This window comes from Nicotiana sylvestris, chromosome 11 (genome assembly GCF_000393655.2).
Source record: "Nicotiana sylvestris chromosome 11, ASM39365v2, whole genome shotgun sequence".
NCBI classification, from domain to species: Eukaryota; Viridiplantae; Streptophyta; class Magnoliopsida; order Solanales; family Solanaceae; genus Nicotiana; species Nicotiana sylvestris.
In genome coordinates this window covers 95,378,453-95,450,541 of record NC_091067.1, presented here as the reverse complement: position 1 = coordinate 95,450,541, position 72,089 = coordinate 95,378,453, and the positions used below count along the sequence as shown (strand labels likewise).

Genomic DNA, 72,089 nt, shown 5'->3' with positions numbered 1-72,089 from the left:
TCTCGAAGTTTTCTATTTATAGGTTCTGCCCAGCAAAACTGCACCTGCGATTCACTTAACCGCTTTTGTAGACACGCTTTTGTGATGGGCTATTTGCTTCAGCGAAGCTCCCTCACCCAGCGCTCATGCGCTTCTGCGGCCCATTACCCACATCTGCGGCCTCGCATGTGCATGAAAGACTTAGCACATGCGGTTCTAGATTTCCTCCACCTGGCCCGCTTCTACGCCCTTCTTCCGGCTTTTGCGGGCACGCACCTGCGGTGACCACTCCGCAGGTGCGTTTACACCAGAAGCAGCACAACTTCAACCATACTTCAACATCAACTTCAAGTCCGTTAACCACTCGAAATTATAAAACATACTAACAAGTCTTATAACCTGATACGAACTTAGTCAAATCCTCAAATCACCTCAAACAACATCAAAAACACAAATTACACACGAATTCAAGCCTAATGAACTTTGAAATTTCTAAATTCTACAAACGACATCAAAACCTATCAAACCATGTCCGATTGACCTCAAATTTTGCACACAAGTCATAAATGACACTATGAACCTACTCCAACTTACGGAAATCCAATCCGACCCCGATATCAAAAAGTCCACTCCCAGTCAAACTTCCCAAAAATCCAACTTTTGGCATTTCAAGCCTAATTCTACTACGGACCTCCAAAATAAGATTTGGACACACTCCTAAGTCCAAAATCACCTAATGGAGCTAACGAAACTATCAAATTTAAATTCGAGGTCGTTTACACATAAGTCAATATTCGGTCAACTTTTTGAGCTTAAGTTTCTAAATGAGAGATTAAGTGTCTCAATTCACTCCGAAATCACTCCGGACCCGAACCAACTAACCCGATAAGTCACAATACAACTATAGAACACAAAAGAAGCAAAAAAAGGGAACGAGGCTATAACTCTCGAAACGATTGGTCGGGTCGTTACATCTTCCCCATCTTAAACAAACATTCGTCCTCGAACGGGTCTAAAAACCTATATGTGGCCATAAATAGGCATGGATATCTGCTCCGCATCTCCTGCTCGGTCTCCCAAATAGCCTGCTCTACAGGCTGACCTCTCCACTGCACTTTCACTGAAGTTATATCCTTTGACCTCAACTTCTGAAACTGCCACTCCGAAATAGTCACCGGCTTTATATCACAAGTCAAATCACCATCCAACTGAACCATGCTAAAATCCAAAACATGAGCCAGATCACCGATATGCTTTCGGAATATAAAAACATTAAATACTGGATGCACACTCGATAAGCTAGGTGGCAAGGCAAGCTTGTAAGCCACCTCCCCAATCCTTTGAAGTACCTCAAAAGGCCCAATGAACCGAGGGCTCAACTTGCCCTTCTTCCCGAACCTCATAACACCCTTCATGGGTGATACCTTCAGCAGAACCTTCTCCCCAACCATGTAAGACACATCACGGACCTTCCTATCATTATAACTCTTCTGTTTCGATTGTGCTATGCGAAGCCACTCCTGGATCAATTTCACCTTGTCTAATGCATCCTGAACCAAGTATATACCCAAAATCCTAACCTTAACCGGCTCAAACCAACCTACCGGAGATCTGCACCATCTCCCATATAAAGCCTCATATGGAGCTATCTGAATACTCGACTGATAACTGTTGTTGTAAGCAAACTTCGCGAGCGGTAGAAACTGGTCCCATAAACCCCCAAAATCAATGACACAAGCGCATAGCATGTCCTCCAATATATGGATAGTGCACTCAGATTGTCCATCCATCTGAGGTGTGCTCAGCTCAACCTGAGTGCCCAACTCTCGTTGCACAGCTCTCCAAAACTACAATGTAAACTTTTTGCCTCTATCTTAAATAATGGAACTGGCACCCCATGAAGGCGAACAATCTCTTGGATGTAAATCTCAGCCAACCAATCTGAAGAATAAGTAGTACTCATAGGAATGAAGTGCACAGACTTGGTCAGTCGATCTACAACCACCCAAATGGAATCGAACTTCCTCGAAGTTCGTGGGAGCCCAACTACAAAATCCATGGTGATCCGCTCCCACTTCTACTCTGGGATCTCTATCTTTTGAAGCAACCCACCCGGTCTCTGATGCTCATATTTTCCTATTGACAATTGAGACACCGAGCTACAAACCCAACTATATCCTTCTTCATTCTCCTCGACCAATAGTGCTACCTCATGTCCTATTACATCTTCGCGACAGCCAGATGGACGTAATACCGCAAAATGTGGGCCTCCTCAAGAATCAACTCCTGTAACCCATCTACATTGGGCACACATATTCGGCCCTACATCCTCAACACCCTATCACCTCCAATAGTCACATCTCTGGCATCATCGTATTGAACCTTGTCCTTGAGGACAAGCAAATGAGAATCATCATACTGGAGATCTCTGATGCGATCAAATAAGGAAGACCGAGAAACCACACAAGCTAGAACCCGATTGGGCTCCGAAATATCCAATCTCACGAACTGGTTGGCCAAAGCCTGAACATCAACTACAAGAGGTCTCTCCCCAATAGGAATGAATGCAAGACTGCCCATACTCACTGCCTTCCTACTCAAGGCACTGGCCATCACACTGGCCTTTCCCGAATGATACAGAATAGTAATATCATAGTCCTTTAGAAGCTCTAACCATCTCCGCTGCCTCAAATTGAGATCCTTTTGTTTGAACAAATGCTGGAGGCTACAATGATCAGTAAACACCTCACAAGATAAACCGTAGAGATATTGCCTCCAAATCTTCAACGCATGAACAATGGCAGCCAACTCCAAATCATGAGCAAGGTAGTTCTTCTCGTGGGGATTCAATTGGTGCGAAGCATATGCAGTCACTGTACCCTCTTGCATCAAAACACACCCAACATCGATCCGAGAAGCATCACAATATATTGTATAGGAAACAGAAGTTGATGGTAGAATTAGAACTAGAGTTGTGGTCAAGGCAGTCTTGAGCTTCTGAAAGCTCACCTCACACTCATCCGACTACCTGAAAGGAGCACCTTTTGGGTCAATTTGGTCAAGGGCAATGCAATAAATGAGAAACCCTACACGAACCGACGGTAATAACCATCCAAACCAAGAAAGCTCTGAATCTCTATAGCTGAGGACGGTCTGGGCCAACTCTGAACCGCCTTTATATTCTTTGGATCTACCTGAATACCCTCACTGGACACCACGTGCCCCAAGAATGCCACTTAACTGAGCCAGAACTCACACTTGGAGAACTTAGCATAAAGTTTTTCATCCCTTAACCGCTACAACACAATCCATAAATACTGGGTATACTCTTTCTAGCTACGAGAGTACACCAGAATATCATCAATGAATGCAATAACAAATAAGTCGAGATAAGGCTGAAATACACTATTCATCACATGCATGAGCGCTTCTAGGGCGTTGGTCAGCCCAAAAAACATCACAAGGAACTCATAGTGACCATAACGGGTCTTGAAAGCTGTCTTTAGGATATTTGAGTCCCGAATCTTCAACTGGTGATACCCTAACCTCAAATCAATCTTGGAGAACACCTTCGCTTCCTGAAGCTGGTCAAACAGATCATCAATACATGGCAAAGGATACTTGTTCTTGATTGTGACTTTGTTCAACTGCCTATAATCAATGCACATTCTCATAGAGCTATCCTTCATCTTCACGAACAGAACTGGTACACCCCAAGGTGACACAATAGGTCTAACAAACCCCTTCTCAAGGAGCTCGTGAAGCTACTCCTTTAACTCAGTCGGTGCCATGTGGTACGGAGGAATAGAAATGGGCTGAGTGCCCGGTACCAAGTCAATACCAAAGTCAATATCTCTGTCGGGCAGCATGCCCGGCAAGTCTATAGGAAATACATCCAAAAATTCTCGCACCACCGGAACAGAATCAATAGTAGGGGTCTCAGTACTAACATCCCTCACAAAGGCCAAATAAGATAAACAACCTTTACCAACCATCAGTTGGGCCTTCAAGTACGAAATCACTTTACTGGGGACATAATCCAAAGAACTTCGCCACTCGATCCTAGGCAACCCCGGCATCGCTAACATTACGGTCTTAGCGTGGCAGTCTAAAATATCATGACAGGGAGACAACCAACCCATATCCAATATCACATCATAATCAACCATACTAAGCAGCAAAAGGTCAACTCTAGTCTCCAATCCCCCAATAGTCACTACACACGACCGATACATACGGTTCGCAATAACAATATTGCCAACCGATATAGATACATGAACAGATGAAGCTAAAGACTCATGGGGCATATCCAAATAATGAGTAAAATATGAGGATACATATGAATAGGTAGAGCCATGGTCAAATAATACAAAATCATCTCGGTGACATACTGAGACAATACGTGTGATCACTATATCTGAAGCAATAGAATCTGTCCTAGAAGGGAGTCATGGAAACGGGCTTGACCGCCACATGATCGGCCTCCCCATCTTGGGCGACTGCTAGTTGACTGAGCTCTACCGGCTGGCTGGGCGGGTGGTGAAGTAACGATGCTGAAGTGTAGGCTAGCTCCTCTGCTGAGCTGGACCTCCCACTAGATGGGGACACTTTCTCCTGATATGACCAAACTCTCCACACTCGTAGCAGCTCCCGGGTGTTGGTGGTGGGGACTGAAGGGAGCCCGGAGCACCAGAATAACTGGTAGAAGAACCTAGCATGGATGAGCCCTTAACAGATGGAGCACGGGACGAACTCTGAGCTGGAAGGGTACTAAGAGATGACTGACCCTGCTGAGAACTGTGAGAACCATGGCCAGATGATGCACTACGGTGAACTGGACGAACCGTCTGAGCATGCCTATAGGGGCGACCCTTGTTGTGGTGGAACTGACCTCCAAAAGGAACACCACCAAAACTACCAGATCCACGAGACCTCTTGGCCTCCCTCTCAACTGCTCCTAACGGCGAACAACCTCTATCTCCCAAGCAATGTCAACAACCTCCTTCAAATGTTGCACCAAACACCCTCTCTCAGTCATAAGCACTCGCAGCTGAAATGTGAGGCCATCAATGAACCTCCGAATCCTCTCTCTATCAGTGGGAACTAACCAAATCGCATGACGGGCCAACTCAAAAAACCTCATCTTGTACTGCATCACAGTCATATCATCTTGACGCAACTGCTCAAACTGTCTGCGCAACTTCTCTCTGTGAGACTGCGGCACATACTTCTCCAAGAAGATAACAGAGAACTCCTGCCATATAAGTGGCACTGCACCTCTCATAAGCCTCCAACCAGGTGAAGACGGCTCCAGTAAACTGAAAAGTAGTGGACGAGACCCTGCAGGTCTCCAAAATACCTACTCTACGGAGGATCCTCTGACATCTGTCCAAGAAATCCTGGGCAAGCGACCCAAAACCCTAACCTGTTGTGATGGCGCCTATCGATAGTACTAGAAAAGTCGGTTTTCAAAAATACTTCAATATTTTATAAAAGATAAAGCAAAAGTTTTTTCATAACAGAATTTTCATAGAAATAAGAGTTAAACTCAAAATATAATGCAAAAAGATAGCCACAAACATCGGGGTGTCACCAAGTCATGAGCAACTAGACCTCTAGTCTTAGAAACAGTGTTTACAATAGATTGTGTCTAAATGTCAATACAGAAAAGAAATATAGCAAAGAAGGAGAATAAGGACTGCGAATGTCGGCAGCTACCTCGTAAATCTCCTATAATCGACCACGCACGAGCTCAATGTCCTCCGTGCCCAGAAACACCTAGATCTGCACACAAGGTGCATGGAGTAACGTGAGTACTTCCAACTCAGTAAGCAACAATAATAAATAAGGAACTGAAGGTAATGACGAGCTACACAATTATAGTCTATCTTCATTAATTTCAATAAAGAATAGACATGCTTTCAAATTCGGAAATTCAAGTCAAATCAGTTTTATACAGTTTAAAGTTCAAGTAACCAAATATAACATCTTCCAAAAATTTCACAACAATGATAGATAACAACCAAGTGCAACAACAAAAAAGCAAGTACAGCCTCTCGGGGCTACTGTCATTCAACTCATCTCAACAGCTCAATCACTCGGCTCTCAGCCCTCAATATTCACACTCAATAGGTGACTGCGATCAATGGGGGGTATACAGACTTTGAAGGGGCTCCTTTAGCCCAAGCGCTATATCGTTTCAGCATGCAACCCAATCTATAATATATAAATAGCCATAAGGCTCGTTGCGTATGCAACCCGATCCATATACATATATATAGACCTAAGGCTCGTTGCGGCGTGCAACCCGATTCATATACATACAACCTTCAAGCTTGTTGCGGCGTGCAACCCGATCCATTTACACACACATAGCTCACAGCTCAGCACTCAGGCCATATCTCAATCACTAACCTCTCCAGTCTCTCGGGCTCTCATAAATCATATAAATCAGTCCAAACAGAGATAATAACATGTATCAACAAGGAACAAGAAGAGATGGAGATATGATAAACAAGTAAAGCCATGATTGAGTATAAGACAACAAATAGCAGCTATTTCAATAAGTACGCGACCTATGCAGGTCCTAACAGTGATATCATATAGCCTAAGCATGGTTTCTAACATGGATTTCGGTCCAATTTCTATAACACCGAGAGAATCATATAGCTAATAACAAGTTGTTCCAATTTACGGTTCCACGAGACAAACCAAGTCATAATTCCCACGGTGCACGCTCACACGCCTGTCACCTAGCATGTGTTTCACCTCCAAAGTAATCACATAGCACAACATCCAGGGTTACATACCCTCAGGACCAAATTTATAAATGTTACTTACCTCAATTAGAACAAAAAACTACTTCAAAATGCCTTTGCCTCGCAAGTCGGCCTTTGAATGCCCTGAATCTAGCCACAAGCAGTACAATACAATCAATATATGCTAAAAGAATTAATTTCACAAGAAAAACTACTAAATTAGACCCGAAAATCCAAAATTGGCTCAACCCGGCCCCTGGGCCCACATCTCAAAATCCGATAAAAATTACAAAACCTGAAAGCTAATTTACTCACGAGTCTAACCATATTAAATTTATCAAAATCCGACACTATTTGGTCCTCCAAATCCCCAAAATTCACTCTCTAGTTCTCAAGTCCTAAACCCCCAAATTTCACCTAAAAAACTCACCAACTAGGTATAAAATCAGTGGGAGAACATTATTATTGAAGATAAATGGGCACAAGGAGGTTACCTCAGTAATCACTTCAAAATCCTCCAAAATTCGAGTTCCAAAATGCGAAAATGGTGAAACAATCTCGAAATCTTCTATTTATAGGTTCTGCCCAGCAAAACTGCACCTCGGTTCACTTAACCGCTTTTGTGATGGGCCGTCCTCTTCTGTGAAGTTCCCTCACCCAGTGCACATGCGCTTTTGCGGCCTATTACCCGCATCTGCAGCCTCGCATGTGCGGGAAAGACTTCTCACCTGAAGTTTCAGCACTCCTCTGCCTAGCCCGCTTCTATGCCCCTCTTTCCACTTCTGCAGGCACACGCACCTGCGGTGACCACTCCATAGGTGCGGTTACACCAGAAACAACACAACTTCAGCCATCCTTCAACATCAACTTCAAGTCCGTTAATCACCCGAAATCATCCCGAGGCCCCCGGGACCTCATCCAAATATACTAACAAGTCTTATAACCGGATACGAACTTAGTCAAATCCTCAAATCACCTCAAACAACATCAAAAACACGAATTACACACGGATTCAAGATTAATGAACTTTGAAATTTTCAAATTCTACAAACGATGTCAAAACCTATCAAACCACATCCGATTGACCTCAAATTTTGCACACAAGTCATAAATGACACTATAAACATACTCCAACTTTCGGAAATCCAATCCGACTCCGATATCAAAAAGTCCAATGACGGTCAAACTTCCCAAAATTCTAAGTTTCGGCATTTCAAGCCTAGTTCTACTACAGACCTCCAAAACGCAATCTGGATGCGCTCCTAAGTCCAAAATCACCTAACGGAGCTAACAGAACCATCAAAATTCAAATCCGAGGTCATTTACACATAAGTCTGTTGATACCCAATTTTTCCCTATATATATTTTCAATATGCAAAATAACTTCAAAATGGCATATATATGCATATATAAGCATATCCAAATGTTTTACTATTTTTTCATGATTTCTAAAGGCTTTTAAATCAATTTGTTTCCCTTTTTTATCCATAAAAAATCCAATAATTATTTTCAAAATTATTATTTTGGTAATTTATCTATTGGATTTTTTATCTTTATGCCAAAGTATGGCTAAGGTAATTTTTACATATTTTTACAATTTTATTTAGTATTTTTTAAAGCTAATTTCACATAATTACAATATTAGACTTGTTAAGATTTAATTGTGTTTTATATTCATAAAATTAAGCCCTATATTTTTAAATTGTTATTTACATGCTGTGAATCATTTTAGTGCTTTAAATTTATTTACTATTTTTTATAATTTAAAATGGGAAAAATTGGCTATTTAAATAACATCCCATTTGTATTTAATTTTTAGCCTAAATTGAACCCCAAATCAGACCCAATTTCCCCGGCACAATTCCAATTAAACCCGACCCCAACCCAATTTCAACCAACCCAAACCCGAATTCCCCAGTTTAATCCAGGTGGTTGATCATTCAGATCAACGGCCACCATTCACCCTTCTTAAAATAAACCTAAACGACCCCTTACCCAAATTCATTTTCCATCAAACGCTGCCCTTGAATCCCTCTTCTATCAATTCTCTCTGCAGCCTCACATGAACCCTAGCCGCCGCCATTTAATTTCACCCTAATCCACCTCAACCCATGCCTAATCCATGGCCTCTCATGGCCATTTGAGATGTGTATCGGCCTCCTATGGCTCCTGGGTGTTCGTTTCCGTGATTTCATGGCCAGATCTCGTCCTTGCTTAACCTCTATCTCCGATCTTTCTTTGGCCATCCATGGCCGTTCAAGTCAGATCCTTGACTTTTCTGGTTATATCAGTAACTTTCAAAACCTTTCTCACCTTTTTTGGGTTCTCTGAAACCCTAGCCTTAAGGTCTTTTAATTTTCTTTCAGATTTATCTTAGATCTGTGCTTATTACGAACTTCTTAAGTGTTTTCTTGAAGGTTCTTCGATTTTCTTTCAAAAATGACTTTTCATTTTTCGACGATTAGGGTTTCTCTTAACTTCTTTAAAAGATCTCTTCTCCGATTTCTAGTAATGTTTTATGATTTTACCATGTTCAAACAACTTGTTATGCTTTCCTTCTACTTGAGTCAGCATGTTGAAAACCCTAGTTCCTTTTTGGTCTCATCTGAATTCTGAAACTATTTGTTTAAATGTGTACTTGTTCGATTAAGTTCTTTGTTTTGACTCTCTTTGCCTTGTTTGACTTATCTGATTTGAGTTCTTATAGTCTTTTAAACTCGACTATTATCGAAGCCCTAATTTATTAAAAGAGTTTGCCCCACTTGTTACTGTGAGACCTTTACCTGCTTATGACTCTCTTACCCGTTACTATGTTCTTCACTGTTGATTCTATGTGATTACTTGACCTACTTGACTACTGTGCTTCGAATATTTCTTACTGTTGAATCCTAGCTTACCCCTACTGTTATTGTATGTTTATGTTGTTTCTTTTTGCCAACATGTTTGACCCTGCATGCCTGTTCATTCCTTGCTATTTATATTTTGAGGTGCAGAATCATTGATTGATTCTGACTCCCTCAATGTTGCGACTGATTGCAAAAGTTTTCTTATGAACCCTAATCTTACTCGTTTGTTTGAATTAATTGATTCCCCTCCTTTAATTATTGTGATGTTTTACCTTACTGAATATTTTCCCAAAACTGAGCATATTTTTGTACTTAGTCTCAATTATTTACTTCATACTTTTACTGCCCCCTTATGTGGCAAGAATCCATCTGTTTCAAACTGATTTCTTTCCTTAATTAAACCTGTTAGTATCCGTTAAGCAGTGATCCTTTAATTAAAGGGAATCATTTGTGTTAATTGATTCTGATTGTGATTATTTCCATGTTTGTGTTAAGACTTTACTTATTACCTTATTCTTCACTCGTTTTCAAAACTATAAATACCCACCCTATCTTCTTTCAAACACAGAAACAATTTCAGTTTAGAACATACACTTACACTCAAAAAAAACTCTCTCTTTATTTACTACTACTTATGCTACTGCTTTGTCTAGCCGACTGAAAGTCAAGGCTAGACTGTGAAATCTTGCTTACTTTTCCTTTATGCACTTTACTTCTCTACTGATATGCCCTAATTAATTTTTCAAAGCCTCAACAACAATATGTTTCTTTGATTGTTCCAATTTCTTTCATTCTTGTCTACTCCTACTTATGTTTCTGCAGTTAAGTTATATTACTAGCATACTGTAATATGTTCCCTTCCCCTTTAAATTAATGCTTCTCTATGTGTGTACTCTGTCAGTCACTTGTTATGTGTTTGTTGACTTATGAATCCCAAACCCCCATATCCCCTCTATGTGCTTGTGTTCTCTGGCTGGTTTGTGGGCATGCCAGCATTAGCTATTGTTGTGCATGACCAAACCCGACCCCTACTGGGGTCATATGCTTCATACAATGTATTCCCAAAACCCCTTGACCCATTTGTGTGACTACTGATTCAGTGTGTTGAGTTTTGTTCATTACCCCAACTAATTTCAAACACTTCTACTACTAATTACTTTCAAAATGGACTTGCCAGTCCAGTTTTAAACAAACTCTTTTTTTTAACTATGTTCTGCACTTTCACTATCTTCCTAGAATTTAGGTTATGCCCCTTTTGTGTGAACCTTGCCTTGGGACCCTTGAGCTCCCTCTGAACTTGGACATACAAGGGTTGGCCCTTCCACACTGCACTCATTTCTTTCTGGTTATGCAAACCTAGGTGTGAGCACTGCCTGGGATCCCATGAGGTCCTTAGGGAACTTTGACACACCCAGGTACGATAAAGGCTTTGAAACATCATTGGCATTTGAGGTGGTTTATTCCATAACTCAGAGAGGAAGTCAGAATCATGCTTCCTATGGTTGTAACTCCTTATTTCGCATCTTTTCTGATGTAATTCAATCATTTGGTCTGTAAGAATTTGTAACAAATATTAGGGTTGGCTAGTGGAAAGTGATGGGGGTGACTATGCATGCTTTAGCTATTAGAAGGGTAGATAACATGTCTATAGGGTGTATCTCTATATGATCTGTTAGAGAACATGCCTATAGGATCTGCTTTGGTTTAATGAAATTCTACATGCTTTACTTTCACACAAATAGAGATCATGCTTGTAGGATTAAAAGTCACTTTTAATAGAAATAATGCCTATAGGAATTTCGCTTTGATCAAATAAATCCTGCCTACTTCACTTCGTGTTCAATGAGATATCATGCCTATAGGACCAAAATCAACCTTTAATACTTAGATATTATGTCTATAGGAATTAAAATCAGTTATAATAAAGATCATGCATATAGGATCTAAAACCAGCTTAGTTAAAAATCAGTTTGACTCATGTCCGTCTGAATCAGATTAATAACCTACTCCTCTTAATTAATACGATTAGAAATCATGCCTATAGGATCGAAATCTCTCGTTTAAAATTTGATCACTGTCTTACTGTATTCTTAATCAGCGATAGATATCATGCTTATAAGGCATCACCATTACATACCTAGGCAAGCTTAAGAATAATGATAAAAACTGAATCCGCATTTGTTAATTAGCAACTGCTACAACCAGCATGCAAGCCTGATTCAGACTTCTTATCTGAGTTATGTAATAAATTTGGCCTGTTTCAACAGTTTAAACACCCTACTTTAGTACTTTAAATTCTGACCCTAACTGTGTTTTAGTCATGCTATTTATATGCTCTATTTGCGGAGGTGTACATGAGCATTTAAATTGTTTATATATTTCCCCTAAAAATGCAATCCTACATGTTTTGTATGTTGCTCTAGCCTTTTACCTTTAAACCTAAGAGTCAGCCTAAAATCCTCCCTCTTATAGGAATAATAGTCCTAAATCTCTCTGGGACTGATAGGAATGGGACGAGTAATAGCATGCAATAGAGGTCGAGACCAGTCCGCGCTTTAATACCTTAACGGGGTGGGAAGGGTAGATATGGATATGATGACCGTTGCGCTAATACCACGTGTATCCCCTCTTCTGAGGAGTGTCATACCGGATATTGCATTGAGGTGATCCATATTATAAACAAACCTAGGACCCCCTTTATTCTTTTTTTACAAACATGTTTAGCTTATAACTCTTTCAAACATTGCCTTTCAATAATTGTTTTCAAACGCTTGTGTGTTTAACTTAAATACCCTCTTACTTGAGCCTTTATTTGTTACTTGCTATTTGCACAAATTCACAAAAGATCTGGCCGGGAACCACACTAGTGGATATAAGGGGTGCCTAACACCTTCCCCTTAGGATAATCTCAAGCACTTATCCTATCTCTGGTTATCAAATAAACTTAGAAATGAACCCTATAGGTGTCCTAATGCACCTCAAATCATTAGGTGGCGACTCTTCAAATGCAAACCCAGTTCTCTTATGTGCAATTACTTGTTTAAATTTCTTTAAGCATATAATTTCTTTTTTAAGATGCGAAACTGACATATCTTCTTTTTTCCTTCCTTTATTGCTGCCTTAAATTATGAAACTGCTGTATTTATCGCTTTTTAACGTGCAAATAGATGTCAACATGCTTTTACTTATTGATAATCATGCTCAACATCATACTCCACTCGTGCCAAACAAATACTATAGCAATGCTTTTAATGAGTGGTTGCGCTCTTCCTATATCATTACCCCTTAAATGCGGAAAGACATATTTGTAGTAAAACTAGTCGATTAGCGGTGCAGTCGACAGTTCCATACCTTCCCCATTGAGTTGTCCGCTCAAGGGTACCAGTCTAAAACCACATAGAAACCTTACTCTATTTAAAATGTGCATGCATCATAGTTAAACCTAGCCGGGTCAGTTATGTTGTCCACATAATGATCCTTTAAGATAGCCTTGTCCAAAGTCCCTTGAGTTTCTCTAAAACCCAAACGGACATCATCACGATCTATGCATTTATTTGGAGAACTAAATGTTTCATGCTAATTGTTGATGTTAAATAGTCGAGTCCGGTGGGGGTATGGTCTTAACCCTTTTGTTTTGCAGAAAATAAAGAACGAGGTCCCCAGCTTCAGTATGGTTAGCACACCCTCACTCTTACTAGAGTGGTGAAGGAGTCTTCCATCAAATGACCAAATCAATGAGTGGAAAGAGAGGGCCGCCAAAGCTAGTGAAAAGCTGGAATATCTAGAATACAGCCTATTGGAATTGGAAGGAAAGGTGAGGAAGAAAGTCACTGATTGCCAGAATGCTGAGGGAAATGAAGGAGAACACCTGGCAAAGGCATTTTTACTGGTGAACCTACGCGAGCTGGAGGATTTGATCAATGAGAGCATTCAACCTGAGGAAGGTCCTTCTGAGGACAAATAGATTAGGCTTACTCGCCTTCCAAATGTAATAAAGCCAATGGCCATTAGTGACTTTTATTACTTGTCTATTTAGTGTCGATTTGGGATTTGTCTTATTTTTTATCAATAAAATGAGGCATTTAGCATTCTAAGTTCTCCAAACCAATTTGTTGCTAGGCCTACCTCGGGCACAAAGAGGTCCCAAATTAGGACACGATTTACATTCCCGCACTATGTGTTAAAATATTACAATACTTTTTATAATCCTCACTAACTTGGTTACCTTTTTGTTTTTATTCCCCTCCCCAAAGGTTAGTTCGTGCACTCTGGCATCATCATCTTATTCCTCAAGATCCAGGGGCCCTCCACCCACTCCTCCTCTTAGTCCTGTCAGAAACAAGAACAAAAGCAAAATGGAAGATCTGAACAACATCAGGAAGGAGAATCCAACTGAACGGGCAGAGGCTACTAATGGCCATGGTACTCAAGTTCCTCAGGAGAATGTATCCCAACTTGAACAGAAGCTGCTGAAATTTCAAGAAGAACTCGATCAAATTCGGATCTGGAAAACCTGTCATTTTCCCTCAGCACCCCAAATATCAACTTCCCCAACACTCAGAACCCTACATCTCCTCAGAATATCCCAAAGCAACAGAATCATCCCGCTCCTCACCATCACACTATTACACCAAAAACTCAATGCAACACCTGCCATATCTCAAACAACACTCCACTACTCATCCCAGAACCTCAAAACTCCACAAATGACCATTTCCACACCCACACACCAGGCCACCATAACACCCCCATCTACGTGGAGATCATGCCACACTCCACCTAACCTATCTCAAACACACCTGAGTCTGATGAAAAGGAGCTACTTATCAGGAACCTGGCCGAGGAGCTCAAGAAACTTACCAGCCGGATTCAAGGCATTGAAGGGAGAAAGGGAATTGAGGGGCTAATCTATGAGGATCTTTGCATACAGCCCAATGTCGAACTACCCGAGGGGTACAAACCTCCTAAGTTCGAAATGTTTGATGGTACGGGTGATCCAAGGGTCCATCTGAGGACATAATGTGACAAGTTGGTTGGAGTAGGGAAAGACGAGAGAATCCGCATGAAGTTGTTCATGAGGAGTTTGAAGGGAGATGCATTGTTTTGGTACATCAGCCAAGATCCAAAGAAGTGGTCAAGCTGGGTAGGCATGTCGTTCGACTTTATGGACAGGTTCAGGTTTAATAAAGAGAATGCTCCTGACGTGTTCTATATTCAGAATCTAAAGAAGAAGCCTACAGAAACGTTTCGTGAGTATGCTACTCGCTGGAGGTCTGAAGCTGCGGCAAACCTGCCTTAGAAGAGGAACAGATGAACAAGTTCTTTGTCCGGGCCCAAGATCCACAGTACTATGAGCGACTGATGATGATTGAGAACCACAAATTCTCCGACATTATCAAATTGGGTGAAATAATTGAAGAAGGTATCAAAAGTTGTATGGTTACAAACTTCGAGGCCTTGCCAGCTACTAATAAGGCTTTACAGTCCAGTAGTGCGTCCAAGAAAAGGGACGTGGGGGCCGTAATGGTTGCACAGAGGACCAAATCTACCATCAAATACCAAACTTACCCAACACCTCTACTCACATATCAGTCAACTCCGAACTACCAAGTACCCTCACCCTCATACCAAGCTCCACCACCAACTTATCAGTCACCTCCACCTCCTACATATCAACCTACTTCACCCAGATACTCCCAACCTGCTCATGTCTACCAAATCTATAATGCTTAACCATCTCATTACCAATCACCTCTTGCACGCCAAAGCTTCCCTAGACCCCGACCTAATTTTGACCACAGACCTCCAAAACAATATACAGCCATTGCTGAACCCATTGACCAGTTATATGAGAGACTCAAAACCACTGGTTATGTTACCCCCATCCCTGCTGCAACCCCTAAGAACCCTTCTCAGTGGGTTAAACCAAACAAATCTTGTGCATACCACCCTGGCATGAAAGGACACACCATCGATGAATGTCGCTCCTTGAAGGATAAGATATAGTCCTTAATTGATAACAATATTTTTTTGTCAAAGGAACCCACTCCAAATGTCTGCAACAACCCTCTACCAGACCACAAGGGTAGGGGTATCCACATGATTGAAATAGAAGATGATTGGGATCCCGAGCGATCAATCGGGTTGATCACAGAAGGTGATGACCCAAAGAAGCCAATAATTACCCTCAATCCAATCATAGTCCAGATTCAGTCGTTTGAGGGTGCTGAGGTGAATATGTCTGTGCCACTTGAGTTTGAAGCAACATCATCCGCAAAGACACCAACACCGATTGAGGTTGAATTCATGTTTCCCCCAAATGCGTCCGCACCATTTGAGGTTGTAGTTTTTCCACCCAAGGCACATGCACCATTCGGGGTATGGATATCCACACCAATCCCAGTGGCAATGTCGACCATGACACCATTCCATACAAAGGTTGTACCTTGGGACTATATAGCCGAAGCGAGAAGGAAAGGCAAGGTTAGGTTCGAAGAAACTGTTGTAGCACAGGGTATGACAAGAACTGGTAGAGTCTATACCCCTAAACATCTAGTTGAGTCAAGCAAACAGGCCCCCAATCGGCCACCCATCATTGAGATAGGTCCAGACGACCTCTGGAGAAAAATATAGGCCAAGGAGTATTCGATCATCGACTAGTTAAACAAGACACCAACACAAATATCAATTCTCTCTTTGCTGCAGAATTCTGAGGCACACAAGAATGCTCTGTTAAAAGTGTTGAGTGAAGCATACGTACCAAGCAACATCACTGGAGGGGAAATGACTAACATGGTAGGACAAGTGCTGGAGAGCCATAAGATCACCTTTCATGAGGACGAGCTGCCAGCTGAAGGGTTGGGGCACAACAAGGCACTGCACATCACCGTGCAATGTAAATATCACTTCATCACCAGAATCCTGATCGATGGAGGTTCCAGTCACAACATTTGTCTGCTGGTAACACTCAAGAAGCTGGGTAAAGGACTGCATGAGATAAAAGATGGAGCGTAAAAGCCTTCGATGGATCCCAGAGGTCCACCATTGGTGAGATCGTTCTATGCTTGCAGATGGGACCAACATAGTTCGATGTCGATTTCTAGGTGATAGATGTGACAGCATCTTACAACTTGCTGCTGGGGCGGCCATGGATTCATGTTGTTGGGGCCGTAGCATCAACACTACATTAGGTAGTAAAATTCGAATGGAATCACCAAGGAGTGATCATTCACGGCGATGGTAGCAACCCTATATACAGTCGCCAAACCATTCCTGCAATCGAGGGAAGAAGGAAGCTGGGTGGAGAGACTTACCACCACATCAAACGGGTTAATGCTATTGACAAAGACAAATGGTGGATAACAAAATCGAGAGTATACTGAATTGGAGTGGGTACAAACCTGGCAAAGGGCTCGGCAACAACCTCCAAGGAATCGCTAAGCCCATAAAACTCAAGAAATATGACACTACTTTTGGTCTGGGATATGAATTTACCTGGGAAGAATTCAACAATTAGTCGTCGCCATGGCGCGGTCCTTACTATCCACTGGAGCAGCCAATACCGTGTCTGGAGAAAACTTTCCAACAGGCCGACATTATTTATGGGTCAGATGAAGAAGAAGCACTTGCAGTGCTAAAGAACTTGTTCCTAGAAGACAATGACATGGACTGTTGTGTTGTTCTCGAGGAGGAGGGGGGAATGCCCTTCCATACAGGCTGTAAGTAGAGGGGCCCGCCTTAATAACTGGACCATCAGGACAACCAGAGCCCGACGAGCCTCGAGGTAGCAAGGCTAAACAAGCATTACCCATTGTTTTTAATAAATGATTTTCTTTTCGCATTCTTGCAATAAGATCTTCAATGTTCAAAACAGTTATGCAATTTATCAAAGCATTTTGACTTTTCTTATGAATCAACACTCATTATCATTTTCTCTGATTACTTTACTTATACAGCATTACTATTACTTATCTTGATGAACCAATGACCGTGACATGCAATGAGACAACGCAACAAACGTACATAGATTCAGATAAAGATGACATACCTGATGAGATTGTTAAAGAATTTGAGAATTTTGAAAACAGAACTAAGTCCAACCTGGACGAGACCGAAATTGTCAACCTAGGAGATGCAGAAACGTCAAGGAAACACGAATCATCATTCACCTATCACCGTCAGAAAAGAAATAATACACAAAATTTCTAAAGGAATATAAGGACATATTCGCCCGGTCGTATGATGACATGACTAGTCTGAGCACGTCTATCATAGCTCACAAACTGTCAATCGATCTGACGTGCCCACCAGTAAAGCAAAAGCTCAGAAAGTTCAAACCTGATATGAGTCTGAAAATCAAGTAAGAAGTCACCAAGCAGGTCAAAACTAAGGTTCTCAGGGTAGTAGAATACCATATATGATCAGCCAGCTTATTGTGTCCATATTGAAGAAGAAGCAGACGGAAAGCCTAGGTTTCATGATATCAAGGAATATTTGGCAAAAGGGGGGTACCTAGAGCTTGAAAATCCTACTCAGAAACGGACACTTCGGATATTGTCTAATAACTTCTTTCACAACGGGGGAATATTGTATAGGAGGACTCCTGATTTGTGATTATTAAGGTGTGTCGACGCAAAGGAAGCATCCAGGCTACTAGAGGAAATTCATGTTGGGACCTGCGGTCCACATATGAACGATTTTGTCTTAGCGAAGAAGATACTCCGGGCTGGTTACTTTTGGATGACTATGGAAACGGATTGCATCCAGTATGTCCAGAAATACCACCGCTGTCAGATACATATAGACATGATAAAGGTACCTCCAAATGAGCTTAATGCTACGAGCTCACCGTGGTCGTTCGCCGCTTGGGGAATGGATGTTATTGGATCAATTGAGCCTGCTGCTTCCAACGGGCATAGGTTTATCCTAGTAACAATCGACTATTTCACCAAATGGGTCGAAGCGGCATCTTACAAATCAGTAACTAAGAAAGTCATGGCAGACTTTGTCCGCGACCGCATTGTTTGTCGATTCGGCATTTCAGAGTCGATCATTACTGATAATGGCTCCAACCTCAATAACGACTTGATGAGAGCTATGTGTGAAACTTTCAAGATCAGGCATAAGAATTCCACAACCTATAGGCCTCAGATAAATGGAGTTGTGGAGGCCGCCAACAAGAATATCAAGAAGATATTGAGGAAAATGATAGAGAAGTATAAATAGTGGCATAAGAAGTTATCATTTGCTCTATTAGGGTATCGCACCATAGTCTGCACATCAACTAGGGCAACCCCATATATGCTGGTTTACGGTACAAAGGCTTTTATTCCCGTTGAGGTAGAAATTCCTTCCCTAAGGATCATACAAGAAGCTGAGCTCAATGATGCAGAGTGGGTAAAAAGACATTATTAACAACTAGCCCTTTTAGACGGAAAAAGAATGAATGCAGTTTGCCAAGGTCAACTCTATCAGAACAGAATGTCTAGATCCTTCAACAAGAGAGTCAAGCCAAGACAGTTCACACTGGGGTAGCTGGTATTAAAGAAAATCTTTCCGCATCAAGACGAAGCCAAGGGGAAGTTCTCTCCCAACTAGCAGGGTCCATACATGGTTCACCGAGTTCTGACAGGAGGAGCTCTCATACTTGCAGAAATGGACGGAGAAGTCTGGTAAAAGCCAATTAATTTAGATGCAGTCAAGCGTTACTATGTGTAATCTTTATGCTTTCCTTATATGATATAAATTGAACTACGCCCGACCTGATTCCCGTTTAAGAGGGGATACGTAGGCAGCCCTATGGGTTCGGTCACAATTCAATAAAAATTTCATTTCCCCCGGCAATTGGAAACTGAGGCAGAACTTTGAGAAGGACCCTTAAAATTCCAAAGTAATTTCAGCTAATCGCCACGAGCAACAGCCAGAAACGTCAACCCATCAAACTGGGGTAGAATCCGTAGCTGGAGAGGTTGTAATATTCTAAGCTACGTCGCAGTCATCGGTTCATTCGAAAAGCTATTTTAATTATATATTTATGTCATATTTTTATGAAATCATGCATGTTTATTACTAAAACTGCTTTGTTTAGCAACATTACCCCAATGATACATACAGTATCACCAGATCAAAAGCCGAGCAGGTCAAGCAAGGCCAGCGGGGATGCGAACTAACCTCCCCCTTTACAAAACTCACAATTTTTCTTTGGATGCAGGCACTAGGATCGCAAAGTCATTAAACATATTGTACGCTCGCAGAACGAACGTTGTTCAAGAATATGACTCTTCAAACCGTTGCACTCGCCAGCATTTGTTGTCCACTAATGATGTCATGTATGTCACAATGCTCCCAGTAATCACAACGCCATAATCTACTATCAGCTAAGAAAGCTCTACTACCAATTGTCATTTTATTTCTTGCATAAGGCTACTATTTCGCCTTCCGGGACTAAATGTTGTCTCCATCTGTATTTTCCTGCATAAGGCTACTATTCTGCCTTCCAAGACTAAACGCTATCTCCATCTGCATTCCTGCATAAGGCTACTATTCTGCCTTCCGAGACTAAACGTTGTCTCCATCTATATTCCTGCATAAGACTATTATTCTGCCTTCCAGGACTAAACGTTGTCTCCATCTGCATTCCTACATAAGGCTACCATTCTGCCTTCCGAGACTAAACATTGTCTCCATCTGCATTCTTGCATAAGGCTATCATTCTGCCTTCCGAGGTTAAACTCTACCTCTCTTTGCATTTGCATCTTTGCATAAGGCTATCATTTTGCCTTCCGAGACTAAGCTCTACCTCCAATTTTCATCGAAACTAGGCGCTATCCCAAGCTCTATTTATTTAGCTTTTCTTACGAGCTAAGCTCTGCCCTTCAATTTGCAATACTAAGCTCTGTCTTGTCCGCATCATGCTACCGCACCTTTCATGGGCTGAAATATTGCCAACTTATCCAAAGGCGTCATCGTTCGGAGGCACCATCCTCATAGCCCGAGAACACCATGTCATGGCCTGAGGATCTCTTTCAATCTTTTGCATATCATTATTCAAAGGCGTCATGGTTCGGAGGCACCATCCTCATGGCCCGAGAGCATCATTTCATGGCTTGCGAATCCTTTATCATACGCTTTATGGCCCAGGACGTCATCCTAACCATCCAAAGACAACGCTCATGGTCCGACATGAATTTGCATCATGTTTAAATTTATGCATAGAATATTCTTGCATTGTTTCATTGCAGGTAAACCAGCGAGCAATGGCCATCCTAGTAGGAGCGATCCCACTCCAGTTCCCGCAGCCATATCAAGCCTTAATCATTCCCGCAAGTTGTCCGCTCACTCCGCCCTAGATATTACGTTCGTTCTTGAAAAGTCTCCATTAGCATATACTCCGCCGATGGATCATGAACTACATATGACCTGATTCCTATAAAACCAGGGATATGTAGGCAGCTCAGAAGCCAGGGTGCGGCCTAAATCTCTTCAAACCGTTTCGCTCGGTCAAAATTGGTCATCATTTCTTTATCCGACAACTCTTTCATCCTTCCCGGATAAAGAGGGGCAACTATTGATACCCAATTTTTCCCAATATATTTTCAATATGTAAACTAACTTTACAATGGCATATATAAGCATAGCCAAATGTTTTACTATTTTTCCATGATTTCTAAAGGCTTTTAAATCAATTTGTTTCCCTCTTTTATCCATAAAAAACCCAATAATTATTTCCAAAATTATTATTTTGATAATTAATCTATTAGATTTTCATCTTTATGCCAAAGAATGGCTAAGATAATTTTACATATTTTTACAATTTTATTTAGTATTTTTAAAGCTAATTGCACATAATTGCAATATTAGCCTTGTTAAGATTTAATTGTGTTTTATATTCATAAAATTAAGCCCTATATTTTTAAATTTTTATTTACATGTTTTTAATCATTTTAGTGCTTTCAATTTATCTCCAAAATTTATTTACTATTTTTTATAATTTAAAAAGGGGAAAATTGGCTATTTAAATAACAACTCATTTGTATTTAATTTTTAGCCTAAATTGAACACCAAATCAGACCCAATTTTCCGGGCCCAATTCCAATTAAACATGACCCCAACCCAATTTCAACCAACCCAAACCCAGATTCCCCACCTACCCGTTTAATCCAGGTTGTTGATCATTCAGATCAACGGCCACCATTCACCCTTCCTAAAATAAACCTAAACGACCCCTTACCCTAATTCATTTTCCACCAAACGCCGCCCTTGAATCCCTCTTCTCTCAATTCTCTCTGCAGCCTCACATGAACCCTAGTCGCCGCCATCTAATTCCATCCTAATCCACCTCAACCCCTGCCTAATCTATGGCCTCTAATGGCCATTTGAGATGTGTATCGGCCTCCTATGGCTCTTGAGTGTTTGTTTCCGTGATTTCATGGCCAGATCTCAAAGAGATCTGGTCCAGTCCTTGCTCAACCTCTATCTCCGGTCTTTCTCCTACCAGCCATGGCCGTTCAAGTCAGATCCTTGACTTTTCTGGTTAGATCGGTAAGAACCTTTCTCACCTTTTCTAGGCTCTTTAAAACCCTAGCCTTAAGGTCTTTTAATTTTCTTTCTGATCTATCTTAGATATGTGCTTATTACGAACTTCTTAAGTATTTTCTTGAAGGTTCTTCGATTTTCTTTCAAAAAGGACTTTTTATTTTTTCGACGATTAGGGTTTCTCTTAACTTCTTTAAAAGATCTCTTCTCCAATTTCTAGTGTTGTTTTACGATTTTACCAAGTTCAAACAACTTGTTATGTTTTCCTTCTACTTGAGTCAACATGTTGAAAACCCTAGTTCCTTTTTGGTCTCATCCGAATTCTGAAACTGTTTGTTTAAATGTGTACTTGATCGATTAAGTTCTTTGTTTTGACTCTCTTTTCCTTGTTTGATTTATCTGATTTGAGTTCTTATCGTCTTTTAAACTCGACTACTGTCGAAGCCCTAATTTATTAAAAGAGTTTTCCTCACTTGTTATTGTGAGATCTTTACCTGCTTTCGGCTCTCATACATGTTACTATGTTCTTCACTATTGATTCTATGTGATTACTTGACCTATTTGACTACTGTGCTTCGAATATTTCTTACTGCTGAATCCTAGCTTACCCCTACTGCTATTGTATGTTTGTGTTGTTTCTTTTTGTCAACATGTTTGACCTTGCATGTCTGTTCATTCCTTGCTATTTATATGTTGAGGTGCAGAATCATTGATTGATTCTAACTCCCTCAATGTTGCGACTTATTGCAAAAGTTTTCTTATAAACCCTAATCTTACTTGTTTGTTTGAATTAATTGATTCCCCTCTTTTAATTATTGTGATGTTTTAACTTACTGAATATTTTCCCAAAACTGAGCATATTTTTGTACTTAGTCTCAATTATTTACTTCATACTTTTACTACCCCCTTATATGGCAAGAATCCATCTGTTTCAAACCGATTACTTTCCTTAATTAAACATGTTAGTATCCGTTAAGCAGTGATCCCTTAATTAAAGGGAATCACTTGTGTTAATTGATTCTGATTGTGATTATTTCCATGTTTGTATTAAGACTTTACTTATTACCTTATTCTTCACTCGTTTTCAAAACTATAAATAACCACCCTATCTTCTTTCAAACACAGAAACAATTTCAGTTCAGAATACACACTTACACTCAAAAAAACTCTCTCTTTCTTTACTGCTACTTATGCTACTGCTTTGTCTAGCCGACTGAAAGCCAAGGCTAGACTGTGAAATCTTGCTTACTTTTCCTTTCTGCACTTTACTTCTCTATTGATATGTCCTAATTAATTTTTCAAAGCCTCAACAACAATATGTTTCTTTGATTGTTCCAATTTCTTTCATTCTTGTCTACTCCTGCTTATGTTTCTGCAGTTAAGTTATATTACTAGCATATTGTAATATGTTCCCTTCCCCTTTAAATTAATGCTTCCCTATGTGTGTACTCTGTCAGTCACTTGTTTTGTGTTTGCTGACTTATGAATCCCAAACCCCCATATCCCCTCTATGTGTTTGTGTTCTCTGGCTGGTTTGTGGGCATGTCAGCATCAGCTATTGTTGTGCATGACCAAACCCCGGCCCCTAGTGGGGTCATATGCTTCATACAATGTATTCCCAAAATCCCTTGACCCATTTGTGTAACTACTGATTATGTGTGTTGAGTTTTATTCATTACCCCAACTGATTTCAAACACTTCTACTACTGATTACTTTCAAAATGGACTTGCCAGTCCAGTTTTAAACAAACTCTTTTTTTTAACTATGTTCTGCACTTTCACTATCTTCCTAGAATTTAGGTTATGCCCCTCTTGTGTGAGCCTTGCCTTGGGACCCTTGAGCTCCCTCTGAACTTGGACATGTAAGGGCTGACCTTTCTACACTGCACTCATTTCTGTCTGGTTATGCAAACCTGGGTGTGAGCACTGCCCGGGATCCCATAAGGTCCTTAGGGAACTTTGACACACCCAGGTATGAGAAAGGCTTTGAAACATCATTGGCATTTGAGGTGGTTTATTCCATAACTCAGAGAGAAAGTCAGAATCAGGCTTCCTATGGTTGTAACTCCTTATTTCGCATCTTTTCTGATGTAATTCAATCATTTGGTCTGTAAGAATTTGTAACAAATATTGGGGTTGGCTAGTGGAAAGTGATGGGGGTGACTATGCATGCTTTAGCTATTAGAAGGGTAGATAACATGTCTATAGGGTGTATCTCGATATGATCTGTTAGAGAACATGCCTATATGATCTGCTTTGGTTTAATGAAATTCTGCATGCTTTACTTTCACACAAATAGAGATCATGCTTATAGGATTAAAAGTCACTTTAAATAGAAATCATGGCAATAGGAATTTCACTTTGATCAAATAAATCCTGCCTACTTCACTTCGTGTTCAATGAGATATCATGCCTATAGGACCAAAATCAACCTTTAATACTTAGATATTATGTCTATAGGAATTAAAATCAGTTATAATAAAGATCATGCATATAGGATCTAAAACCAGCTTAGTTAAAAATCAGTTTGACTCATGTCCGTCTGAATCAGATTAATAACCTACTCCTCTTAATTAATACGATTAGAAATCATGCCTATAGGATCGAAATCTCTCGTTTAAAATTTGATCATTGTCTTACTGTATTCTTAATCAGCGATAGATATCATGCTTATAAGGCATCACCATTACATACCTAGGCAAGCCTTATGTAATAACGATAAAACTGAATTTGCCTTTGTTAATTAGCAACTGCTACAACCAGCATGCAGGCCTGATTCAGACTTCTTATCTGAGTTTTGTAATAAATTTGGTCTGCTTCAACAGTTTAAACACCCTGCTTTAATACTTTAAATTCTGACCATAACTGTATTTAATTCATGCTATTTATACGCTCTATTTGCGTAGGTGTACATGAGCATTTAAATTGTTTATATGTTTCCTCTAAAAATGCAGTCCTACATGCTTTGTATGTCGCTCTAGCCTTTTTACCTTTAAACCTAAGAGTCAGCCTAAAATCCTCTCGCTTATAGGAATAGTAGTCCTAAATCCCTCCGGGACTAATAGGAATGGGACGGGTAATAGCATGCAATAGAGGTCGAGACCAGTCCGCGCTTTAATAACTTCACGGGGTGGGACGGGTAGATATGGATATGATGACTGGTGCGCTAATACCACGTGTATCCCCTCTTCTGAGGAGTGTCATACCGGGTATTGCATTGAGGTGATCCATATTATAAACAAACCTTTGACCCCCTTTATTCTTTTTTCACAAACATGTTTAGCTTATAACTCTTTCAAACATTGCCTTTCAATAATTGTTTTCAAACGTTTGTGTGTTTAACTTAAATCCCCTCTTACTTGAGCCATTATTTGTTACTTGCTATTTGCACAAATTCACAAAAGACCTATCTGGCCTGGAACCACACTAGTGGATCCTGAGGGGTGCCTAACACCTTTCCCTTAGGATAATCTCAAGCCCTTATCATTAGGTGGCGACTCTTCAAATGCAAACCCAGTTCCCAAAAGGAATGTGTTGTCCCATACCCAAAATGACATAAACCCGATTTTTCAATGTGACGAGGGAAAAAGGGGGCGCGACAAAGTCAACATCCGATTAACTTTTCCAGCTTAAGCTTCCAAATAAGAGACTGAGTGTCTTAATTCACTCCGAAATCACTCCGGATCATAATCAACTAACCGGTAAGTCACAATACAGTTGTAGAATACAAAAGAAGCAAAAAAATTGGGAAACGAGGCTATAACTCTCAAAACGACCGGTCGAGTCGTTACCGTTTTGCAGTATATTTTTTGTGTGTATAATTGCATGTGCATATATCTTTTGTAATGGTAAAATCAGCCTTAGCACAAATATTTCTGACGAGATGAAATGCAAAATTTATCTTTATCACTTGGCAAAGCTCGCTGAAACTCTCATGGAGGGTTTGGACATTGGTGAAACAAAAATGAAAATCATAAATTAAGTGCTACATCTTACTTGAATAAAACATGCATTGTTAACAATTTTATCTCAAAAATAAATTCCTTGCCTCTTTTTGTCTTTTCTATGAAGTGTCAAATCAAATAACAATTCGTGCTGATAACGTGTTAAGAAGCTTATCTCAAAGTAACAATATAAAACAAGAAAAACAAGAAATATAGAGAGAAGGAGAAGAGAGATTCTTATTTCTTCCATGTATTCAATTGTTTTTCAAGTGTGTACAATGTGATGCCCAACCCCTCTATTTATAGAATGATATTTAGGTAATACAAAGAGATGCCATGAACATGGTATTAACTATTGAGATCATGGGGGAAAGTCATGAAGGTGTTGGAGTTACAATCATAATGGTAAAAAATAGTGGGAGATTAATGGAAAAGAATAGTGGGTGTTACTCCCTTAGGAGTTAGGCACATCCATCATAATCAAGTATTTCATAAAAAAAAACCAAAGTTAAACTAAAGAATTTATTTAAGAACCACTTGATCGGTAAAAAAAAAAAAATAATAATAATAATAATAATAATAATAATAATAATAAAAGACGTCGTGCTACTTTACAATGGAAAGGGACACATTTTGTCTATAAGAGTATCAAGATTCACGTTCATTTTTCTTAATATAATATTGTTTTATTAAACTAAATAACATGTTGTCTCATTTATTAAATATAATTACAGTCGTTATAATATTTTCAATTTCTTAATTGTTAAACAAAGTTAAATAAAGATATTATCACGGTTGAAAGGTGTATATAGGAGTGGTTATAGTAAAATCTAATAATAATTACGTCTAATTAAATAGAAATATTAGATTTACCAGAAAAGTTGCGATGAAGAATTTATTATTCTCAAAAGACATAAGAGTATATTAATTAGTAAGGATAAACTAATAAATAAGTGGTTTTGAGTGATAGCATAAACTATCTAAAAAAAGTTGCTTCTCTAAACAATAAGGGGTTTTGATATTTTTAGGACATGAATACCCATATAAAAGATTTAAGTTAGCTAAATTAGATTAATATTTATCATTTTCAAGAGCTTGTGATTTTTAATTTTTTATAACTCAATCATATAATTTAATAATATTTGTATAATTTTTAAAATTTATACTCACTGAGATAAAGTACACGCATAACGCGCACATCTTAAGACTAGTAGTAATAAATGAATAAAGAGAACTCAAAAATACCTTATATTTATTAGATGCTAGAGCTTTTGAATCTTCTGGAGCCTGATTAGAAACAACTAATTTTCCTTCCACAAATTCATCTCATTGTCGTTGAAATGGGAGTGAAAGATGGCAAAAGGAAGAGAGTTAACAACTTAGTATTGCACAATATATTCTAGGAAATATTTAATAAGTTTGTTGGAAATATATTTTGAAATATGAATGGTGGTTCCCTTAAGCTACATACTGTGACAGTTTGGTGGAAAATGTATATACACTTTGGACAAGATATAAAGACTTTGTGCCACTTTGCCTCAATCATATGAAAAGTTTGACCTTAATATTCTTTATGCTCATTATTATTTATTTTGTGATTTAAATTAAATTCAAAATTCTAAAATAGCACGTGATTTTACCTATCGAGATTATCCTTTTATCCACGTTCAGCAATAAATATTATAAAGTACTTTTAATTTGGCTAGTCCAAATAATTCAATATAAACAAAGTAATGCAATGTTATGCTCGTACATCCAAATAAATGGAGCAAATTACATTGTTAGTTTGTTGAAATACTTAAATAATCCATACATTTCTTATTATTATACTATAAGAGAGGAAAGTTCGTTTGCCCTAATTCTATAATATTTTAAAAGCATGAAACCCTTTAGCGAAATTTCATTTGCTTTTTTTACTCTTTAAATGTCGATTTTACACTAGATAAAATGTTCAGTTTATGTGATGACACAAAAGGTCATCTCTGGTTTTAAAAGTCAAAACTGTGTTCCGGGGCCTTAAAAATCTCCTTTCGTCTCACCTTGATTTGCGTGCGCAGTACGGGCGCATTTCCGAAAATTTTTTATGTGAAATTTAAGAAAAAGATTGGTTTTGACCTTTAAAATTGATTAACGTTGACTTTGGTCAATATTCTTGGTAAACAGACCTGGACCCATGATCTGACAATCCTGTAGGGTCCGTAGTAAAATATGGGACTCGGGCCCGGAATCGAATTCCGAGGTCCCTAGCCCAAGAAAAGAATTTTTAAAGAAAATTATTGCTGGAAAATATAAAGACTTTTGGAAGTGAAATGATGTGTGTTCTTGATGGTATCGAGCCCGTATTTTGGTTCCGGAGCCTGATACAGGTTTAAAATAATAATTAAGTCGAATCTGTGAAATTTGGTAAGAATCGGAGTTGATTTGGTATAAATCGGACCTTTAGTTGAGAAAATGAAAATTTCAACATTCTTAAAGAATTTCATGAATTTGAGGTTAAATTCGTAGTTTTTGATGCTATTTTGATGATTTGATCGCACGAGCAAGTCTGTATGATGTTTTTAGACTTGCGTGCATGTTTGGTTTGGAGCCCCGAAGGCTCGAGTGAGTTTTGGATAGGCCACGGGGTGATTTAAACTTAGGAAAACTCAGATGTGCATCTCGTATTTTTGGCACATGCCTTTGATCTCGCAATTGCGAGATCAGGCTTCGCAATTGCGAAGTAGTCAGATCTGGGAAATGCGACCAATGTGTCGCAATTGGGAACCAGGCTTGGGCAGGCCCTAATCGCAAATGCGACCTCAGGGCTGAAAATTGCGAAGGCCCTTACATCACAAATGCGATGTTTTCTTCACAAATGCGAAGATAGCAGAACTTCAAAGGGTTCGGAATTGCGAACACCTGATCGCAATTGCGATAACTGCACCTGTTAAGTGGGATTTCAGACAGGATTCTTCATCATTTTACAACTTTCTCAAACCCTAAATATCCTTAGGCGATTTTTCAAAGGCTCAAACTTCTCCAAATCATCTTCTTTAATCTAATCCATCTTTTTACGTAATTTCACTTCAAAATCTAGGATTTTTTATGGAAAATTGGGTGTTTTTGGGTAGAAATTAGGATTTTCAAAATTTGGAGATTTAGACCTCAATTTGAGGTCCGATTTCAAAATGAATTGCATATTTGAATTCGTGGGTGAATGAATGATCGGGTTTTATTTCGAACTTCAAGTTTTGACCAAGCGGGCCCGAGTCGAGTTTTTGACTTTATGGGGAAAATATTGGGAAATCTATTTTCATGCATTAGAACTGGTTTATTTAGCATTTATTGATGTTATTAAGTAAATTATGACTAGATACAAGCGGATTGAAAGTGAAACCGAGAGGTAAAGCGGTATTTGAGGCTTGATTTTGTCCGTGGAGTTGAGGTAAGTGTTTGGCCTAACCTTAGCTTGAGGGAATAGGAGTTGTGGTCTTATTTGCTACGTGTAAATGTTGAGTTCGACGTATAGGTATGGTGACGAGTATCTATACATTGGTGTCAAGCGTGCCCATGAGTCTTATACCATGTTGTTGTGACTCTATTGTGTATTGTCCATGCTTAGGTTGATGATTATCAATGTTGAACATGATTCATGATAATTTCTTGGTAATTGACCATTGTTGAGTATTGGCTAAAGTTGAGATTCACCTTGTAAAGTAAGTGTCGAAACGATATTGGTTATAGTTGATTCCCTTGGCGGGACATTATTGTTTATATTGTTGATTCCTTTGTCGGGACATATTGTTTTTCTTGTTTGGGTGAGGAAGAGCGTAAAGCACGAAGGGTGATGCCGTGCATGATATTGTGAGTGAGTGTTAATGCACGAAGGGTGATGACGTACCATGATTTGAGAGTTAATGCATGGAGGGTAATGTCGTGTCGATATTTTGAGAGTTAATGCATGAAGGGTGATGATGTGCCATGATTATGAGAGGTAATGTACGAAGGGTGATGCCATGTCGTTTCTGTTGTTTTATATGGTGAGGACGAGAGTAAAAGCACGAAGGGTGATGTTGTGCACGTGTTACCGTTTCATTATTCTTGTTGATATAGATATGATGTTCATTATGATTCTTTATTGGTTTATTGTTAGAATCTGATATTCCCTGCAGCATGTCCCCTTCCCACCTTATTCTGTTGATTCCTGTTACTATGGTTCTGTTTGTATATGATTTAATTGCACAGGTTTATGTAGTTGTCGTGTCCTAGCCTCGTCACTACTTCACCGAGATTAGGCTCGACACTTACCAGTACATGGGGTCGATTGTATTGATACTGCACTCTGCACTTTATTATGCAGATTTCAGTACCGGATCCGATGAGTAGCTGAGGTAGCTGCCTTCAGTCCAGGGAGACTAAGGTAGATCTGTTGGCGTCCGCAGAGCCTGAAGTTCCCTTCCCTATTTTAGTTTTCTGCTGTCTCTTTTCATTTTAAGAAAGGTTGTACTTCTTTCAGACTTGTGTTTCTAGTAAAAATCTTAGTCATTCGTGAAATTGTGACACTAGATTCATGGGTAGGTATGTATTGGATTATTTGGATTTGTTATAACTCTTTCGCGCTTTTCATTTGTTTAGCTATAGTTATTGTGTATATCTGTTTGGGTTGATTGCTAATGGGTTAAAACCTTAACAGTTGGCTTGCCTAGCTTTCACGAGTAGGCACCATCACGACGCTCGAGGGCGGAATATCAGGGACATGACATTTTATTGCTTTTCTAATATTTAGGAGCTTAAAATCAACAAAACTTTTACTTGTAATCTTTTCTTATTTTAACTATGTAAAAAGTCCTAATAATTTGGTAATTAAAAATTAACTAAAATTTTATTCACATAATTTTTTCCTTTTTAAATTATATAATATAACTATAATTCCTTTCATATTATTTTATCCAATAATATAAAAGAAATTGCTAGTCTCTAGCACTCTACCAACGAGATATGAATTACGCCTTAACATATGAGTCCCTTAATCCTTTTTTTAATAGAATATTATTGTAATCTTTGAGAGTTTTTTTTGGTTTATTTCTTTTGTTTTTAATGCTTTTATACGATTTTGGAAGAATTATTTTCCCTTTAAGTATTTTCTTTTCTTATTGATCATTCAATTCTATGTTTCAGGATAAAAGATTATTTTAGTTAACACACTAGACCTGTTGTAACTCTCCTAAGTGATATTAGAGAAAAATTCTTAAGTTAATAAAGTTACTTTGAGAAATGGGAGAGTATTGATTGAAATGCCTAATAAGAAAGAGCCGTCTAAGCTCAAAGAGGAAATGATGAAATTTTTGAAAGACACAAGGCACTTTGAAATGAAGCCAAAATAACCAATCACTCGAAAAGAGTCATCAACAAAAATTTAAAGCAAGAGCTTCAGTGACACAAAACAAAAAAATAAAATAAAAATAAAGCTTGATAGTCAAGGGTGAACTATGAGACTTTACCTAATAATTTTTCATGATTGAGGGTAAGGGTGTACATGGACCGGGTTGGTTTGTTTTTATCATAATCAAATCAAATCAACTGTATCGATTTGGATTGGTTCGATTTTATCAGATTTTTCGGGATTTTTTTTATATGAACATTATTTCAGTCTTACCCTGTTAAATTTTTTGTAGGTAAATATATGTTTAGTGAAAATTAAAAAAAAATTGATAAATATATGATCTATTAAAATATTCTTATAGAAGAATTTTCTTAGTAACACATAATAGCTATTTTTTATTCGTCTGATAATAATTTTACATTGATATACACTTTTAAGGTTAAGCGAATTTAATAATTAAACATACAAATAAATATGAATTTATATAGTGATATGTTCTATTTAATTTTAAATTATCAAAATATCATTTCAAATTCAAAAAAGTACAAGAATTTAATAGATCTTGACGTATAAATACGGAACAAAGAGATTGACATATTTTACTAACACTTGATAAGAAAGTAATTGTAACGACCCGACCGGTTGTTTTGCCTTCTAGAACCCCGTTCCCCTAAATAAGACTTAGCGTACGTGCTTTTATTGTTTTATCACTTGCGGGAATGGTAGTTCGGGATTTGGAAGGGTTCGGGTTGAAACCGGAACACTTGGTTCCTCAAGGTTGACTCAAAAGGCCAAGTTTGACTTATGTCAACATTTTGAGTAAACGACATCGAGTTTTAGATGATCCGGGAGTGTTTCGGCGCCAAATAGTGAAACTTGGTTCTTGAAGGATATTGAAGCTCTTTATTTGGTTTGGAGCGGGTTTTGGTGATATCGAAGTTCGAATGGAATTCCGAGATCGGGAATAGTTTCGTATGGTGATTTAAGACTTGCACGCAAAATTTGGTGACATTCAGAGTAGTCCAAGTACGATTCGGCGCATTCGGAGCAATTTGGAAAACTTGAAGTTCATATGTTGATTCAATTTAAGTTTATGGGGTAATTCTTAGTTTCGTTGATGATTTTCGAGTTTCAAGAGTTCGAGCATGTCTGCATCATGTTTTCAGACTTGTTGGTGCCTTTGGACGGGGGTCCTGAGTGGCTCGGGTGAGTTTCGGACCCCTTGGAGCAAAATGTGAAAACCTAAAAAATCCCTCTTCGCGAACACGGAGGGAACCTCGCGTTCGCGTAGAAGGAATTGGGACTGCGGGGAATTCATGCTATGCGTTCACGATAGCCAGTCCGCATTCGCGAAGGTCTGTGACTGGTGAACTTCGCATTCGCGTGAGCCGACTCGCATTCGCGTAGAAGAGCCTGGGCTGGGCCGCTGATTTGTTCTTCGCGTTCGCGAAGGGTAGGCCAAGCCAGCCACCACGTTCGCGATGTGTTTTCTCTAGGGTCCTGAGCTGCTTGCCATCGCGAACGTGAGGCCCCTTCCACGTTCGCGACGAAGGAGGCAGTTGGGCAATGAGTTTTAAAAACGGGACTTAGGCATTTTTGGGGTCATTTTATTGCACTGTTGGGCGACTTGAGAGCTCTTAAGGAGGGGATTTCGACCTAGCTTTTGAAGGTAAGTAATTTCTACCTAATGTGAGTTTAATACATAGTTTATAAGTAGATTATAACATGTAAATTAATAAAAATCATGGGTTTAGATGAAAACCTAGGTTTTGGATAAAAATGGGATTTTACCACAAAAATGATTATGGAACTTAGTGAAAATCATATATTTATGTTCCTAAGGTTATGGGTAACGACTTTCTTCGAAAATCTCAGGAATCCGGGCACGTGGGACCAAGGGTGAATTTTAGGAATCTTGCATTTTGTCACGACCCAAAATCCACTAAGGGTCGTGATGGTGCCGAACACCACTATCAGGAAAGCCAACACCATTTAACTAGTAAATTCTCGTTTTAATATTTTCAAAATCATTTCTGCTAAACATTAAATAATGAATAATAAATTTCACTGAATAAATAATGATGTCTTTACAAAATTTATTTACTGAATAATCCCGAAATCATCCCAGAACCCGGTGTCACAAGTGCATGAGCAATTACTAGAAATCTAATAAAGTGCAATAGCTGTCCGGGATACAAACTTGGACAGAAAGTAAATATAATACATTGAAAGAGACTCTGCTGGCTACGGGTCATCTCGAGAGATGCATCTCACCTAAGTCTCTGTATCATCATGCTGCTACGTCCATTAGGCCACTAGAGGTACATGTGCATGTGCAACAAAAATGCACAACAAGTGTAGCATGAGTACAAAAACAACGTATACTCAGTAAGTATCCCGCCTAACCTCGAAGAAGTAGTGACGATAGGTCAACTTCGACACTTACTAATGGTCCAATAATATCATTACAATGAAGAAGTGAATAAGTATGAAACATGGCAATTATATGAAATAAGCTTGTAAAAAACACATAGTAACATCCCCCCTCTTCTTTATTTTACTCAAGTTTTCAGCTAGCAAGTTCCCTCTGTAACTGGAGCACATATATAGATATGGTGGATATCATCAAGAGGTTGTCATAAATCAAATCAGGAAAAACTCTAAGATACACCAGCTTCTAGCCAAATATTACGCATGAATTCCATAAGGATGATATATATATATAGGAAATGCCGAGGCGTACAATCCGATCCAACATAAAAGTAAATTGTGCACTGTCGAGAGTCAAACGGCGCAAACCATAGATGCATCTATTAACCTGCCGAGGCGAACGACCGGTTCCCATGAGAGTGTGGTACATAAATCCTGCCGAGGCAAACGGCCTGATCCCATAAAAGTGGTAGAAGGAAATACCCCACTCGCGAATCATGCGCGTGACGCGGTCAAATATAATTTATTAACAAATCAAAATCCTTTTCTTGATTTTCTTTCAAAACACGGAAAATTCAACGTAAAGCTTTTAAAGAGATTTTTCCTGCTCGCGAAATGCACATATGACATGGTTACACATAAATTTCTTAAGTCATTATAATATTTCTCAATTCTTTTGAAAATACGAAGTTTCATGAAAACCCTTAAAAAATCTTAGATTTTCTCAATTCAAATTCCTTTCAACATAATTATTACGCAAGCCTAATCTTGTTTCTTCTCAATACAACAATAGCATAAATTAACAATGATATCAATCAAGGCATGATGTAAGCCTAAAAATACCCGGACATAGGTATAATTGTTCTCGTCACCTCGTGCGTACGTAGCCCCCACAAATAGAAGCACATAACCAATTAATTCACCTATGGGGACAATTCACTCTTACAAGGTTAGAAAGGAGACTCACCTCGCTCCAAAGTTCCATAACCGGCGTTCCACGCCCTTCCGAAGACTCAAATCGATGCAAAATGCTCCAAACTATCCAATAATTATGTAAACCCATTAATATATGTTCAATTACTTATTATAGTCCAATTTATAACAATTCCTAACCCCCGATCAAAGAGTCGATAAAATTGCCCTTGGGCCCACGTGCCCGGATTCCGAAATTTTCGAAGATAAAGTCTACACATGACCTCATAAACTCAAATATATAATTAATTCTCAATTCCATGCCCAAAATCGTGGTCAAAATCTAAAAATCTTAATTTCTAGGGTTTTCTTCAAAATCTCTAATTTTTTACAATTTTACATGTTTAAATCCGTATATAATCCTTGCACATTTAATCCATAACTAAAAGAAATCACTTACCTCATTGATGATGGAACTCCTTCTCAAATGCTCTCAAAAATCGCCTAAGACCAAGTGGGAAATGGGTTAAGTCTCGGAATAAAAAGTCATTGCACCAGACGCAGAAGTCGCATTTGCGACCTCTGACTCGCAATTGCGATGGTCGCATTTGCGACAAACGCATCGCAAATGCGAAGCCCAACTTCCTCCTGCCATGGTCGCATTTGACACAAAAAGTTTCACAAATGCAAAGAGGACAACATCGTAAAAGCGATGACTCCCTCGCAAATGCGATTTTCCATCAACAGCCCCAGGTTCGCAAATGCGAGCCTACCTTCGCAAATGCGGTGATCACATTTGCGACCAATTCCTCGCAAATGCGATCATACGAGAACCAGAAATTCCAACTCCTTTACAAAACACTCTGAGCTACTCCGAAATTAACTTGAGCCCCCGTAGCTCCAAACCAAATACCCGCACAAGTCTAAAAACATAACACGGACTTGTTCGAAGCCTCAAATCACATCAAACAACGCTAAAACCATAAATCGCACCCCAGTTCAATCTTAATGAACTTTAAAATTTCAAACTTCTGCTTTCGATGCTTAAACTTATCAAATCATGTCCGATTGACCTCAAATATTGCACACAAGTCATATTTGATATTATGGACCTACTCTAACTTCCGGAATTAGAATCCGACCCCGATATCTAAAAGTCCACTTCCGATCAAACTTCTAAAAAACCTTCAAATTTTCAACTTTAGCCAACTGACTCCAAAATGACCCACAGACCTCTGAATTCACTTCCGATCGCGCTCCCAACACCAGAATCACCAAACGGAGCTATTCCCAAACTCCAAATACCAAACGTACATCGATGCATCGAAATGCACTTCCACCCAAATTTATGAAATTCTTCCAAAAATGCTAACTTCCACAATAGGCGCCAAAACCCTCCCGGGTCACCCAAAATCCGATCTGGGAATACGCCCAAGTACGAAATCATCATACGAACCTGCTGGAACCTTGAATCCTGATTCCGAGGTCGTTTACTCAAAAATCCAATCTTAGTCAATTCTTTCAACTTAAAGCTTCCGAAATGAGAATTCTCTCTCCAAATCAACTCCGAACATCCCGGAATTCAATTCCAACCATGCGTACAAATCATAATACCTAGAGTGAAGATACTCAGGGCCTCAAACTACAGAAAGACGCTAGAACTTAAAATGACCGGTCGAGTCGTTACACATTTAGAGTTGGGTAATAACTTTAATAGTCGGGATATGAACTTTTGAGCATAAATTAATTTATTTATATCATATTTGACTAGTTTCGAGTCGTTTGGCATCAAACTTGGAGATTTGAGCGCATTCTTGAATTGGAAAGTAGGCTTTGAGACAAGGTAAGTCTCTTTTCTAATCTTGTAAGAAGGAATTTACCCCATAGGTGAACTTAATTAATATGTGTTACTATTTGTAGGGGGCTACGTACGCATGAGGTGACGAGGGTCCGTATGTAGCTACTATTCCTGTTTATGTCCGGGTAGTTTTAGGCTTACACCATGCTTTGTGGACACCATTATCTGATTATCTTTGTTAATTGTATTGAATGGAACTAAGTTGAGGATTTTAAGATTTCAAAAAGCTTCAAGTTGAATTTCTTTATTTTGAAAAGAATCACGAAAGATTATGATTATTAATAAATGTATATTTAACCGCGTCATAAGTATATTCCGCGAGTGGGGTGACTCTTTCCACTACTCTCATGAGAGCAGGTCGTTCGCCTCGGCAGGTTAATAGATGCATCTATCGAGTCGTTTGACCCTCGGCAATATACAATTTATATTTATGTTGGATCGGTCGTACGTCCTCGACGAACTTCGTGTGTGATAATAGAATTGGTAGTCCCTTTTGATATATGGTATTCTGTCACTTAAATTGAGAAGTTACTGTTTTTATGAAGGAAGTGATTTGGTCCTTTAATGTGGTAAAAAGATTGTTCAATTATTTTCTTATTCTGAGTTTTATTGTTATCTCTATATATCATGCTTAACTAGAACTTCATATTATCATATCGTTGGCCTTAGTAAGTGTCGGAGTCGACCCCTCGTTACTACTTTTTCGAGGTTAGACTAGATACTTACTGGGTACATATTATTTATGTGCTCACGCTACACTTCTATACTTAATTGTAAAGGATCTAAGGCAGGTGCATCCGGTTACCAGTCCGACGCGCAAATTTAATCCCCGTCTCGAAACTTCACGGTGAGTTGCCTTTTGAGCCATTCTGCAACAGCTGGAGTCTTCCTTATGTTATATTTTTCTGTCTATTTCCTTTCAGACAATAGATTAGTATTCTTTTGTATATTCTACTAGAATGCCTACTTACTTGTGACACTGGGTCTTGGCACACACATTAGTAGACTTATGATTTTGGATTTGTTTTCATGATTACGATTTGCACTCATTTGCTTTCGTTTAATCATTTTACAATTGCAAATTTCTAAATCTTGTAACAAGTGAGGAAATATTATCCACTAAGTAAGTTATAAAAACGGGAAACCAGTAGTTTTACAGTGTTGGCTTGCCTAACAACGGTGTTGGGCGCCATCACAGCCTATAATGGAAATTGAGTTGTGACAGTAATCATACAACCCATTATTTAAAGTTAATAAATATGGAGCACTTCATATTTAACTAAATATTACATCCCATAAGAGAATTGCAAACATTTCTAGAGTTTTTTTTTAAAAGAAAATTATATAAAAAGTCTTAAAAGTATATATAAAAATTATATATTTATATGTCGGTTTGGTTCGGTTTTTTTACTCAATACCAAACCAAACCAAATCAAACCTTCTCGGATTTTTTTAATCGATTTGATATGACTTTTCGGTTTGATGCGATTTTCCAGTTCGATTTGTATACCCCTAATTGAGGGTTTGGAGCCCCAGTTGCCAGGCAAGCATGTCTTAATGATCGAGAATGAAAATCCATCCAATGCGGCGTTTCTCAACAAAATATTAGTGAGTGATATATTCTCCTTTCATTCTTTCTTTCTTTTTGATACTTGGTTAGCAAGGTCAGGGCCTTTTCCCTAGGCGAGTGCATCCGATTCTAAAGTTTTTTCTTATTCTTAAACCACTTCCAGTACAATTACTTGAAAAAAAGAAATTAGGTTTTCTCCATGTAGGCTATAACCTAACTTCTTATTAACATATCATTCATGTAGATGCACATGGTAATCTTATTGTCATATTTATTATGGTCTATCATTTATCGTCTATATTTATTATTGTCATTCATCGTCTATATTTATTATGGTCTCACCAACTTCAATTAGCAAATCATCAATGCGAGTGAAAGGAGTGCTTGAGCGCCTATTTTTTCCGAAGAAGAAAAAAGATATTGGTGATTGTATAGATGTAAAAGTTGGTTGGTCCGATAATGCTCTTAAGTTGGCTGCTCGAGTAACTTTTGAATGTTGGTTTGGTATATTTTATTGTATTTCAAAATAAAAAAAACTTAATTGTTAGTACTATATTAATGATTTTTTTTTTTACAAATAAATAATTTATAATTGAAAGAGTTTGTACACTACCTTTTTTTCATAACAAGTTAACGTTGCTAAACTAATGTTTTTTTTTGGTTGGTATATTTCAGTTTCCATATTTTTGAAAAAGTTAAAATCTTATATTACATATTTAAAAGTTGGACAAACTTTATAGAAATCTTATAAATCAATCATGAGCAATATACATTCAACAAAGTAAAGCAAAATTATTTATTTTGTAAATTTATCTATTTATCTATATCTATCTATACTATATTAAAAGTACGAAGGCCCTTAATGAAATACCATTTGCCTTTTTTACCTTTTAAAAAGAGATTTCATATTGGACAAGTTTCTAATTTAATTATTCTCTTAATATTCAAAACTTTAAAATTAACTAATTTTTTTTATTATCAAATCTTTTCTTATATGGACTATATAAGAAGTCTTAATATTTTGGACTTTCAAAATCAATTAATATTACACCTTAAATAAATCATCTCCTTATTTCAAACTATAAAACTATAAAATTCGTTCCAAATAAAAATTTAAGTATAAATTTTATAATCCAAGAAAATGGCAAGAAACATAATACATATTCGTACTATAAAATTGTCTGCCCAATTGAATATCTATAGTTCTTTTCCTTTTTCCAATTGAATGGCTAATTTGCCATTTAATTTCAAATCAAAATAAACATACACATTCAAATTGTGCAACCAAATATATAACCAAAAGTTGATCTTAATGCAGGGGCTTTGCATTTTCTAAGTAATTGGAAACCAACTGGTCTTCACGTTCAAGAAAATGGGAAGAAGCATAATGTTCAGGGCACTATGAAACATAGTAACTACTTGTACAAATCGTAGAAAATATTTTTCAATAATCACAAGATATTAGTTATACCTCTAATTAAATTGCATATTTCTATTGAAGTGCATTCTATGTTGCGTAGTGCATACCGTAACAATACAAGCTCAAGTACATAAATTGTGTATAAATATATTTTATGAAAATAAAAAAGTACAATAAAAAAATCATACAATATATTTACCGAATATAAGTTGAAGTAAAATGTTCATTGTAAACTAAAATGAAGCAAGAAGAAATGAGTACATAATTATAACAAATAAATCATTATATATGACTATGTGACCATCAGTAGTTGAATAATACTTTATTTAAAAGTTAATTTTTCGTTTCTTTATTTTCTCACACGCCTAAAAGTAAGTGTATCCATGCTCTTTGTCATATTAACGTCATATGGGTAATTAAATAATAACAAATAGTCAAGTCTATAAGGTAATTAATTTAAGCAACATAAATTTATATCTACATTGAATAACGTATCAAGTTTAGGGGATTTTTCAATATTCTATCTTTTAAAAATGACTCCCTATCGTGTTTTATATATTAAGTAATTTGAAAGAGCTTATTAGCTTTCTCTCAACAACTATTTGTGTGTATAAAAAAGTATTTGCAGAATTAGAAGTCCTTTCAAGAAGAATATGTTTATTTATAATTCTTGACAATTCTTCTTCTTATTATTGATTATCATTTCATTATTTTGAGATTTTGATTCCTTCCACAAATTTTATTTCATCGTTTAAAGATTATGCTTTTCAATCATTAACACTTTGTCAAATGGCATATTTCTTCTATTAAATATTTACAATTATTAATTGTCATTAGTTTCTTTTGATTTTATAGGAATTTATCTTCAACTTGTACAGTTTTTCTAATTATTCAGTTATGTAATTGACACAACAAGCCAGAAAATCAATACGATCAACAAGAAGTTTTATGTTGAATTTAAACATCGTGAGTTCTTATATAGATCTTATTGTCATGACAAGAACTAAAAAGATAAAAGATTAGAGCTAAAAGAATGAAAAATAGAAACTTATTTGATAAAATTAAATAATAGGAGCAAACTAGACGAAGAACCATTGGAACTAGATTCAACGTTCTAAATATGACCAATATTTATCAGTTTAGGAATTTTTTTTTTTTTGTTAATTTTATAATTCAAACATATTTTTTGAATATTATTGATATTATTTTCAAAAAGTTTGTTCTAATTAATACGGTACTGTAAGACTAGTTAATATATAATATAGTGATTTTTTGGACTTAAAATGTTAATGACGACACTTATTATTGGGCCCAAGCGCGTTGGCGGTGCGTGGTGCCAACCAACTATGGCAAACAAAGGGAATAATAAAACAAGGCGAAATACATAGTTTACCCATTCATCTTGCACTCAAATCCCTGTTACACACCCGTTGACCACGGGTATAACTTTACACACCAAACCTTTCAAATGTGTGTCAATTACATACTACTTTTGACCAGCCTCTAAGACGTGTGAAACACGACCAATGCGGCCCGTGAAAAGTTATTTTCCGCCTCACCTAACAAATTACAATGGCTAATTATTGGAATTGGGCCCATTTTCCTAACCCTAACGCCCACTCCTTCATCTTCTTCTTATTAAAAGTAACCATTTTCATCTTCTTCAAATTAAGAGGAACCAATTTTAGAAAAACCCAACCCCCATCTTCACCTTCCACATCTAATATTTTCAAGCTAATTATATTTGTTCAACTAAAGTGCAATACATAATTATTCTTCTGTCAATTCTCGTATTAGAGTTCATATTGAATGGAGAATTCGGGTCCAAATAAACCCTAACTATTTTGACCCACACATCTAAATCAAAACGATTGAACAACCTAAAATGAGAATACTAATTTGAAAATGACGAAAGTAACAACAACAAATATCAGATGTGTTCTCGTCGGAGTCGCCTTCAAAGGTTAGGGCTGAAGAACATTTTGGTGAAAAAGGAATTATGTCTGTTAATCTGGTCGAGGAGTTGTTTTTAATCGATCGGGTCAGATCTTTTTTGGGTCGGGATTCAAAAAAGGATCGGGTTGTCCATTTTAATTAAAGAATGTTTGTTTTTTAATTTAAATAAGCGCGTGTATACACAATATTGAATATTAATTAGGCTGGTCAAAAGTAGTGTGTAATTGACACACATTTGAAAAGTTTGGTATGTAAAGTTATACCCGTGGTCAACATGTATGTAATAGAGATTTGAGTGTAATGTGAATGGATAAATTATGTATTTCGCCATGGAGTAAAATAATTGGTCAAATAAAATACAATCTACTCCCCTTGGTTTTTTGTATTCTACAGTGTCTTCTTCCTTTGTTCCTCCGGTGCGAATCGGGTCGAACCGAATCCGGAGTTCCCAGCTCAAATCATCTCTCTGATTCTGCCGTTGGTTCTCGTCACTCGTTAGGTAATCGAAAAATCCGATTTTCTAATTCCATCATACACTGCGTCAAATCAATATGTTTTCAAGGGTTCCACTGCATTGAATTATCTTAATGTTTGTTTTGCCCTAATAAGTAAATAAAAAAAAAGAACCAATATTATTTGCTACTCCTATTTTGTTTTGGATTTAGCTTAAAAAATAGGAGCTGCCAAGTCTTCACTCCCAATACCCTTCCTTTCTTTCCATCGCATTTCCGGCCGCCGCCATTGTTCGCCACCATGCCAACCGTCAGCGTTGGAAGAGACCGTCTGTTCGAAGCCCTAGGCTGTACTTATAGTGAGTTTTCTCTTTCTCTCTCTCCCACTGTTGCCCTTTCGCACACTATCAAAATTGCGGCATCTAATTGACCTCGTTTTTTTATGTGAATTTTGCAGCCTATGAAGAATTCGACGAATTGTGCTTTAAGTTCGGTATTGAGCTCGAGGAGGCTGTAAGTACCACCAAATTCCGCTTATTATCATACTTGTTATTTTTATATTTGAAAATCTAACTGAATTATCATACTTGTTCCTTTTTGATGAACTCCCCCCTGTCCTGTTTGAAAACTACATTACTATTTGGGAATCAAATTGTTCTATCTTAGAATGTTTTTTTTTTCAAAATATCATATATATAAATATTTTAACAATTTTAGAAAAATTATTATTTAGTAGTAATATCCTTTATAGTTCCCAAATATGCATTTTTTTTATAACCAAGAAATCTTTGGGGGTAATGGCTCCAGTTTAGTGCCACATGGTTCTATACTGAATGGATAATGGGCCAGCCCCTCTACCCTTCTCCGCTTAAATTAACATCCCAAACAAACTTGATCAAAAAATAATATCCCAAACAATCTTACTCAATCAAAAAATAATATCCCAAATGAACTTACTCGATCAAAAAATAATATCCCAAATATGTAGATTTTTGTTTTCAAAAAGTTGTGAATTGAGCTTTTTTTAAAGCTTTTATACTCTGGGTCAGTGACTTTTATGGGGATTGGGGATGGGAGGAGTAATTTGTATAATCATATGTGTTCTTCTCTTCAGCAAGTTTATTTCATCCAAGCATTGGTTGTTAGTTTCCTACTGAGTTTATGCATGTGTGAAAAAAAAAATGTAGACAACAGAAAAAGCAATGCAAAGAAAAGAGAAGCATCTGGAGGAAGAGGCGACTGAGGATGATGGAGAGATTATATACAAAATTGAAGTTCCGGCAAACAGGTGGTCCTTTGTGCTTTTCATAATTAGATTGCAGAATGAATTTTCTTGAATTGGTAGAAAATCTTGGGGTTTTGGTTATGCTTTGAATATTTGGAAATAAGTATAACTGATTCTCTGTGGTGGCTTACTAGCATTTTGAGCTCAATTCTGTTTAGTGGCATGGGATTGTTAGAAATTTTAATTATTCGTTATTTGAAGCATAACAAGAGTGCTGCTAATTCGGCATTGGCAGTGTAATATGTTTTCATTCAAATTGGTATTGCAGATATGATTTGCTTTGTCTTGAAGGGCTAGCTCAAGCTCTCCGAATATTTGGTGGGCTTGATCCGATCCCTACATATAAGGTGGCAAATGTTGGTAAAGAATCTATGCTTGAAATGCGTGTCGGAAAAGAGGTACGACTTGATAAAGCTATGTTTTTGTTAAGTGTTTGCCGACCACTAAATGTGTGGTAAAGAAACTAAAATGATTATAAAGAATTTTCTTATTGCGTTAACGATTGTCCTTTCCTGTTTAGACATCCAAGATTCGCCCATATGTTGTGTGCGCTGTCTTAAGAGGTGTAACATTTGACGAGGCTAGGTACAATAGCTTCATTGATCTACAAGATAAGCTGCATCAGAACATTTGCAGGTAGTACTGTACTATAAAGAGCAGTTTGAAATTCCTATTTACCTTTTCTTTTTCAACTGAAATTCCTATTTACCTATTCTTTTCAGCTGAAATTCCTATTACCTCTTTTAGTTGCTTTGGTTTCTGTTAGTCCTGCGTGATGTTAAATTTTTCTTGGTGACATCTCGAAGTAGTGGTCGGTTACTTGGGGGTGGAATTAATTCTTATACTTTTTTATCTTTTTATTTCTCGGCTGTAAAAATACCGTAAAAATTTGTAGTTATGCCGTTAGCTCTCATAAAGAAATCAGTGAGTAGATAACTTGCACTGGTTTTCCTGAACTTACCATACGTGTATGATGCTTCTGTACATGGGTTGGATACCCTTCAGTTCTTTTTCCCCCTTTAAAGGGAATTTGACTCGTAAAGAATTATTTAGAAACCTTAGCTTGTTCAGTAAATAAGACTGGAAGTTTATAGATAAATTATGATATGAAAGGGTCACTCTAATCATGCGCGTTAACTTATTTGTAGCAAAAAATATAAATGGGGTTATGTTCTCAAGGTCTTTTAGAGGTTATGAGGGATAAGAAATACAATATATTTCACCTCGATGAGAGCATGGGTCTTTTTCTGGGATACACATAAAGCGTGTGTCTTCTCTTGTACTAACAATGCACCATTTATTTTCTAACATTTTGGAGACCAATTTTACGTGCCAACATGACTCAGGATGTACCCATTAATGAAAACTTCTTGGTGGTAGAGAGGGGTACGTTTTGATACTGCCCTCTCTATGCTATATCAATGCACAACAGTTAGAAGCTTTTATTTTTTGTTGAAGTAAGATAGAGCTCACAGTTTTTCTGTTGTGGGTTAAACTGTAAACTAAGGAAGAGCTCACAGTTATACTAGCATAAGAGCAGTTATAATAGCACAAGACGTACTTAAAAAAAACCTCTGTCGCAGGCAAATAGTCTGGTATTTAGTGTAGAAAGTTAATGTATTACAAAGTTCTTAGCGTCAAGGGTAAGGTGACATTCGAAATGTGTGCAAGTTTTGGTAAACCTTATCTTCAGATCTATTTGTAAAATATGTAAAGATAGAAAGCAGGGAGTATCTTTTAATTCTTGAATTTTGGGGAAACTTGTGTATCGATGATGCAATGGCTTACATGCTGAGGAGAAAGTGTGCAAATAGTGTAAAAAGTAGCTGAATTCTATTTAATTGCTTAAAGAGGCATCCAGAGAACAGAAGTTATTCTCTATTTCTTTCCTTTTCATTTCTACTTTTGGGGTGGGATGGGGATGGGGGTGGGGTTGTATTTTTTGTTTCACTTCCATTAGATGTAGAGGATCATTGACCTTAACTATCCCTTCATTTGTTTATCTCAACCGGTATACTGTGTATCTTTGCTACTAACCTCCAAGTTCTCATACTGACGTGATCTTTAGTAGAAGTGCCATGAATCGTGACTTTTGCTTTATTCCTTCTCCATTTGGGTATAAATAAAGATAGGATTTAGAAGAATTCTCTATCACATAATGTATTATTAATTAAGATGGTGTTTGGGTCAGCTTGCACGCACATTGACTATTCCATCGGTGCCTGCTCCCACTAGCACATGCACCAGATAACTCTACCTAAACAAAGTATAGGTAGATGAGTAAGAAATCAGCTAGTATTTTTTGTCTTTGCTGGGATTGAACCATGATCTCCCATGTTTTAATCCACTTCATTGACCACTAGGCCACACCCTTGGGTGGTGGTGGTGGTGCTTCTTCTTCTTCTTATTATTATTGTTATTGTTGTTGTTGTTGTTGTTGTTATTGTTGATGTTGTTGTTGTTGTCATCATCATCATCGTCGACTACCAGACCACACCCTTATGGGTTGTCAATTTGAACTTTGGCCAACCCGTATGGGTTGTCAATATTGAACTTTGGCCAACCCGTATGGGTTGTCAATATTGAACTTTTTCCCTGAGCAGTGTCCATACAAAACTATTATGAATAATTCCTGAATTATATTGTGGGGAATCACATTATTTATATCTATAAAAATCCTGCATATGTTTTCTCCTGCTCACGCTTAGGTCCTTGTTGTTTATTCTATTTTTTGCTTTTCCTAGGCGAAGAACCTTGGTGGCAATTGGTACCCATGACCTAGATACAATTGAAGGACCTTTCACATATGAGGTATACACCAGTTGGTATACTTAATTCAAAGTTTTCCGTGTATTACTAGCTCTAAATTTAGAGTGACAGCCTGGTTTTTCCTTGTAAATCTGATTTTCGTGTACTGCGTTCTTTTCCTAAGTAGTTTCTGATTGGATACTGAAACCTTTTGCCCCTCTAATTTCAGGCTTTGCCTCCTTCGGAAATTAATTTTGTGCCATTAAAGCAGGTAAGTGGTTTTATTTTGGCAGTTGGCCTAGGTTATGTTGGTGTTAATGCTGATATTGAAATTGGTTGTTTCTTCAGACCAGAAACTTCAGAGCTGATGAGCTGATGGAATTTTACAAAGTGAGTTGCAACTTAAGCTTTTATTCTTAGTCTGATTATTATTGTTTCTTGTTTAGGTGTTATGTTGAAGATTTACTGAAGTTAATTTTATGTTTTAACAACATCTCTCACACATTGCTGCCCTGAATTTACAGTCGGATTTGAAGTTGAAGAAGTTTCTGCACATAATCGAGAATTCACCAGTGTACCCTGTTATATATGATTGTAAAAGGTATCCAGTTTACAAATGAGCCTTCTGGTCTGGAGCTATCTTACTGCATTTAGTTACTTCGCTGCATGCCAGTTGACCTCTTTGCTTACAGTTCATGATAAAACCATCTCCAACCCAACACTATTTGTGTAAGATTTGGTGTTTTTTTGCTCCACCCCAACACCATTTCTTACACCATTTTGGTATGTGGTGTAACACTATTCATTTTGGTGTAACACTATTCATCAACACCATTACTATTCACCATTATTTTAATATTATCTTTTATCATATAACACTTTTAATTTAACATATTATAATTTTATAATTAATTATAATTTTTATGTAATATCTTTATAATATTAATTTTATATTTTAATTTGGGTGTATAATTTTTATAAATTAATTTTCGTATATTTTATTTTTATATAAAATTGTAAGTTAATTTTATTATTAATTATATATATATATATATATATATATATATATATATATATATATATATATATATATATATATATATATATATATATAACACATAAAAAAAATAATGAAAAGCACAAAATTGAAATATAATATGTTGTTAATAAATAACACAATGCTCATTGATATTCATAAAAACAAATATTTAATACAATAGCGACTGATATAAAATAATTTTATATTAACTGGTTATATAAGAAAGAAATATGAATTATATGGGATAAATATGAAAGAAAAAAGAATGGATTTGTTTTATAAAGAAAATAATATAATATAGAAGAGAAAGAAGAATATAAAAGGAATATTCTTTTTTGGTGTAAAAAATAGTGTAATGGATTGGAGTTACTTTGCACTATTTTGGTGTAAAAAAATGGTGCAAGGGTTGGAGATGCCCTAAGAGTTTATGGCTTGAAAATAGTAAGAGTAATTAACTTCTTTGTGTGTCTTGAGACTTCTTTACTCCAATAGTTATATAGTTTCTGGTGTACTCCCTCCGTCTCAATTTATGTGACGTAGTTTGACTCGGCACGGAGGTTAAGAAAAAAAGAAAGACTTTTTAAACTCGTGGTTTCAAAAGCTTAAAGGGTAAAAGTTTTTGTGTGTCCTTCAATTTGTGTGGTTGTAAAAGTTTCTCATTTAGGGTAAAATAGGTAAAATGAAAAGTTTTGTTTTTCAAATATAGAAATGTGTCATTTGAGCTGTCAGATTCTTCTCTCTTGTAATCTTTGCATCTTGTGAATGCTTTTAATGATATTTCACTTCGTTAATTTTTTATTAGAAATGTGTCATTCTTTTCGGAACGGACTAATAAGGAAAGTGTGTCACATAAATTGAAACAAAGGGAGTACTGCTCTATTTTGCTTGCACATTCTGAATGGGATAGCTATTGACAAACTGTTCAATAAAACTCGAGAACTATTAGGCAAACTGTATGGAGCTTGTCAGCACTCATTTTTTAGTTGGATATATCCTAGGCAGATTATTTTGTCTGGTACAGCTATTAATAGTTGTTTGGAATCTCATAAAATCGATATGTTTACTTATCAAAGAAAGAAATACTTGAGATGCTTAGCTGTTATGAGAAGTGCTCAATACCTGAATGCATTACAACTGTCAATCACATGGGCTTTAGCAATTGACGGGCTGGGCGGGGCTAGCCCACCATTTTGATGAGCCTTATAATGGTCAGCCCACCCCAGCCCTATGTGGGCTGCGGGCCCCCACGGGCCGGCCCATCCTTTTTAAAAATATAATTTTATATTTTTTCTTTAAGTTCTGACTAAAAAAGATAATTAAAAGTTAAAAAATATCTTATTGGAAAAAATACGCAAAACTTAATAACTTTTTATATTATTCCAATATATCACAATAAACACTAAAAAAAGTAAAAGACAAAACTATATTTTATTCACTAAAAGTCAAAACTCAAAATAAACTATATAAGAGAACGTCCATGATGCTTATGAGATGTCCAACACATCATCTTAATCAAACACATTTGAATCCGCTTGTGACAAGGTTGTCTTAACATCTTCACTTTCATCTACATCTACAATTCATATGCAATATTAATTAGTTAAATATTAAGAATAATTAAATTCTAAAAACTAATGATATTTAAATCCACATAAAAAAATATTACTAGTTTGAGTTTGAGAAAAGCTGTGCAGCCAATTTCGAGTAGTAACTAGTGTGTGGACATTTTCATAATAAATGCAACTTCTGTACTTTGTAAAAATGCATTACCAATGCTAAATGTTGATTCCGATGCTATAATGGTAATAGGAATACTAAGTACATCACGCACCATCACTGAAAGATCAGGGTATTTTCTAGAATGGTCATTCCAATACATGACAACATCCATCTCTTGAAACTTCTCAAGATCAAGTTTTGATTCCTCTTAGTAAAGATCCAATTCTGACTTTCCATCTCTAGAGGCAGTATACTTTTTATTTTTATATATTTTAAATAAATATTTTATTAGGCCCACGGGCCAGCCCAGCCCAGCGAGCCTCACGGGCCACGGGCTTACTCAGGCCGGGCTTAAAAGCCCCATTTTTATACAGGCTCCAAAAATTCTAGCCCAACCCTGCTAAATCACGGGCTGGGCTGGCCCGCAAGCCCATATTGACGGCTCTACTTTCTTCAACTCATTAATCTCTCTCTCTCTCTGTTCTGCAGGACTGTTTTGTCTTTGCCCCCCATTATCAACGGTGCACATTCGGCCATTACATTGAAAACAAAGAACGTGTTTATAGAATGTACAGCCACAGATTTGACGAAGGCCAATGTTGTTTTGAACACAATGGTAGGAATAGAAGAAGCTGAGGGGCTCTTTTTCTTTTCCTCCTTCAGTTTGCTGGGTGTCTGAATAATTAAATATTATCCGCAGGTAACTATGTTTTCAGTGTACTGTGAGCGGAAGTTTGAAGTTGAACCAGTTAAAGTAACATATCCTGATGGAAAATCATTTGTATATCCTGATCTCTCAATCTACAATATGAACGTGCCTTTGTCCTACATCACTGGCATCATTGGAGTTCAATTGCCAGAGAATGAGGTATTATAGAGTTTTGCCTTCCAATTTTTCTTCCTATCTCATATGCGCAAGTTTCTGTCATTTTATCTTCTTATCTTCATGAGAATCATGACAATTATGATATTGGTCACAAATGTTCTGCAATTTCCAATATCTGAGATGTTCAGAATTTAGCTGAGAGAAACCTGTGTGCTATGGTGACTATACCAACTCCACATGGTTGCATAGACATTAGTGGGAGTGGTGGATGTCGTTATGCTTGAAACAGTATCTGGGGATTTTGATTGGTCTATAGTATAACTTATGTTTTATAGGAAAATAGGACATCCCTAAAATGCATCATATACAATGATAATTGATTTTTTTGAGTACTTCCATGTTTGTCTTGAAGCACCGAGTGTCTACTCCCTTCCATCAGATTGATGGAAGCTAAGATACCACTCACTGTACAAGGACATCTTTCTATTAGCTGCCACTAGATGCGATTTTTTGAAAAATTCTGTAGCTTGGCTTATTTGGAAGGGAATTGTGAATAACTATATGTACATTTTGATGAAACTGATTTGAAGTTGATTCATTCACAGACAAATTTTGCTTGGCATCAGTGTTTGATTTAAAGAATATATAGTTTTGGAGAACCACTAATTTGCTTTAACAGTCAAATTGTTTAGTATTGGGGTGAAATAGGTCCAAATAGAAGGATGAATATAGGGGATTCATATAGCCAACTCAACTAGTTTTGGGTTGAGGCATTCTCCCCTTAGGACCGACTACAACAAGCTCGCGACCGGAGGAACTACGTATAAGTTGACACGAGTTGCAGCTCCTCTTGCTAATATTTAAACATATTCTTGGTCCTCCTTAATGGAATTGAGATTTCCACAATTTGATTGTCTTTTAAAATTTGACTCAGATAATAACCAGAATATATGGAGTTACTTTTTTTTACTAGTCAATGTACATGTGAACATTGGAGTCATCAATCTATGAGCTTGTCCTCCCCAAAGTTTGGAATAAATAGATCTAAATGCTGCCTGAAATATTTTGGTAGTTGTATTTGTTGGGGGGGGGGGATTAGGGTGGAGAATAATGATTGGATTCATGTTTGGCGCCAAGGTGGGAGCACTCCAAAAGTTTATATGGGCTCCAAAACTTTATGATATCTGAAGAGAATGCCAAAAACAACTCGGAAACTATCCTAGTTACTCTCAAATCCCTACTGATAACTACAAAAACTTCACTGTTTTTGAAAGGCATAAGAATGCCATTAAAGCTGGACTCAGGAGAAAAATTCATCAATCTGACTACCTGAGTAGATGCAAAACGTAGCCTTTAAGTTTCAAAAAGAAGAGAAGAAATGAAAACAAATTTGAGTAGCCGAGTCGCCAAGTCTAATCAAGAAAGCTTTTTTAAGTTTGTTGTGTTTTTGAATTACTTTTCCATGTCTTAAATGTGCTTTAGTAAGTAGCCTCAAACGTGAGGCTGCGGTGTGATTCTGATCCACTGGTTTAGTGTTTAGAAATCACATGTACTCATGGTACATTTGTTGACTTTTATAACATGTCTTTTCTGGGTTCCCCTGCTATATACCTTGAATGAGAAGACCATTTCAGAATTTCCAGTACATTGTTTAACTGGTCTTCAGAAATTTGTGGCAGTAGTTGTTTGTCCCTTTTTGCTTTTATGTGAAAGCATTATTACAACTTGAACTTGTGTTTGCCTTTTCTGTTTTACTCTTTTCTCGGCACATGTGTTGCACATGTATATCGAGTCTTGTGGTACTTGATTTTGTATAATAATATCATCATCATTATTAAAATAAAGCTTTGAGTATATATTATACATGAAAGAATAAAGTATATATGTGAATGATCAAATTGGAATGGTTATTTGTTTGTCGAGGACAAAATAATGGAATTGTCTAAACCTACCAAGATGAACAATCAACAAGCATACCTATATTTTACAAGTTGCATAAATTACATTATATTTCATCTATATAGGAGATAAAATGAACACTTGCATGAACTTATGTTCTAATAACTTAATCTTTTCTTTGTAATTATTATCTCTTTTATTTTACTTCGTCCTTTTACAATATATGGTTTTACTGTTACTAAAATACAAACTAAATCTGAAAAGTATGAGATTGAAATGAGTAAACATTTACAAATATAATTCTTACATTCCTATATAAAAAAATTACCAAAGATAGTGCTGTCACATACATTTCTGCAAATTAAATGTGGATCATCGTATAGTGACTTGTTTGTTGATGTCAAGATGATTTGATATCATCTAAACATACGAAGATGAGACAATCCAAGTTTAATTAGATAAATATGACTTTTTACTTATTTTTATTTTATGAGGTACAAACTGTAGTGAAGCGTATCTTAACTAATACTTTTTTATAGACGATATTCTTGGCGTATGTTCATTTCATCTATTTTGATTGCTCTGTCATGACCTGGACTCTTTGTTGACATTGATATCCTCTTGAAAGTGCAACGTAAAATTAGCCATGTGAGAGAACATATTGTGGTAGATACGTTAGAAATTGTTTGACCATATATTTATTTGTCATCATTACAAAATATAAACGTACAATAAATTATTTTTGAATGAATTTAAACGATATCCTTCATTTTTTTGGGGGGGGGGGGGGTGGGGGGATTTGTGAGAGAGGGAGACCTTTGAATTTTTAGGACAAAAGTATGCTTGGTAGCAGATTGACCAGCTATAATTTTTGCATGTATGACATTGGCCGGTTTAACATCTTTTATTTTTTGAAAAGTTCACCATCTTTTCGGCAAAATTTCCCATGATAAAGTAACATTTATATTGATTACATCGATATTTTAAGATTACAAATTGCATAAATTTCATTTACTTATCCTAGTAGGTCAATGATAATTTTTTATTAAAATTTGTTTGATTTTAACTTACCTTTCATTTGTAACTACAACAACAACAACAACTCAGTGTAATCCACTAGTGGGGTCTGGGGAGGGTAGTGTGTACGCAGACCTTACCCCTACCCTGGGGTAGAGAGGCTGTTTCTGATAGACCCTCGGCATCCTTTCCCTCCAAGAACTCCCCCACCTTGCTTTTGGGGTGACTCGAACTCACAACCTTTCATTTGTAACTATTATCTCTATTATCTTGCTTCGTTCTTCTCCAATAAGTGGTTTTGCTGTTACTAACATGCAAACTGCATGACAGACACGTTATATTATATTACTTTGCTAACATAAACTCAAGAATTGAAAATGGTATTGCTATCATTAAACAAATAATGACAGATTATAAGGTTTCTCCATTTACTTGAAGGAATATAAAGAGGAGAAAAAAATCCATGAAAACGTACCTTGCAAGAAGGTTCCATATCAAAAAGAGACATGAACCAAAATCATGGACTTTTTTTATGTTAAATTAGAGTCCTCTCATTTTAGGCTTTCTGGTATTTTCTTATTTTGTATTTTAATTGATATGCCTGCACAAAAATTAAATGTTCGCCGTTAGACTTCAAGGTTGTAAAGAGTCGCTAGCTTCACTAATATGAAGGATCATATCTTTTCAAATAAATTTAGTGTCTTATTTAAAATTTGATGTTTTATTTCTTGGTATAAGTTGGGTATTTAGGTTATTTAAAAGGGTATTTAAGTAATTCAACTTTTTAGTTAAGAGCTTCCCACTTTTATAATGATATAGATTATCCTATGGGTATGAAATAGAAGATTGAATTTTTTCGTTAGACTCTAAACAGCCAAACAACATTTCAGGTGGCTAGTTTGTTGCATAAAATGCAATTGCGTGCAGTGGAATCTGTCTCAGAAAATGCAGAAGTCAAGTTTGTCGTATCGGTACCTCCCACAAGAAGTGATGTCCTTCATCCTTGTGATGTAGCGGAGGTATTTGCTTTGATGCATTACTGCTTATAGTTACTATCCCACCATTGCTTTGCTGTCGTTCTTATATGGCTTCAACCTCTGTATTCTTTTCTAAAGGATGTTGCAATTGCTTATGGCTACAATGAGATCCCGAAGAGAAGACCTGCATCATTGAAGCCTTTACCTCTCAGTCAATTTAGTGATCTAATTCGGTCGGAGGTAATGTGTTTATACACCTCCGTGTTTGAGAGTTCATATTGTAGACACAGACTTCAAGCTGTCATGGGTATTTATTAATTTTGCAGAAGGTAGCATCATTCTATTGTGTTTCTGTATAGTCTCTGTTACATGTGATCTTTCATAAAATTATTTCTTCTCTTGATATTGCCTCTTACATGAATGCGGTTATATATTTTTGGGACTTTTAGAGTTCGTTAAACAAACTTTAGCCTTTTATCAAGTTCTAGACAGGAAGGGGTGGGGAGGGAGTTTCAAAGTCTCAATTTTAGTTCCAATGTTTTTTGTATTCTAGCTGGATTATTACCCCTTCCTGTGCTGCCTTCTTCGTTTATTTTCTTTTGATCAGGTACTTCCCTCTTCATTTGTTCTTTTCGCAATTTGTTCTTCAATTAATTGCAGTCCTTTCATTTACATTTCTTCATGGTACGATGTTGTAGATAATTAATGCTTATTGGTGTTGTTTAAGCATTTCAAGATATAAATTTTGGTTTCCAGTACAAACTCTGTGCTGATGTTTGATTAATATATTGAATATGTTGCCTTCCCCAAAAAAATGCTTGCTGGTTTTATCTGATTAAACTATATGAATAGTTCTTTAAACGCAGCTTCGTACTTAAGTGTTCTGTGCCAGTCACATAATTTCTCTAAAAAACAGTAACTTTTTTTTTTTTGGCCTCATGAAGTTGTCCTGTGTGTATGTATTCGATTGCATCCTTGATTCACAAGTTATTGTTGATAACTTGTTTTTCATCTAACTTAATGTCTCTTCAATTTTAGATTGCAATGGCTGGTTATACGGAGGTCCTAACATGGATCTTGTGTTCCAAGAAAGAAATTTCTTCTATGTTGAACTGTGAAGAGGATAAGTCTGCTGTAATCATTGCTGATTCTCGTACATCTGAATTTGAGGTGAGTCTGCTATGTCCCGAAAAGAGTTTAAGTTGTCAATCGACTCTGGCCCCCTGCCAGAAACCCCTTATGGCATGGTTTAATCAGTTAAATTAGGAAGAAGAAGATTTAGCATTTTCACTTTGGATATTCTTCTTGATTAAAAAAGAGTATTTTATTTCGAATCTTGTGCATGTGCAGTGAGATAAACACAAGATTTATTGAAAAGAGGCTGATTAAAACACATAAGTTTATATCAGTTGTTCTATGCGGTGTCTTGGTGGGCTAAGATAGCCTTCCCTCCCTCAAAATTGTGATTTAGCTTTTGCGTAATTTTTTTGTTTTTTGTTTATGAAGCGGTATTATAAATGGCATCAAGTAGATGCATAATAACGAAAGTACAAAAGTGAGAGTTTGTTAGCTCTGTTACAATGAGGCCTATGCTAAGGATAAAGAGCTAACAAAGTCCAAAAGTTTGGCATGATAGTCTACAGGGGACAAACTATCCCAGCTACATAAATTTTAAAGACAACTAGCCTTAAGGTCGTGGTTTGGAGTTGATATTCCATCAAAACATCTTCTATTCCTCTCATTCCAAACACACCAAAAATACCAGCAGGAATCATTTTCCAGACTTGTTTGATGGATTTATCAACTTTCCAAGAGATCCAACTGATGTAGGCATCCTTGAGACTGTTAGGCATGACCCATCTTACCAAAACTGTGATAAACATGTTCCAAATATCAGCAGCTACGTTTCGCTGATTTATTGGAAGTTCTTGGTGCTGCATTGCACATATGCTCTGCTTTCCCCCTCTAGAAGGCCCACATTAGCACTATAAAACCTTTTTATAAGTTACAGGTCTAGTGATCTCAAAAGATCCACTATAATCACGTGCCATTTACATGAACTGACCGCTTAAAAGATACAAAGTTGTAAAGGAATTATCTTTTTGTAGTCTTGAATAAAGTTGTTAGCCTCTCTACCTCCACAAGGTAGTGGTAAGGTCTGCGTACACATTACTCTCCTCAGACCCCACACTGTGAGAATATATTGGGTATGTTGTTGGTGTTGTTGTCTTGGATAAAGTTGTAAGACAATATACTTCAAACTATGTATCAGATGTGTCACTCCCTCATGTATTATTCCTTCCTTTCCATATTTGTCACATAATGCTTAAAAGGGTTGTGCCTGGGAAGTTGAAACATCCTAACTACCTTTGGGACTGGGCATCCTCCCCAACTAACGAGGTATTGGCTATTTTTTTCAGCTTCTTCTGTACTATCCCCAAAATGAAAGAAACATGTTCCACAACTCCCATGTCAACTCTCAATGTTCCTAGTTTCTGGGACCTATTCGGCATCTATAGCACTGCATTTTCCCTCTTTCTTGGAGATGGTCTTGCATGAGCATTGCCACACACGTGGCTTCCCCTGTTAAAAAAGATAGAAAAAAACACGGGACCACAAACATGAATGATTTTAGTGAACCCTTTGTATTTCAAATTGAACTCCATGGAAGGCTTTCAAAAATGAGCAAGGGATAGGGAGAGTGAGGCTCTTGAAACTAAACTAGACTAGGAAAAAACACGGGACCACAAACATGAGTGATTTTACCTCGAAGAGACAACAAAGCAAAAGGACATCACTGTCTATATTTCAATCTCATTTTAACATCATGAATCACTGAGCCTCACTCCCATGTTCTTGTAGAGGATGTTGTAGAGTTGACTATGTACTTTTCATGCTTTTCTCTCCTTCCTTGATCACCTGATGAGGGGGTGCGGTATAGTCTTGATGATACATGTTTTTCCGCTTCCCATCCCAGTATCTGTATCTCATGAATTTGAAGTCCCAACATTTCCCCTTGATGTCTTGATTTGTGACTTAATCTCGTACAAAGTCCAAGGTATGTTGGGAGGAGGGAGAAGATCCAATGCGATAATCTGACATTCTTGGAAGCTTTAAATATCATTAACCCATAGAGACAGATCTTTGCCAAGATTAATATGCATTGCTTCACATGCTGTACCTTGTAGGACCTCTCCGAATCTGAAGTGTTCTCCTGCCTTACCAAAAATTGATGGAATCCACTGAATGCATGTGTAGAAGGTATTATAGGATTGCCAGATTAGTCCGAACTGGAAAACCTCTTAGCCAATAATTTTCCACACCTTCAATCAACTTTTTGCTTAGCACCCTTTTTTTTGATAAGGTAAATTGTATTAATCAAAAGGAGAAAACTCCCGTATACAAGAAGTATACCAAAAAGTAGAGAATTTACATCAGAACATGATTCTCTATAAATGACACCCAATCTTCTAAATTGGGAGGCTAAAAAAGGTGGTCAATAAACTGGTGAATTCTCAACAAATGGCTTTCATAAGAGGAAGACAGATCATGGATACTGTCCTTATAGCTAATGAATGCATTGACACAAGGAAAACAAGCAGGGAACCAGGGATACTATGCAAGCTGGATATAGAGAAAGCATATGATCATTTGAATTGGAAGTTTCTGCTTGAAACACTAAGGAAAATGGGCTTTGGTGGAAGATGGATTAACCGAATAAAATACTGCATCTCAACTGTAAGCTTCTCTGTACTCATCAATGGAGCCCCAGCTGGTTTCTTCCCTTCCCAGAGGGGTTTGAGACAAGGGGATCCCCTTTCCCCTTTCTTATTCATTATTGCTATGGAAGGTCTGAACGATATGCTAAAAAGAGCACAAACAAATAATTGGATCAGAGGCTTCAAGGTGAATTGCAGGGCTGATAGCAACATGAGGATTTCACATTTGCAGTATGCTGATGATACTTTGGTGTTCTGTGAAGCTGATAGAGAACAACTGAAAGTACTAAGGGTGATATTCATTCTTTTTGAAGCCACTTCTGGACTACGCATAAATTGGTACAAAAGCTTCATTTATCTAGTAAATGAGGTAATGGAATTACAAAGTCTTGCTGATATTCTAGGTGGGAATGTAGGTGAACTGCCTACTGTATATCTGGGGATGCCATTGGGAGCCAAGAGTAAGTCAAAAGGAATTTGGAATGTAGTGTTGGAAAAGTGTGAAAAGAAGCTAGCAAATTGGAAGAATCATTATCTATCGGGGGGGGGGCAGACTAACTCTGTACTAGATGCCTTGCCTACTTATATGATGTCTCTTTTTCCAATCCCAGTCAATGTAGTGAAGAGAATTGATGCCTTAAGAAGGAATTTCCTATGGGAAGGCAACAGTGAGAAGAAGAAGTTCCACCTAGTTAATTGGAGCTCTGTGACTACTACCAAAAAGGCAGGGGGACTGGGAATAAAAATCATAAGAATTCTGAATCAGAGTTTGATGATGAAGTGGCTATGAAAGTTTGCGGCAGATGAACAATTACTGTGGACGGAGGTTGTTACGGAGAAATACGGAACGGAAGGAAAATGGACAACCAAATCAGTGAGAACTCCATATGGTGTCAGTGTGTGAAAGTCAATTAGGAATCTGTGGCCAAAACTGATTAACAAATCCAAGTTCAAGGTAGGAAATGGTAGGAAGATTTCATTGTGGGATGACAATTGGCTAGGACAAGGACCATTGAAGGATCTCTTTCCTGACATATATTCCTTGAATCAGCAACAACAAGTAATATTACACAAGGCATGGACTAATCAGGGATGGAATCTTACATTCAGAAGATTGCTAAATGATTGGGAGATTGAAAGAGTAACTGACTTTTACAATACTTTGGAGCGATTCAGTGTACCAACTCTAATCAAGATCTTATCGTATGGCAAAGGAATAGGCAGGGGAGGCTTTCTGTTGGGTCTGCTTACAAGGAATTTAACTTGTCTAACAACCAGGTTGGTTGTTGGCCATGGAAGCTGATATGGAAAGTAAAAATTTCATACAAGGTTGCTTGCTTTACATGGATACTGGCAAAAGAGGCAGTACTAACACAGGACAACTTAATCAAAAGAGGATTCCACCTGTGTTCTAGATGTTACTTATGTGGAGAGGAGGCAGAGACAATTAGCCATCTTTTTTTGCACTGCAAACTCACCGTACAACTATGGAGAATCTTCATCAGCTTAAGGGGAATTTCATGGGCAATGCCGGGAAGAATTAATGATGTTCTAACTTGCTGGAATAAAGAGGGCAACATTTCTAGCTATAAAGAGAGATGGGGAATAGTTCCAACATGCATATGGTGGACAATCTGGGAAGAGAGAAACCAAAGATGTTTTGAAGACAAGTCCAGTAACATCCAGAAGATAAAAATGAAATGTTTGGCTCTTTTCTATTTTTGGTGTAAAGGAAAGTTTATGGAGGATCATGAATCCATTTTTGATGTTCTAGATTCCTTGTGAGATGACCAAGGTTTTATAGGCACTTTCTTTGTAAATATGGGTGACTTTACTTTTTTAGTGAAGTCCTTTCATTAATATATAAATATGTTACCTTCTCAAAAAAAAAGTAGGGGCTATATGAGTGCACCAAAAAGCGATCAAAGATAAAAGACTATTCTTAAGATGTAGAGACTCAATCCCCTCAAAAGCTCTCCTTTCTAGGACGGATAAGAACGGATTCTCCTTTCTGATGTCTAGCTTACACAATAATCCTTTATCGCCGTCCTTCAATCTGAAATCTATGCATCAATTTGCTTGATTTGCGTATATCATTTGTCTGCCATCCAAAAACAAATTTTGTCCATCCAGTACAATATGCCTATGATTTCTTTCAACCTGAAAATACAGCTTATGCATGTTCTTATATATGCCGACAATTAAGCTGATAAGCCAGATAAATTTTTCCGACAGTGCAACCATACTCTTCTTACTGTATAAAATGGCCCTTTAAGCTTTTCTAGGTTAATCCTGATTTGCCAGATCCTAGATGTTCTCATTACAGGCCAAAGAACACAAAGTAGAATGTCAATCTATTGAATATCCTACTGATCCATAGAATGCTGTTGCCTCAAATGGCTTCAAGCCCAGGTGGCACTTTTTCATCACCTACTGCCACATGAAACACGATGCACATTCAGATATTTGCAATTTCTAAGTGGCATGTAGAAGAAAGAATCATGATAAGGTTTTGATGAAACCCAAAATAAGAAGTTTGTATTTGAAATCTTTCATTTATGCTCTTTGCTTCTTTTAGGAAATTGTTACATGTCAAAATTAGATATCTTGAATTCAAACTTAAACATGTCTCTTCCCTAGTAAAGGGAGAGAGGATGCTGCGGAGGTAGTTAACGTAGATGAGGAAAAAGTCATTTTGTTTTATCCCCTTGTTCCAGTCTAGTGAAAAAGATTGTTTACTACTTAAAGGAGATGCTGCTTTGTGTAATTATTCTGTTGTTCTTGATTTAGATTTAGTTCAATGCAAGCTACACACTTTTTTAAAAAAGTTTGTACAAAGTTGCAGGTTTCTTCTATTTGCATAATTATGTACCAAATGCTGGTAACTGAAACAGCTCTTGTTTTGCAGGTTGTGCGGACTAATCTCATGCCTGGATTATTGAGAACCGTTGGACATAACAAGGACCATCCAAAGCCGATGAAGGTAAATGAATATAACTAACTTCGGCATGGTTTCCCGCCATTACCTGGCCACTGGCATTATTGCTTCAACGTGTGAAGTATGCTCAGGATTGCAATTAATGAGAGTTTTAAGTAAATAGCAGTACGCACCTAGTCGTCTAATAGAATTGAATATTTTCTTGCTAACCTTGTGAGTTATCCGGTTGAATCTTTTCGAGAAGGAAGTAGGCTATAGAAGTTTAATTATGTGCGAGATGTTTTTTATAACAACCAGTGAATGGTTTTTCTGCTTAATTAAAAGTAACACTTGTTAGTTAGTTCTCCTTTGCTATCTCCAAGTAATAAGTTATGTGTCCATCTTGTTACTGTCATGCATATCTCTTTTGCCATTTCTTTTGAGAGTGGCTTCTGCATGATCGATTCAATGTTTTTTTCTCATTTTGGTTCAGATTTTTGAAGTTGGTGATGTAGTCCTGTTAGATGGCACAAAGGATGTTGGTGCAGTAAACCGTCGCCACCTTGCTGCTCTGTATTGCGGCGCTAACTCAGGATTTGAGGTACAGATGTACCACATTTGTAGCTCATATATCGGTAGTTTATCTGTTCTGCAACATCATCTTCTTGGCGATCGCCGTGGATGTGAACGTGCTATTTGAAATGCATAGAGACTTTCTGTAGCATCTGTTGCACATTACAAGCTCCAGTTGAAATATGAATTGTTTTGGGTGAATATATTACTTGTAAAGGAAGCTCAGTTTTAGGTCTATACTCTTTTCTTTCAGGGAGATTTGGTTGCCAGTGAAAATTTAAATGGAAAGGCTGTTGGCATATGAAAATAGTTCTCTTGCCTCAGTCGTGAATGTTATTTCATAATGGAGAGCTGGACCTAATTATGAATTCACCTTTGCCATCCAGTCCCTGCAGATTCTCTTTTCGTCTTCCTCTCAGAGTGACCCATTTCCATTTGCTCCCTCTGTTGCAATTAGATTGACCTACTTCCTTTTATGGTCTACCCTAATTAGCTTGGCCTCTCTTTAAAGGGCAAAATTTTCTCCCTTCATATTATTTCAAATTGGATGTGACATCTTTCAGTTGAGTTCTCCACTTTTACATTTGGAGCGATTGTTAAACACTTATTTACCAAAGTTAATATAATAATCAATTCAAACATTTTGCTCTTAAATCTTGTGCTAGTTAGAATAGGTTGCTATGTTGGATTTGAAGGAGTATCTTCTTTGACATGGATCATTGCTAGTACCATATCCTTTTTGCAAGAACTACTTGTATGCACAGAGAGTTCTGGAAAAGTCCATCATTAGCTTGGGTGGGAGAGAATATTTTGTAATCCTACTTCGACATCAGTTGTGCTGTGATGAATGATGATTTCTGCAAATTCTGAACTTCTTAGCCAGGACCAAACTTGGAAGGTTCTTGAATAAAATATATTTCGCCATTTTGCTTATAGGTGAAGTTCTACTCTAAAAGTATCTTGAGTGGAACTTCCTTAAATATAAGTTGTTCTGTCTTCCAAGCAATGGTTTGATTGCTTCATTCTTTTGTCGGAGTCATATGTATAATTATAATAGTCCTGTAGGTTGTGCACTAGCTTCTAGACACTCAAAGGCTTGACTGTCTTGACATTTTTTCCAGCTAATACATGGTCTAGTCGACAGAATCATGGAAGCAACTAGAACTTCTTTTGTATCACCTGGGGACTGTGAAGGTTACTACATAGAAAGATCAGAGGTACTGTTTGCATATTTCCAATTCTTTCTCTTTCATTTCATTATGAGTATTGCTGTCTGTGCTTATTTCTGTCTTATTGTGTCATAGGAGCCTGCATTTCTTCAGGGAAGACAAGCTAAAATTGTTTACAAAGGAAATCGAATTGGAACATTCGGAATTGTGCACCCTAAGGTATTTCTATTAGTGTTTAAGTTATATACGCTGTCAACGCAAAGAATTTTTTATTATCAGGTCACTTAAAGAATATCTACATGTAAGCCTCCTTAAAATGTGGGATTTGTTAAGACAGATTACCTACTACTCTTGTTGGGCTATAGGCAATTGGTTTCTGCTTATTTTCATTTGGATGCTTGGTTCAGCCACTTCTTACTCACTCTTGAAATTTCAATTAAGATGTACTGTTGCCTCGGTATTACAGATCATTACAGTGACCACCTCAAATATTTTTCTTTGGAGAGTCAAAGCTGACACTAAATTCAGGAAAAAGAATTCTGAGCTTGCCATAACAGCCTTAAATTCGCCTAATATTTTCGCCTCTAGACAGTATAACTTTATACAGTTGACAAGGATGGAGGCCACCCCTGTTAACCTGAAAAAGAAAACTTACCAGTGTCATGAACTGCTTAGTTTTGGATATTTTCACCTTTTGCAGCTTGAACCACTACTTGTCTATACTTTTAACAAATGGAGTAGCAGATTAAGACACTTTTAGATGGTTCCAAAAGAATTGTGTACTGATTCATAATAGAGCATGTTTTTCGAACAATTGAAAATAACAGGCAAAGGTTCCCGGTTATGCATTGAATTTAGACCTTATGACATGTGTGGGCTGTTTTCAAGTGCAAATTATCATTCCCGATTCAGGAGTTTTATGTTTTGGCAATTTGGTTTCAGGTCCTCAAGGAATTTGACATCCCAGATCCATGCTCCTTTGTGGAGCTTGACATGCAGAGTTTCTTGTAATGTGGCGACAATTTTAACAGATGTCTCTGTGTTGATTGATACTCGGTAACTGAGGTAGAATTCAGAAAGATGATACACATACATTTTTGGTTCGATTATTGTATGAGAGGAAACCCTCCTCTCTCAAGCATCATGTTTGATATCATTGAGATAATCATTGATTGTTAGCCTGGTTAATTATCTTCCTTTGAGCAACATAACTTTTGTTATAAGAAGCTGTTCTCTTGTTTCCCCTTCCTTGTATCTTAATGGATTATTTAGTTTGCAATGAAAAATAGCCTAACCACTTTGCTATTGTCCCATGCTCTACGTTAGAAAGCTAAACCCTAAGCTCAAAAACAATGTTGATGCAACATAAAGAAAGCTAGAGAAGTATGATAGATTTTCTTCTGAACTTTTGTGAGGCTTGAAGAGAGATGACATTTAGAATTATTTAACGTGTACTTTGTACGTCTTCATCAATAAAGAGAGATTGCTTTTTCAAACCTCTTCTAACTTTGAATAACTTATCTACCATAATAAATTTCTTCTTCTACTGTTTTGGACTTGTAACACCCCGTAAATTCGGCTTAGGTATGAATGAGTTAAATGAGTAGTAATGTTATATTTTGGCCATGTGAAGTCCCATCGGGATGATTATGGGTAAAATAGTTATTTAAAATTCAAGATGGAAAGTGAGGTGCATAAGATTTGACAAAATCGGCTAAGTTTGCAGAAGGTCTGTCTTTTAGCAGGGTTTAGTGAACACGTGTGAGGAATTTGGGAAAACTCAAAGCATGAAAGTTGTAGACCTTTGAAATAGCTTTCGAACGATATATTATGGAGCCCGAACAGATCTCTGTGGCAAAAGTTATGCGCGTTTTAAGAATAGTATGCGATATGCGCGCTCCTGAGGCAGTGTTACTGCCATTTTGTGCGGTCAGGCCTACCAGGTGCACGGGGGCGCTCATAGGTGTCATTTTAAAGCCCTACTTTGTCCCCACACCCCTAAAATACAAAAACCTTGCTCTAGAGAGGGGAACTCTTAAAAACCTAACTCCTCAAGTGTCCCTCCACCACCCAAGGTAAGTTCTAATGGTGATTCTAAGTTAATTTCAATTTTCCAACATCTTATTAACATGGGTAAACCCTCCATATTATTAGATATTCGATTGGGACATCATTGTTGAGAGAAGAAACCCTAGAACTCGAATTCAAGAAGATTGAACGTCAAGAAGGTAATATCTTCACCCTCCAATTGATTCTAGCATTGGATTAATGATTATAGACTCTAGTTCATGATATATGAGTTAATGAGTTTGATAGAAAAACATGAACGTATTATAGGCTTGGATTGTTGATTGTTGATTATTGGTTAAGGGTATTGTTTACCTTATGGGTGATAAAGAATGATGTTGATTGTAACCATTTGAGACTTTAGAATTTATCTAGGAGCAAGAGAATGAGTTATTGGGTGTAGAGACACCATTAATAAGGACTATGAAGCTTTATGCCACCAAATGTTTGAGAAAATGCCTAAGTAACCAAAACATGAGTATTATTGTTAATATGGAATCCCTTTGACTTGTATTGATATAGATTAAAGTTGAAAGGGTTGGCGATGTTGTATTACACTCAAGAGCTGGAAGTTAAGGTATGTGAAGCTAACTCTCTATGTTTGGGAACATTAATGATTCTCCCTACACTATATTTCTTTTACGATGTTACTAATTGCCTCAGAAATATAGTTTAGCCTAGTTCCTTGAATAATTGTAGAACTTCTATTCTCTAGCTTCATAGCTCGTTCATGACTTTCATTCTGAACGTTGTGAGCTCAGTTCATATTCAATATAGACTTGGGCTTGATGTCCCTGAGTCTCAGTATAGCTTACTCAGCATGTTATAAACAATTAAAGTTTCAGTGTTCATAATCAGTTCAAGAATACATGTCTCAGTCTAGTCCTATTCAGTATTTCAGTATCATGTAACTCAGTGTGATTCAGTATTTCACTGTCATGTATTGCAATATGATTCTTAGTTCCTGATTTTAAATCCCTGAATGTCGAACACCTGTATTTGGGCCTGATGCTACAGTTAATGCTTTATGCATCTTTTGGCCTGATGCCGTAGTTTATGCTTTATGCATGTTTGGGTCTGAGGCTATAGTTTATGCATGTTTAGGCCTGAGGTCGTAGTTATGTATACGTATACTTGGGCCTGAGGTCGTAGTTTTTGCACAGATATATTGGGCCCGAGGCCGTAGCTTATTCAGATAAACAGGTTGTTCATCATTCAGAAGAGGGAGTATTCATATCCTTACTTCCATTATCATTTCAGTTATCAGTTCAGTTATCAGGTATTAGTTATCGGTTCAGTTATCCGTTATTAGTTATCATTTCAGTTTCAGTTTCAATAGTTATCATTTCAGTGATCAATTATCAACTCTCACTTATCAACTTAGTTTCAGTTTTGGCATTTTTAATTCTTTCTTTCAGCTGCTTTACATACCAATGTAATTCAAATGTATTGACGTCCCTTTTGCCCGGGGCCTGCATCTCACGATGCAGGTAATGATTTACAGGTGGACGATTCAGAGCGCTAGGACTCTTGTACCAGCTGTTTGGTGATCCCCAGTTCTTTTGGAGAATTATAATTATCTTAAAGTCTTCAGTATTTTCAGACAGTCAATGTTTTCAGTACTTTATTAGAGACTTCATAGACTAGAGTAATAGTTAGACAGAGTCGCAAGCTTTTCATGTTAAGCAGTATTGCCTACAGATATGTTTCAGACTTGTATTAGTGTTTCCACACATTGATTTTTATCATTCAGGCTTTCAGTATTTCAGCATTTGTTACTTTATCTTCCGCATTTAGTATGTTATGATATCACATGTTGATTCAGCCAGCCAGTTGGTTCGCTCGGTCACATGTAGTCAGGCATCGAGTGTCGTGTTACGTCCAGGCCCAGGTTCAGGGTGTGACAAAGCTTGATATCAAAGCACTAGGTTCAAGAGTCCTAGAGAGTCTATGAAGCCGTGTTTAGTGGAGTTTCCTTTATATGTGTGTGTCGGCCATTCATATAAACGGTTAACTACCAAGACATCTAGGATTGTCTTATCTCTTTCTACTCTAGATCGTGCCATGAAGCTTAGAACAATAGTTAACCTTCTCTTCCTATCGAATTCCAAACGTATTGGATTCCCAAGTGACGCGCAGGAGAAACGTAAGGTCCTAAAGAGGATAATTGCCCATTGGGGTATAATTATGGAGTACGTGCTAGTAAATATGAGACTTGAGTGGATATTAAAAGTGGGATGCAATGGATAGTAGTATAGATTAGAGCATAACCTTATCAGAAAGTACAAAAGCAATTATCATGTCTTATGGTTATCAGTTTACCTCAGTTTTCAGTTATACAGTCTTTCAGTTAGCAAGTTTATGGTTATTCAGTACGCCAGTATTTAGATATATGGTTACCAAATATCCATTTTCAGTGTATCAAAATTTTCGGTAACTTGTGAGTATATAGTAATGCATATGGTTTCTCAAAAAAAATGTAAGTAACAGTGGTTATAGCGAAACCTTCGCATATCTTAGGTCCGGATTAATGCCAAGACTCACCAAAGGGCGCAAGAAGTGATTTATTAGACAATGATATACTCTGAAGGACAAGTTTGTGTATGGTAGCGTATTCATATGTGTTTTACCTCATGAAACAATTTTATTTTTAATTCTTGGAAATGGAGCCACAAGTTGGATGATGATAGTTCAGATGTCAGACCCTAACATTGGTCACTATAGTTTTGGACAGAAAAGAGCCTAAGGATAAAATACCTAGGGGTCAGAAATGTTTGTTATTACCAAAGATGTGATCATGCAAATGACGAGAAGATATGATGTATGGAATAAGAACCAAGAGCAGCCAATAATGAATTTCAGGGAGCGATTTTAAGTTGTTTATATTTATTCAAATCAAAACTAGAAGTACCACGTTAGTAGTTGCTATAAGAAGCAACTATTGATGTAAGATAAAAGATATGGCAGTTCCTCCTTAGGTTATGTGACTAAGTGATTACCACGGATGTTTATAGTATGATATGATTTAGTATTATATTGAATGGTTGGGGTTAGATATTCCAATTTTATTTAAGACAAATGAACTTTCCTAAGTGTGATCCATGTACATGGTCCAAAAAAACGGTAAGTATGCGACCATAGAACATGGTCGGATGGTGAGGGAAGTTAGAAATAACCTTATTCCTCACTTTAGTTATCCAAAGTAGAACAAGAAAACATGATTCTAGCAGGTGTTTAGTAAAAGAATAATAAGTAAGTTTTGAGTTGATGCAGTGAATTAGCATTTCAATAGAGCTAGTAGAGGTAAGATTTGATTCACTTAGCCAGGTTACCTCAAATGAGTGGATGGCAGTTTGAAATATCGAACATGTGTTAGAACCCAAAGAGTTTAAGTTAGACCCGAAGTACAGTGGCAGTGGGGAAAAAATCAGCTAGCAGTAAGAGGGCAAACTATAGAAGAATAGCCTTTAGAAATTATCAAAATGTGGTTTCTCTAGGATTGACAGTGTGAGCAGATTTAAATTATTAAGATTGTATAGGATTATTGTGAATACATTACCTTTCCATTATGTGAATAACTTAGTTTTTCCTAGTAAGAAAGAGTTCTCAGAAGTAAGTTGGAAGATGAGTCATCATTGATGTAGAGTGCAAAGAATTGCAGAAAATAAGGAAAGTTATTTGGATCCCAACAAAAAAGAGAAGGATCCGCAAGTATAAGACCTTTGAAATAAGGGGGAGATGATGGTACTTTGAGGTACCAAGACAGATTGTATGTTCCAGACATAGATGGACTTAAAAAGGGAAGATCATGTTAGAAGCCTATAATTCCTCGTATTCTTTCCATCCAAGTTCCCCAAATATGCATCATGACCAAGGAGATTGATTGGTTGAACGACATGAAAAAAGAATGTCGCAGACTTGTAACCAATTGTCTGAATTGTCAGCAAGTGAAAGTTGAGCAGTAGAAAGCCTAGTGTTTTATCACAGAATACACATATTTTGAGTGGAGATGGTAAATATGAAATTTATAACGGGATTATCTTGCTCATTTTAAAAACATGATTTGATTGGATGATTGTAAATCGACTTACCAAGTCAACATACTTCTTGCCAGTAAACACTACAGATTCAGTAGAAGATTATACCAAGTTGTACATTCAGAAAATCGCCTGATTGCATGGGACTCCGTTGTCCATCATTTCGGACTATGGTGCTCATTTTAAAATGAACTATTTGAAGTTCTTTCAAAAATGATTAGGCACAAGTTTTTCGTCCTAAAAAAGATAGCCAGGCAGAGTGCATTGTTTAAACAATTGAGGATATGTCCTCGATGTTAAAAGTAATTGGGATGATCACATACCTCTTATTGACCTTTCTAATAATAACCTACCATTCTAGTATCAAGATGGCATGTGCAAGACTCTGGATGGGAAAAGGTGTAGATCGCCAATTGGTTGGTTCAAAGTTGGTGAAGGGGAGTTGTTGGGACCAAATTTGGTTTATCAGGCTATGGAGAAAGTTAAGTTGATTCAAGAGCGTCTGAAGATGGCTCAGAGCCGCCAAAAGTCCTATCCAAATATGCGGCATAGAGACCTAGAGTTTCAAGTTGATGATTGGGTGTTTCTGAAAGTTTCGCCTATGAAAGGCGTTATGAGATTTGAGAAGAAGGGGAAACATAATCCCTGCTATATTGGTCCATATAGAATCTTGTGAAGGATCAGTCAATTAGCTTATGAGTTGTAGTTGCCACCAGAATTAGCGGTGGTACATTCAATATTTCACGTGTCATATTATAACATTCAAGTTTTCAGTACTCAGATGCTCATGTCAGTTTAGTATTCAGATACTCATATCAGTTCAATACTCAGATACTCATGTCAGTTCAGTACTCAGATACTCATGTCAGTTCAGTACTCAGATACTCATGTCAGCTCAATACTCAACTACTCATATTAGTCCAATACTTAGATATTCATGCCGACTTAGTACTCAGATTACCCAAATATTCGTGCCAGTTCAATATTCATATATCCATGTTATTTTAGTATTCACGTATCCATGGCAGACCAATATTCAGTCAATGCAGAAGTCATTTAGTTCAGTATCACAACAGTTCAGTAATCATGTATTCATTCAGTTTAGTATACAGGTGTTAATGAAAGTTCATGTTTCCACCAGACCTGTTTAAGGTCCGGAGTTAGCAGAAGTTACAGGCAGGACAATCATTCGAGGATGAATGATCCCAAGGGGGAGATAACGTAACACCCCATAAATTCGATTTAGGTATGAATGAGTTAAAGGAGTAGTAAGGTTATATTTTGGACATGTGAAGTCCCATCGGGATGATTATGGGTAAAATAGTTGTTTGAAAATCAAGATGGAAAGTGAGGTGCATAAGATTTGACAAAATCGACTAAGTTTGCAGAAGGTCTGTCTTCCATTAGGGTTTAGTGAACATATGTAAGGAATTTGGGAAAACTCAAAGCATGAAAGTTGTAGGCCTTTGAAATAGATTTCCAATTATATATTATCTAGCCTGAACAAATCTCTGTGAAAATGGTTATGCGCGTTTTACAGAATAGTATGTGATATGCACGCTCTGAGCACGACCCGAGCACGGCCACGCTCCTAAGGCAGTGTTACTGCCATTTTGCGCGGTCAGGTGCATGGTCAGGCCTACCAGGTGCACGGGGGCGCTCACGGGGTGTCATTTTAAAGCCCTACTTCGTCCCCCACACCCCCAAAATACAAAAACCTTACTCTAGAGAGGGGAGCTCTCAAAAACCTAACTCCTCAAGGGTCCCTCCACCACCCAAGGTAAGTTTTAATGGTGATTCTAAGTTAATTTCAATTTTCCAACATCTTATTAACATGGGCAAACCCTCCATATTATTAGATATTTGATTGGGACATCATTGTTGAGAGAAGAAACCCTAGAACTCAAATTCAAGAAGATTGAACGTCAAGAAGGTAATATCTTCACCCTCTAATTGATTTTAGCATTGGATTGATGATTATAGACTCTAGTTCATGAGATATGAGTTAATAGGTTTGATAGAAAAGCATGAATGGATTATAGGCTTGGGTTGTTGATTGTTGATTATTGGTTAAGGGTATTGTTTATCTTATAGGTGATAAAGAATGATTTTGATTGTAACCATTTGAGATTTTAGAATTTATCTAGGAGCAAGAGAATGAGTTATTGGGTGTAGAGACACCATTAATAAGGACTATGAAGCTTTATGCCACCAAGTGTTTGAGAAAATGCCTAAGTAACCAAAACATGAGTATTATTACTAATATGGAATCCTTTTGACTTGTATTGATATAGATTAAAGTTGAAAGTGTTGGTGAATGTTGTATTACGCTCAAGAGCAGGAAGTTAAGATATGTGAGGCCCACTCTCTATGTTTGGGAACATTAATGATCCCTACACTATGTTTCTTTTACGACGTTACTAATTGCCTCAGAAATGTAGTTTAGCCTAGTTCCTTGAATAGTTGTAGAACTTCTATTCTCTAGCTTCATAATTCTTTCATGACTTTCATTCTTAATGTTGTGAGCTCAGTTCATATTCAATATAGACTTGGGCTTGATGTCCCTGAGTCTCAGTATAGCTTACTCAGCATGTCATAAACAGTTAAAGTTTTAGTGTTCATAATCAGTTCAAGAATACATGTCTCAGTCTAGTCCTATTCAGTATTTCAGTATCATGTAACTCAGTGTGATTCAGCATTTCACTATCATGTATTGCAGTATGATTCTCAATTCTTGATTTTAAATTTCTGAATGTCGAACACCTGTATTTGGGCCTGAGGCCACAGTTAATGCTTTATGCATGTTTGGGCCTGAGGCCGCAGTTAATGCTTTATGCATGTTTGGGCCTGAGGCCGCAGTTAATGCTTTATGCATATTTTGGCCTGAGGCCGCAGTTTATGCTTGATGCATTTTTGGGCCTGAGGCTGTAGTTTATGCTTTATGCATGTTTGGGCCTGAGGCCATAGTTTATGCTTTATGCATTTTGGGCCTGAGGCCGTAGTTATGTATACGTATACTTGGGCCTGAGGCCGTAGCTTGTGCACAGATATATTGGGCCCCAGGCCGTAGCTTATTCAGATAAATAGGTTGTTCATCATTCAGAAGAGGGAGTATTCATATCCTTACTTTCTTTATTATTTCAGTTATCAATTCAGTTATCAGTTATCATTTATCGGTTCAGTTATCCGTTATCAGTTATCATTTCAGTTTCAGTTTCAATAGTTATCATTTCAGTTATCAATTATCAATTCTCAGTTATCAACTTAGTTTCAGTTTTGACATTTTTAATTCTTTCTTTCAGCTTCTTTATATACCAATGCAATTTAAATGTACTGACGTCCCTTTTTCCCGGGGCCTGCATCTCATGATGCTGTTAATGATTTACAGGTTGACGATTCAGAGCGCTAGGACTCTCGTATCAGCTGTTTGGTGATCCTAGTTCTTTCATGGAATTATAATTATCTTATAGTCTTCAGTATTTTCAGACAGTCAATATTTTCAATACTTTATTAGAGGCTTCATAGACTAGAGTAACAGTTAGACAGAGTCGCAAGCTTTTCATGTTAAGCAATATTGCCTACAGATATGTTTTAGACTTGTATTAGTGTTTCCACACATTGATTTTTATCATTCAGGCTTTCAGTATATCAACATGTGTTAGTTTATCTTCCGTATTTAGTTTGTAATGATATCACATGTTGATTCAGCCAGCCATTTGGTTCGTTCGGTCACATGTAGTTAGGCACCGAGTGCCGTGTTACGTCCAGGCCCAGGTTCAGGGCGTGATGAGACTATTAAACCTTTTTTTTGTGATTCTCAATGAGGGAGAAAAAAATAAAAATTTAATGGATGATAGTACAAATAATGATCTCAATTTATTTTATTGAAACACAAATTATTCACAAGTTATTGAGTCTACTGAGATTTATCGGTGCCACGAGAATTGAGTGTGGTTTAACGGTCAATAGGTGGCTAATTATTAATGAAATGGATGAAAAAGTTGTTGTGATTTTTCCAATCTGCCTTAACTGTGGTAGTTGAGTTATTTGATTTTTACTGGTAAAAGGTAGCAGAT

At 37.2% G+C, this 72,089-nt stretch overlaps 2 protein-coding genes across 2 annotated transcripts; one reads left to right on the top strand and one right to left on the bottom strand.

Annotated features, from left to right (window-relative positions):
* Window positions 1–947: 947 nt before the first annotated feature.
* Window positions 948–1,769, bottom strand: LOC138881352 (uncharacterized). The gene is made up of 2 exons (XM_070161577.1): window positions 1,404–1,769; window positions 948–1,232 (listed from the first exon to the last, which is right to left on the bottom strand). Exons 1-2 carry the CDS (start codon window positions 1,767–1,769, stop codon window positions 948–950), a joined length of 651 nt encoding a protein of 216 aa, XP_070017678.1.
* A 40,168-nt stretch (window positions 1,770–41,937) lies between these two features.
* LOC104230973 (phenylalanine--tRNA ligase beta subunit, cytoplasmic) lies at window positions 41,938–63,153 on the top strand. The gene is made up of 20 exons (XM_009783892.2): window positions 41,938–42,068; window positions 42,235–42,380; window positions 42,479–42,534; window positions 43,209–43,309; window positions 43,575–43,704; window positions 43,827–43,942; window positions 46,051–46,117; window positions 46,284–46,325; window positions 46,403–46,444; window positions 46,579–46,655; window positions 49,302–49,428; window positions 49,513–49,680; window positions 53,445–53,573; window positions 53,670–53,771; window positions 54,570–54,701; window positions 60,159–60,233; window positions 60,661–60,768; window positions 61,862–61,957; window positions 62,045–62,128; window positions 62,852–63,153. Exons 2-20 carry the CDS (start codon window positions 42,323–42,325, stop codon window positions 62,918–62,920), a joined length of 1,779 nt encoding a protein of 592 aa, XP_009782194.1. The 5' UTR covers window positions 41,938–42,068; window positions 42,235–42,322; the 3' UTR covers window positions 62,921–63,153.
* The last annotated feature ends 8,936 nt before the right edge of the window (window positions 63,154–72,089 follow it).

Excerpts from the sequence above, each read along its gene's own strand:
- LOC138881352 (XM_070161577.1), bottom strand. The coding sequence starts at position 1,769 with ATGGATGGACAATCTGAGTGCACTATCCATATATTGGAGGACATGCTA. Across the intron at positions 1,233-1,403 it reads GGGAGAAGGTTCTGCTGAAG|CATATCGGTGATCTGGCTCA; the intron begins GTATCACCCATG and ends ATATTCCGAAAG.
- LOC104230973 (XM_009783892.2), top strand. The coding sequence starts at position 42,323 with ATGCCAACCGTCAGCGTTGGAAGAGACCGTCTGTTCGAAGCCCTAGGC. Across the intron at positions 60,234-60,660 it reads ACCATCCAAAGCCGATGAAG|ATTTTTGAAGTTGGTGATGT; the intron begins GTAAATGAATAT and ends ATTTTGGTTCAG. Across the intron at positions 62,129-62,851 it reads TCGGAATTGTGCACCCTAAG|GTCCTCAAGGAATTTGACAT; the intron begins GTATTTCTATTA and ends ATTTGGTTTCAG.